This window comes from Geotrypetes seraphini, chromosome 12 (assembly GCF_902459505.1).
Source record: "Geotrypetes seraphini chromosome 12, aGeoSer1.1, whole genome shotgun sequence".
NCBI lineage: Eukaryota > Metazoa > Chordata > Amphibia > Gymnophiona > Dermophiidae > Geotrypetes > Geotrypetes seraphini.
The window spans coordinates 120,023,153-120,094,104 of record NC_047095.1 but is presented as its reverse complement, the minus strand read 5'-3'; the positions used below and the strand labels follow the sequence as shown (position 1 = coordinate 120,094,104).

At 47.7% G+C, this 70,952-nt stretch overlaps 3 protein-coding genes across 4 annotated transcripts in view; 1 reads left to right on the top strand and 2 right to left on the bottom strand.

Moving 5' to 3' along the window:
* PRRT1 (proline rich transmembrane protein 1) overlaps positions 1-4,205 on the bottom strand; it is a 5,872-nt gene extending 1,667 nt beyond the window's left edge. Inside the window, exons 1-3 of the mRNA XM_033917273.1 lie at positions 3,474-4,205; positions 1,763-1,942; positions 1-1,609 (exon numbers count right to left, since the gene is read on the bottom strand). The exon at positions 1-1,609 is cut by the window's left edge and continues 1,667 nt beyond it. Coding sequence (XP_033773164.1) covers positions 1,433-1,609; positions 1,763-1,942; positions 3,474-3,569 — 453 coding nt within the window. The 5' untranslated portion in view covers positions 3,570-4,205 and the 3' untranslated portion in view covers positions 1-1,432. The remainder of the gene's footprint in view (positions 1,610-1,762; positions 1,943-3,473) is intronic.
* A 3,581-nt stretch (positions 4,206-7,786) lies between these two features.
* Positions 7,787-29,206, bottom strand: LOC117346729 (carnitine O-acetyltransferase-like). Its single transcript, XM_033916785.1, is given in 16 exon segments — positions 7,787-8,423; positions 8,425-8,616; positions 9,096-9,233; positions 9,579-9,641; positions 10,918-11,053; positions 12,054-12,176; positions 12,876-12,995; positions 15,707-15,807; positions 19,744-19,922; positions 21,488-21,550; positions 21,553-21,661; positions 22,141-22,306; positions 22,840-22,893; positions 25,892-26,010; positions 27,225-27,482; positions 28,960-29,206. Coding segments are annotated over 16 exon segments (1,929 nt in total). The 5' UTR covers positions 29,008-29,206; the 3' UTR covers positions 7,787-8,363.
* Positions 29,207-38,472: 9,266 nt separating this feature from the next.
* On the top strand, positions 38,473-70,289 carry PPT2 (palmitoyl-protein thioesterase 2). 2 transcript variants are annotated; one of them, XM_033916194.1, is made up of 8 exons: positions 38,473-38,838; positions 48,621-48,774; positions 61,325-61,420; positions 62,830-62,937; positions 65,242-65,325; positions 66,279-66,363; positions 68,598-68,652; positions 69,026-70,289. In XM_033916194.1, exons 1-8 carry the CDS (start codon positions 38,707-38,709, stop codon positions 69,167-69,169), a joined length of 858 nt encoding a protein of 285 aa, XP_033772085.1. In that variant the 5' UTR covers positions 38,473-38,706; the 3' UTR covers positions 69,170-70,289. The 2 variants fall into 2 exon arrangements, with proteins under 2 accessions (XP_033772085.1, XP_033772086.1); XM_033916195.1 differs by lacking the exon at positions 65,242-65,325.
* The last annotated feature ends 663 nt before the right edge of the window (positions 70,290-70,952 follow it).

Sequence of the window (70,952 nt, the reverse complement as noted above, 5' to 3'; positions counted from 1 at the left end):
CCTCCTCCGATCTATTCACATCACCCCATTGTGATCTTCCTGTCCTTTTCCACCTCAGCATCTCCCTCCCATACTAATCCTCATTTCATCTACTAAATCTTCATTACACTATCCCATTCCACCATCATCCCCAAGTGCTCTTCCACTGACACCCCCCCCACACACACACACCCTCCTATCTTTCCCGCTTACTCCCACATCGATCCCTCCCATCACCTCATACACTCACCCCAGTCCCACACTATCCTAGTCCCACCCGCTCACTCAAGTTGAGGGCTTCCTAATTCCTCTCTCCTACACCCAGTTGTTCCGTCCCACTCACTCATTTCCAGAGCTTATGCTAAGCTGTCCCACATCAGGAAGGGTCAGTTTGAACCATGGTTCTTCTTTTAATTTGGCTAAGAATAGCTGCCACGGTGTGATAATTCCATGACTTCAGCTATTGACCATGGCTGGGACAGACTGACCATGGAGCGATACAGTATCACAGTAGATAATGGCCAAAAAAATATCCCCACCATGGCAAAAGAATACAATGATTCCTGGCCATAGCCCATCTGTCAGCCACAGGGTCTGGGCACTTGTAGGACATGAAATAACACTACAGTTGTGGTCGGTCCGTTGCGTGGATGGTCGACACCATCGGAAGCCACCACATTACCTCACATCTTGTCCAGCATCTATGATCCATACTTGGACCTTAGGAACTGAGTCAGTTGCTGCAACATTTTCACTCTTCATAAAGTCCAAAAAAACCAACCAAAAACCCTCATCAAATAATTTTGAACAATTGCTAGACGCTCTCGAAACATTTCTCATGAACTCCTCCGTCCATGGCAATTACTGATTTCTTGTTAATCTCCTCTGTGCAATGGCTCCCTCTGCTCCCCCCCAGACTTCAGTAGCCCAGGAAAGGGCATCAACAGCCAGCAAGTGCCCTCCACCTAATTTAACTTAATCCCCCCACCCCATGCCACCAGTGTCTTTGTCCCCTTTGCAAGCAGACACTGATTTTACCCCTACAAAGTCCTCAAATAACTGCTCATTATTCTGGAATAGGTGAGGGGAAGAATGGAGAAGAAATAGTGACCGTTCTTCTAAAGAATGAGCGTCCACATTTCTCTAAAGAAAGAGCGTCCACATATCGCCGTTTCTTCTTAGCATCTAGAAATGACTATCAAAGTCAATACTACAAAGGAATAAATATGCATAATAATCAATATAATCAGAATATTATATTATCTCCCCTCGCTTGTCTCATGCCCTTGTGGGAGAGTCGAGGAGAAAGGGAGACAAGAGGAAGGGGCTGAATCCAGTACTGGAAGGAGAAAGGGGAAGATGAGAGTTCGTCAGGAGATCCTGCCTGGCTTGGTGCAGAAGTTGAGGGGTAGGGGATGGGCGTTCTGGTTTGATGCTCCACGAGTTCCAGGGGTCATGGATCCAGCTCATTCTCATGGTGCTGAGTCGCGATAATAAAGACCACTACTAAAATGGTGCCCAGGACCATGATGGCAATGCCCACTGCCAGGCTGATGAAGGAGAAGTTACGGGCTTCCCGGGAGGCAAATTCAGCTGAAACAATATCTCCTCGAGCAACAGCGGTCCTCACCTATTGGGAGGGAAGAAGAAAGTGGAGAGATAACCACATGCCAGGCAGAGTCCTTACTCCAAGAAATCCCTGTGATGACCTTAGAGGGGTGGAGGGTTCTCTCTCTCTCTTGGAGAGGTGAAAGGGAAGACAGACACCGAGCCAGCCTCTCACCTGTGCAGCCTTGAAGATAGCGAAGATGCCTGTGGGTGGGAAGCAGCAGATGGTGGTCAACACAGCAATGGGAAGGTAGTCATGCGGTGGCCTCCGAGGCTCTAGAATGGCAATGCCAGGAGCCATCTGAGCAGGGGGAATTCCGGCCTGGGCTGCTGCATTAGGGGCTGGGTATGGCTGCTGTAAAAAAATGGGAAAGAAAACACCAAAGCTGAGATCCAATCATAGCGGTCAATCTGCCACTGGGCGTCAGATGCAAAGCTCTCCCCGTTGGTCAGACAATGGGTTCAAGGGTTCCAATTTACAGCACAGTAAAAAAAAAAGTTAAGGATGACCATGATAGATTAACAAGCTAGGTCCACATGCTTGATCTGCAGGTACTTTTAACCATCTTCCCAAAGAGGTCTTCCTATCAAACCCAGCTTAACTATTAAGTAACCAAGGCGGTTGTCTAGGACGGAACCGTTTGTGTGGGGGGACCTATGTAAACACAGTAGCAGTCCAAGCAAAACAGCAAATCCCGACAGCCACCCACACTCGAAGAACCACTGATGTACTGTATCTTCAGAGCAATGGACTACATGAGGGGGGGGGGGCAATGTCCGTTGCTCCAGAAACCATTGTTCCTGAAGAACCTAATGTCCAATGAAACCCACAGCGGATGCCTGTTTTGGTTTTAAATCTACAATGTACAATCAACGGTAACCAAGGATTGCTCCTGCCTACTGTCCCCTTCCTGAACAGACATGGTGAAGGTATGGCCTGGGCAGCCTACAGCAGAATGGAAGAACCTTAGGGGGGGGGAGGGTCTCCTAAGAATGGGAATGTTCTTTAGAGTGTATCCAGGAATAGGTGCTCATGAGATGGTCTTTGGAAGAGGAGGTTTCCTTTGGGAGTGGGGGCCGTCTTCCAGCTGCTTTTCCCGATATCCATTGCTCCAGTGTCCATTGCTCTGAGGATGTATGCTACCTTTACCAACTTGTAGGGAGGGGGGAGTTAGTTTTCAAATAACCTATTTATCTGGGTAAGCAGCTTTTAGAGATTGCTTTCATCACATACGTATGTATGAATCAAAATCTAACATTTAAAAGTATATTGTCCAGTTATGCTTTCTTACAGGATTGTTCTGGAAGGGATAGCTAAAGTTAATTATCAAAATCTCAGCGTAAGGGCCTCAAAAGTGGTACATCACATTTTACAAATAAATAAACATTGCCTGAAAGTTAATTGAGAAGAACAGAAGGCTGGAGCGCCCAATACCATTCCTCTGGCCTTATATCTAACACACTTTCTGCAATTGCCAAAGAATGTGGTGAAAGCAGTTAGCTTAGCAGGCTTTTAAAAAGGGTTTGGCTACTTTCCAAGTCCATAAATCATGATGAAAATGGACTTGGGGAAATCCAGTCTTTATTTCTAGGATCAGCAGCAAGAAATCTGTTTTATTCTTTGGGATCTCCTCAGGGACTTGGGACCCGAGTTGGGCATGTTGGAAACAAGACACTGGGCTTGATGGATCTGCAGTCTGCCCCAGTATGGCAGCTCTTTTGTTCAGAGACCCCTTTTCTCACAAGCCCTCACCTCAATGGTGTATTCATCCCCATATTCCCAGCTGTGAAAACTGTTCCTGGACCCCCTTCAGTGGCAGATATTCCCCGCTAGAAAGTGCACAGCCCTGAAGCCCCAACGGGCAGAGGGCACCAGAGGTACTCACCGTGCCCACAGGGTAGACAGGGACATAGGCAGTGCAGGGCTGGAGCTGCAGAGGATAGGCTTGATGCATGTAACCCCCAGCAGGGAGCGTCCCCATGGGCGGATGCGTCTGCACCACATACCCCTGGGGGTTGCCGTTAAACTGCGTCTCTTGTACTTGGCTGTGATGGGACTCCGGGCGAGGCAGTGTAGCAGAGGGAGGTTGCGGAGGGGGGTCATTATAACCAGGAATCACCCCATTGCAGGGCCCCTCTGGCTGCACAGGGTTATAGGGGGGAGGAGAAGTGTGGGGGGCTGCATCCGGTAGACCTAGGGAGAAAAGAAAGAAAAGGTTTTTCTAGAAAAGAAATGGAAAAAGGGATGGAGGGAGGGGGAGATGCAGTGCAAGTGTGTGTGTGAGGGGGTGGTAAGGTAGCAGAAAGTCAGAATCGAAAGGACCGACTACCGTAATAATTATTATTTCTATAGCAATATTGAACGTAGACAAAACGATTCAGGTCTGAACTATGCCCTCAGCTAGAGAACTTACGAGCTGAGCAGGTACTTGAGGCCTTGAGAAATTAAAAGGCCAGGGTCAGTAAACGATGCTGGAAATTTACAGCGAGTGAAATTCTATAAAAGGGTGCCTTTTAAAGAATAGTTCTTAGCGCCGATTCCCGGTGTCAGGTCAAAAGCGCGCCGGGACAAAGGCGCGCCCAGACAATTGAGCGCAGCGGAGGTGCGCGCCGCTCAAAATTACTGTTTTTAGGGCTCCGACGGGGGGGGGGGGAGTTTAGGGAAAAAGTTAAGTTTACAGTAAAATGTGGAGGGTTACAACCCCCATAACACCGGCACGATGTCTATTAAGTAAAGTGGGGGGGGGGGGTTCCCCAACAAAAACCCCCGTCGGAGCCCCTAAAAACTGTAATTTTCTTCGGCGCGCGCCTTTGTCTTTTGCGCTGTTTTCTATGAACCCCGATTCCCGCACCCAGAGGCGCTGGTTGCGTATCGACTGCAGGATGCTGCCATTTGTGGAACCACAGCTAATATCAAACGTAGGCGCCGGAAATGTAGTCCAGGGTGAACAGCGTCTAAGGTCATTTCCAGCACAAACCACGCCTGCTTCGACCTTAGGCGCTGATGGGCACCTCTGCAGACGCGATGCCGGCGCATACAATTTTTTTAAATTCGGTTTTAATCGGCGCCACTGAACCAATTACATCAAGTTAGGCGGCAGTAGGGCGCCCACCGCTGCCTTAGAGCGCCATTTAAGGAATTTGGGCCTGGGCGCGCAATCCTAGTGTTCTACAACACTGCGCCTACATTTTGGAGCGCCCCCTGACTCACCTATGGCCAGGCCCCCTTTCAGATTATGCGCAAGACACTTTGGACCAGATTCTATAAAGGATGCCCAATTCGGGCGCCGCTAAGTGCCCTAATCATGGACGCCTAGCAACACCTAACTGAAATCCGCACGCAGCCCAAATTGTCATAATTAGCTTAAACGGCGTGGCAATTGACTGTGCCGTTTAAGTTACTTGATTAATTTTTTAAAAAATTAATAACTACGAGTTCCAAGTAGAACTCAAGGGCAGCGCTTAGTGGCACCTACCTGAAAAGTAAGCGTGGAATAGACATGGTCGACTTAGACGTCTGAGTTAGGCGCCGGTAAATTACGTCAGGTAAAACCTGGCGCTTACCTGTAGGATTCTATGAAGGATGCCTAGCGGTTGATGGACAACCGCGCAGAGCGACGCCTACACCGTAGGCACGCTTAGGGGTCTTTTATAGAATCCAGCCCTTTGGCTGCACAGAGAACTAGAATAGCAAGTAGGCTGATATCCCCATAAGTCCAGAGGAGTGCCACTTGACATTAATTGACAAAGCATTAGGTAATTCGTTTGCACGGGCATCCACCCTGGGTGCCCCAAATTGGGCGACTGATGTGGAATGCAGGGGGGGGGGTAGCGATCTTCCCAAGGTCATATGGCGCGTCAGTATCGGAAGCGGGATCCAAACCCCGGGTTCCCCCCGATTCTCAGCCTACTTGGACCATTTTCTCCAACCACAGGTGACGGGAGGTCCATCCCTCCAGAGGAGGACTGGGAAGCAGGTGTCAGGGGGGGGGGAAGCAGGGGATGGAAGATTAGCCCAAGATTCAAGGACTAGCCCTCTTCGTTTCTGCATCCAGGGTTGGGGGAGGGGGACCCCAAGCATTCAGCGACAACAGGATAACTGTACTGGTTGTAGAGAGAGAGAGAGAGAAAGAGGTGGCAGATTGTGAATGAAGATAGAACAGATGGAAGATGGTCTGTCTCTCTCTCTGGGATGTCTCCCCCTCCTTCCCCATTAACATAGGTTCACCTAATTCTCGCAGCCTTTTCAAAAGAGAGTGTCAAAACATCAGCTAGGCAAGGAGACAGCCTTCAAAGCTCAACCACTACTTCTTCCATGGCAACAGAAAGCAGAATGGAGAGAGAGACTCGTGCACAAAGACCAAAGGGGAGGGAGGAGGGGGAGACACACAGCGATTAGGCATGAGATACACAGAAGATGGGGTGGAGGGAGGGAAGAGACAGGCATAGCCTGGGTTGGAGGGTGAGGAGACGGAATTATAAACTGACATAAACAGCTATGCTACACACAGTCACATACGCACAGCTCACTGTACTTCTCCAGAACCAGACCAGTACGTCTCCAGCTACAGCTCTGGTCCGACTCCTCAACTCCCCCAATTAACATAAAAAAGGAGCTGAGGCCCCCACATCATTTTTTTGCAGGCACAATCTGGTTCAAAGTCCTCTACCTGTGCCATGAAAGGCAAAAGGGGGGTAGGGGTGGTAATCTGACCAACATGAAATGCAATTAACGGTGGAGAAGGAGGGGGAGAGAAAGCCTTGAAAAGAGTATTGATCCTAAAATTCTGACAGACCCAGCATGGGAATAGGAAATAAAGATTTCACTCCTTCTACCCCTCTGATAAAAACCCCCCCCACCACCAGCAGCAGCTTGACCTGCAACTGCTACAGGTCTTTTCAGCGGTTGCCCCCCCCACGAAACTGGCCAGGCCTCAATCCGTTTCTCCCCCCCCCCTCCACCATCACCACCACACACACTGGCTGCAGCTCAAGAGAGCTATTCTATATGCTGGGGTGAATTGGGGTGCACCCCACCTCCAAAAAACATACATATACACATATATATCAGACATATCATATGCATGCAGGAATGGGAGGTGGGGGAGGGGGAAGGAGCTGAAAAGCCAGTGATATTTTGGGTTGGGGGAGGACAAGGAGGAAAACACTTAATCTTTATGCAGCCGACCCCTTACAGATAACCCCTTAGAAGGCGTGGGGGGGGGGGGGAGTGGGGGTGGCTGGGATTCTGCCGTTGCTTCACCTGATTTTTCCGAAGACATCGCAGCTCAAGGATTCCGGTGCGTTTCCAGAGCGATCACAGAACCCCCTCCTCCTCCTCCTCCAAATCCGTTCTACGCTGCTCCACTCCAGCCCTTCCCCTCTCTGCCCCCCCTTTTTTTCCTCTCTCTTCATTGTGAATACAGTAAGGCAAGACACACAGGGAAAAGCAAAAAGGGGTGTCTTTGGCAGATGGCCCCCCGGGAGAATAGCTGCAGCAGTGCCCGCAGGCCCCTGACTCCCTATAAGCGTTCCATATTCTCAAACTCTGAGGGGGGAATTCATAGAAAGAAGGGCTCAGAAGAGAGAGAGCAATCCCTCTAAACTCCCCCCCTCCACTAACCCCCTCCCCCCCAGAAATTAAAATGTTAAAAAATATAAATCACTAATTGAGGGAGAGGGGGAGAGTGGCGGAAGCTCCAAAGATGTCTTCAGTCTCCAGCAGATTTGGGGCACCGCAGTGTGAAAACCTTCCCAGCGCGTTGTGGAACTAAGTTGATCCCTCAACGTATCAAAGCAGAGCTTAAAAACTCCAAATACCTGCTGTTCCTAGATGAATTTGTTGGAGGAATTATTATTTTTTTTTGGGGGGGGGTATAGCTGGAATAAGCCCTAAGGACAGAGCAACATAGTAGATGACGGCAGATGGTCCATCCAGTCTGCCCAACCTGATTCAATCCCCAGGTTCGATTGGGGAGTCTGGTTTAAAATTGAGGGGGTCAGCTCGGTCTCGTCTCCCGGAGGAGCTCCCTGAAATCTGTGCTTGATACCGTGGAATATGTGGTCTCCTGCACTGCAAAGATCCTGCAGGAACTTAAGGCAATACCTTGGAGAACACTGGGCAGAAGCCACAGTTATCGATTTTACGCCTACAAGGGGCAACGCTACAGAACTTCAATGAAAGAGAAAGTCATCCTCGTTTTCCATTTAAAACAGCTTTAGTTTGCACAGCTTTTATTAACAGAATAAGTTAAGACATTCGTCTTCAGGAATCGTATGTACATAAACTTAAGTCGCGGCTGGCATCCCCCACCCCCTCCCCAAACAAGAGCTAATCTCAGTCCATTCCCCTCTCTGCAAATGTCCCGTTTCCATCTAGGCCTGCAAAGCGGAGGCGCCCCAAACACATAAGAGGCAGAGGCTGGTGATAAGGTCCAGAAAGAACATGTAGTGAAGGCCCCACAAATGGGAGTAGCTGGAGCAAGCCGCTGAGGCTATGATCCAGAAGCTAAAGATTTGTGAGACAGAGGCCTATGAGAGGAGCTTGAGGAAGTGTGTTACTGAACAGGGCCAGCGGAGGTTGCAAAAAAAAAAAAAAAGCACAGCAACTGTCTGAGAAGTCTTAAAATTCTCACTTCATGCTTTGGGCACCGACCCAAAGCTTAGCCCTTTATATTGGAGATAAGAAGGGAGCAAAAAAAATAAGAGAGAGACTCCATCTACTTTTCACCCAGAAAAAGATCAGCATCCAGGATCAAGGATTTTTCTCTTCCCTTCTAGAAAGAGAAGCAGAAACTCTCTGGGGCCACCTTGGCTCTAGGTGTCTGTCTCTCCTCTTTGCAGAAGGCTCTGAAGGTCGTTGAGGGCCTCCTCTAGGCTACTAGCCAGCTTCTCCGCATTGGTTTCCTCACAGCAGTTGAAGGCGGAGACGGCAAAGTTGATGCGCTCTGCCATGGGATTGTAGCACACGGCATAGCCGTCTGGGACCAGCGGCCCGTAGCACATCACACAGTCTGTGCGTGCCGCCACCTGTGGGTAGAGGGGATAGGAAGGGCAGAGGTTAAAAGTTAGGATAGTGTCTGGAGCACAGAGCAACAAGGAAGGCAATTAAAACAGGGACAAAGGAATAGAGAAAGTAGACAAGAGATAGAGGGAATTAAAACAAACCGGAGACATACGTTGATAAGTAGACATAAGATTAAGGTGTAAAGGGGATGAGATTTGATATACTGCTTCTGTGTGGCTACAATCAAAGCAGTTTACATATTTTAGACAGGTACTTATTATGAACCTGGGACAATGGAGAGTGTTAAGTGACTTGCCCAGAGGAGCTGCAGTGAGAATCAAACCCACAACCTCAGGGTGCTGAGGCAGCTGCTCTAAACCCCCAAGCCACTCCTTCAGGAAAAGAATACAGAAGCAGGAAAGGGCAGATGGCTGTATGGAAGGACATATGGGAACAGGAAAGCAAGAAGAGAGCTGCACATAGGTCTGTGTCCAGGACTTGCCTGCCCTGTGGAGATCTTCCAGTGGGTGGCAACGGCATATGAGGTGTCCATAAAGATGTCAGGGACCCGGGCACCACCCTCGATGGCCTGCAGCTTCAGCCCCAAAAGATGCCGATCGATGGCCTGTCCCTTCAGCGCCTGAGAAGACACAAGCAGAACAAAGACGAGAGATTGAAGGACACACCGAGAGGGCAGCAGGAAGTACCCAAAATCTCATTAAAACAAAAATAAGTCTTGTGTGCAGGAAACTAGCCGGTCACCGTATAAACATGATTATGCTAGTCAGTGGGCAGCTTTCTCATACCATATATGTTGCCAGGGGCTTAGAAAGCTGTCTCTTACTACATAAGACAACAGGCAGCTTCCCATTCACTGTATAACCTTCAGCACAGTTGCATACGTTCTCTTGAGCTTGGTTTTCCATAAGTAAGCTCTTTGGGGAAGGGAAGTCAAGAGAGAATGCCCCTGGAGAATGAAAGTTACCTGGTCTGTGCAGACACTGTGGGCCAGTACAGCCTTCTCCAGCAAAGCCACCTTCACTGCCACCTGCAAGACCAAGACAAGGTATTACACCGAGAGAAGGACCCAGCCCCTGCCACCCTTCCTAGACAGTCCAGCCAGGTCAAGTACATGCAAACCAAGACAAAGCCTGGACCCTGCCACCTCTCTCTTGGGCACTATAGCCAGGTTCCGCTATTATTCTGCCCCATGTAGAACTTGCAGCTCACCTCTAGTGATGAACAGAAGCCTTGGGAGTAGAGAGTTGTGCGGGGACAGAAATCACATCCATCCCCACCCGTCCCCGCAAGGATCCTCTCCGTCCCCACCCGTCCCCGCCAGGATCTTCTCCATCCCCACCCGTCTCCATCAGGATCCTCTTCGTTCCCACCCATCTCCACAAGGATCTTCTCCATCCCCACCAGGATCCTCTCCGTCCCCACCCGTCCCCGCCAGGATCTTCTCCATCCCCACCCGTCTCCATCAGGATCCTCTCCGTTCCCACCCATCTCCACAAGGATCTTCTCCATCCCCACCAGGATCCTCTCCGTCCCCACCCGTCCCCGCCAGGATCTTCTCCATCCCCACCCGTCTCCATCAGGATCCTCTCCGTTCCCACCCATCTCCACAAGGATCTTCTCCATCCCCACCAGGATCCTCTCCGTCCCCACCCGTCCCCGCCAGGATCTTCTCCATCCCCACCCGTCTCCATCAGGATCCTCTCCGTTCCCACCCATCTCCACAAGGATCTTCTCCATCCCCACCAGGATCCTCTCCGTCCCCACCCGTTCCCGCAAGGAATTACCTCCATCCCCGCCCGTCCCCCATAAAAAGCAGCAATTGCTTCTGACAGGATCATCAATTCCAGTTTCTTTTGGGTTTGCGCTGCTGTTTTCCTTTTGGAATCTCTTTGGTGGAACCCTTTTTTTGTTTTCTGTTCAGGTAATTAACTTATAAACCCCCTCTTTTACTAAGGCTGATGTGTCCATTATATTATATGGACGAATCCTGCTTCCAAAGCCTTCCATCCCCGTGGGAGTCCCGTGAGCCAGAGGGGGGTCCCCGTGGGAGTCCCGTGGGTTAGGGGGGGGGATTCCCGCGGGATTCCCGTGATCCCCGTTCAGACCTCTACTTGGGAGTGCCGTTTAATATAGGCGGAAGAAATAGGGTCAACAAGGAGGATCACACTGCACAGGGCTCTTATGCCCCAGGCAGCACAATCCTATGCCCTCGTGGTGGAAATCTACATCACTTAGAGGTCATCAACTGCTGAGGGCAGTGAGGCAATTCTTTCTTTTGTGAACACCCTCCCAACTATTTGTACCTGCCGTGTGGGGTCCTCCATGGCCTGAACAAACTCCAGTGCCTCAGAAGAGGAGGAGCGGATCGTGTCGGTGCGTCCCAGGTGGAACATGCGCAGGGAGGCGGTCTCGCATGTAGCACACAGGTATCCATACATTCTGCAGGGCAGGTGGTGTGTATGTGGGGGTGGGAGACAACAACAGAATATTACATACAAGACAGCTGAATTACAAGGACACGCTCTCTCTCCCACATCCTAGTGGTTTTACCTGGAGTAGATCCATTCATAGCGCTAGATTCACTAAGGACACCGATCGTGTCCCCACCACTTAGCAACCCCGACCCGATTCACTAATCTTACTCCCGCTCCGATCCGTGCCTGCAAACGAGGGGGGATAGCATGCAAATACAGGCAGGCAGCGATTCACTAAAAAAAAAAAATGAGGGACACCGACTGGGCTGGCCAATCGAAAAATAAGCGACTGCTGAGGACCAATCGCTCAGGTCCTTTCCGACTGCCCTGCTCTCTGCCCCGACTCTCCTGCCCTTTCCCGCAGTGCAAGCCTAGGGTTGTAACCCGTGGGCTTAAAGCGGTTAAAACCACAGGCTCGTGAAGTAAAAGGAAAAAAAAAAAAAAAAAAGTTTCCGGCTCTGCCGGGCACAGAGGGCCAGCGCCTACGCAGACCATCTACAGGCAAAGAAGATGGTCTGCGCATGCGTCGGGATCGCTGGAGAGCGATCCGTGCAGTCGGCTGCGGGTGCGATTCCAACTGCCCTCATTTGCATGAGGACGCTTCGTGAATCAGCCACCCGACCACGGGTCGGATCGCTCATGGATCGGATCCAATCTGTGGCCTTGGTGAATCTAGCCCATAGTCTCTCAGGTGTCAACCACCTCTCTCTCACTTTTGGGTGACAATTTGTATTTCAACCTCATTATGGAGAGCTAACAATCTTCCCCCACCTCTATCTCCACCCCTACCTGTTCCTTCTTTCAGATCTATCAACTCACAACCAGAGATTAGCCCGGTATGGCCCTTCGGATAAATAGGGAGAGGAATCTAGTCAAAATTTCTCATGCCTATCTCTTCCTTCTTGCATTCAGCCGTTATACCTCTGATGTGCATGCCAATAGGCCGCATGAAGCCCCTTTTATACCTGTAATAAGCTAGCTGTAGCGCCATCTGCAGGAAGGAGTCAGGGCTCAGGCCATATTGCTTGGGTAAGTTTTTGCCAAACTGAGTGTAGGTGAAGCAGATGATGTCCAAGTCATTCATGAGTCTGAAAGCAGAGAAGAGTAACATTTCCCAAATCTAAAATTAAGAGGAGGATTACACTTCTCCACGAACCAAACCCTTGCCGTCCTCACAGTACTTCCCCTCAGTCTGCTCCAGCAATATTTATTTTAATTTATTTAAAAATGTATATCCCACCTAATTATCAACATCAGTGGTCCCCAACCCTGTCTTGGAGGACCACCAGCCAGTCAGGTTTTCGGGGTGTCAGGTCAAAAGCGCGCCGGGACAAAGGCGTGAGCAGACAATTGAGCGCAGCGTGGAGGTGCGCACCGAAGAAATTTACTGTTACAGTAAAATGTGGGGGGTTACAACCCCCCAAGCCCCCCACAATGTCGGTGCGATTTGTATTAAGTAAACTGGGGGTGCTCCCCAACAAAACCCCCCGTCGGAGCCCCTAAAAACAGTAATTTTCTTCGGGGCGCACCTTTGTCTTCCGCGTTGTTGTCTATGAACCGGTTTTCGGGAGAGCCCTAATGAATATGCATAAGAGAGATTTGCATATCATGGAGGTGGCAGGCAGGCATTTTCATTAGGGCTCTCCTGAAAACCTGACTGGCTGGTGGTCCTCCATGACAGGGTTGGGAGCCACCGATACACATTTCACTCTTCTCACCTCTGCACAGATACACAGATCCAGACAAATGCTTTGTATTTTCCACTTGTTTAGTTCCCACATACTCACATATCCAGGTTCTGCTTGGCATTCTCGATGTCTCTTTTGATCTCCGGTGTGATATAAAAGTAGAGTTTTCGAGGAAGGGGAAGACGTGTCATGGGGGTCCTTATTGTGTCAGGGTTCTTGCTGCAAAAAGATCCAAATAAATGTCACTCGTCCACACCCATTAGCGAGTCTGAGACCCCAGCAATGTCAGGCCCTAGGATAGCTCGCATCTTTTCAATTAGCAAGCTCCCAAGTGAGTTACATTCAGCTGTAGGGGGTATGTCCCTGTTCCTGGAAGAACGAAGCCCCAAGAATACAACATAAAGGGATCTTACTCATGTATATACAGTATTATTTAACACACAAAACGTGAAGTCGACTATATCAGGGAGGCAAGAAAGAAGCTAAAAACAAGAATAAACTCACAGAGGCACCTTGTAAAATCACAAAACAAACCAAGATAATTCCTCTGTGGGTGAGCATTTTTCAGGATCTGGACACTGCATCACTGAACTTGGGCCCGATGCTCTACACCAGTGGTCTCAAACTCAAACCCTTTGCAGGGCCACATTTTGGATTTGGAGGTACTTGGAGGGCCTCAGAAAAAAAATAATTAATGTCTTATTAAAGAAATGACAATTTTGCATGAGGTAAAACTCTTTATAGTTTATAAATCTTTCCTTTTGGCTAAGTCTTAATAATAATATTGTCATTTATAGCTAAAGAGACATATAGTCAAGAAACTGTTTTGTTTTACTTTTGTGATTATGAAAAACATATCGAGAGCCTCAAAATAGTTCCTGGCGGGCCGCATGTGGCCCCTCGGGCCGCGAGTTTGAGACCACTGCTCTAAACATACCGTGCCTTTAACATTTGACGATAAACCAGTTCAAACTGGTTTAGCCTGCAAGCATTTTAGATTCTGATGCACAAAATGGCTCTACGTGGTCTCTTCCATGCCTCGTTGCAGCCTCTTCAGAATATTATGCAAATGTATTCCAGCTACCTCTTTAATATTAAAATGTGCACTCCAGGCGAGGCCCAGACATTTCCAGATGAGGCACGAAAATGTTGTGCCAACCTTTAATGCTCTAAACTTACTGGCAGATCTGGAGGTGCTGGTCGTATTAAAAATGCGTCTCATGCGCATTCATTAAAAGCGTATACCCGCAGGTCTGGGGCTGCCAATTGCATGAGAGGAAGGGCACAATATACTGTATTTTTTGCTCCACAAGAAGCACTTTTTCCACCCCCAAAAAGTGGGTGTGTCTTATGCAGCGAATACACCTCCCCCCGGTATCTTTTTTAACTGGCGGTGGTCCAGCGAGCTCTCCTGCCTTTCTGTTGCAGAGCGGCGCACAATGCAGGAGCACGACCTTTGCGCTTCCTACCTGGTCCCGCGCCACTACGCGCTTGGCCGAGGTCAGTTCTCGCAACCTCAGCCAATCATGGAGCGGCGTGGGACCAGGGAGGAAGTGCAACAGTTGCTCTCCTGCATTGTGTGCTGCTCTGCAACAGAAAGGTAACCGTCCAGCAGGAGACCATGCTGGACCACTGCCAGTTAAAACAAGGTACCAGGGGGGCTGCTTCAGGCTTCCCAGCACCAGGCGTGTAGAGGAGGAAAAACTAAGGGGGGAAAAAAAATTCTGAACCAAATTTTTTTTCCTTCTCTACATGGGGGGGGGGGGGGGGGTGCGTCTTACAGACCGAAAAATACGGTTTGTTCCACCGAACCAGTGTAGATAAAAATGAACATCTTGTTTTTTTCACATTTGCAAGGGGGGTTTGCTTTTTTAAAATCACTTTTGCAACACGAGCACCTTATGGCTACCGACAAGTGATACGTGCTTATGACGTGCACCTATGAGGCGCCATGATCGATGCTCATGCATGCCTACGACGTAGCATTTTCTGGCGCCTGTGCACATTTACACCTCTTTCCGTGAACTATTCTGCGCACGCGCCGTCGCTTTCTTTGACGATTTCCACGAATCTCACTTGCGTGCAAAGTTTTTAGAGCATCGCTCGTCTTTTATAAAATCAGAAAATTTACCGGCCCTGCCAACGGCACACAGGATTTTAATGGCGACTTTAGAGCCTCGGGCCCTTTGACCTCAAAAGAGAGGACTGAACAGAGATTTAGGTTTCCTATCATATTATAAAACCACAGTTTTGTCACTTTCTGAACACCCACCCATTTTGCCATCTCTCTCGCCCTCCCTTTCCCCCTTGAGACTGTCAATGGAATGCTTTTATGCTTCTCTTGTATGTTCTGACATTTGTCATATTTCATTCAGTTCTGAGCAGAGGAAAAAAGGTTTTGTATCGAGTCTAATGAAAAAGAAGGTACAGTCTGTTCTCGTTATTCACACGTTCGCAACTCGCCTTTCCACAGTTCCATCAATTTACAACCAAATTCCCCATTCGTGCCGCTGGGTTCACATATTCGCGAACCGGCGCTTAAAAACAAAAACAGGGGGTTTTTTTGCTTTCACTTTGGCAGTCAGGCTTTGCTTCCAGATATGGCCCCTAAGCGTTCGGAGAGTACTTCGTGCAGAACGTAACCCCTATTTCCCCCATAGGTTTCACTGTTCCCTTTCCGTAGTTTTGAGGCACTACGTGAACTGCTGGAACCCAACCTCTTATTCCCCTCCAGACTCCAAGGTTCAGTTATTTGCAATTTTACGGTTCACGAACATTTTCACGAGCCGCACCTCTGCGAATAACGAGAACGGACCGTGTCGCCTTATTTCCCTCATTGTCGTTCTGTTTCCGTTATGCAACTGTTAGGTTACTCCTCCGCTCCCTTCAACCCCGCTCAAAGAGGGAAGAAGGTCGGGGCGAGATCTTACCAGTATTCGAGGGCGTGGTCCAGAATAGAAGCGATGGGGGGTCCCTCCGCAATGGCCTGTTCGTAGAGAACCCCACATGAGCCATCCTCTCCGACGATAAACTACGGCGAGGAAGGAACACAAAAGAGAAACACATCACCGGACCACCACCAAACTCAGTCAGCACCTTGGAGGGGAGGGTTTATACCTGAAACGTCCCTCCTGCTAATTTTGAGGAGTCAAATGAATTGCTACCAGTCTCTTCTGGGTTACAATGTCAGATGTCTTATTCACACCTAGCTGGGAGTAGCCTGGCCTCTTTGATCCTCTCCCCATCTAGCCTAGGTATCCATGTGACAGTCTTCAGTCTGAGGTCACCTTGGTACATGTGCATTCTGAGTGCGACCACTAGACTACTCATATACTCTCCCCCCCACACACACACACACCCTTTTACAAAACTGTGGTGCGTTTTTTTAACGCTGACCATGGCAGTAACAACTCCGATGCTCATAGAATTCCTATGAGCGTCAAGGCTGTTACCGCCAAGGCCGGCGCTACAAACCGCACTACGGTTTTGTAAAAGGGGGGGGGGGTTTAATAACAGGTCATCTAAAGTTAGGTGGCAATTCCTACACTTAAAACTCAATCCTATAAATGGTATCCAAATCTGGGTGCCGATAAAAATTAGCGCCGTGCGTATTTTCAATAAACGGTGCTCGGAGCTGGGCTTCGTTTGTAGAACCGCACTGGGCGCCAGGATCCGCGCCCAATTTGGGGTGCGAGGATTTACACCAGGGGTCCCCAAAGTCCCTCCTTGAGGGCCGAATCCAGTCGGGTTTTCAGGATTTCCCCAATGAATATGCACGAGATCTATGTGCTTGCACTGCTTTCAATGTATATTCATTGGGGAAATCCTGAAAACCCAACTGGATTCGGCCCTCAAGGAGGGACTTTGGGGATCCCTGATTTACACCAGCTTAAAAGCTGGTGGACAATTCTCATGCCTAAATTAGGCACAGGTCTCCCCGACCCCGTAAAACTGCGCGCAAATTCCAGGAACCCTCCCAATCCACCCATGCCCTCTTTGCAGATCCATGCGTAAAATTTACACACAAATCCCCAGCACTTAAAGATGTGCAGGCAAATTTAAATAAATTATTGGCGCTAATCGGGTCATTTATCAATTAAATTGCATTCGTGTAACTTTGAGCGCCATATATAGAATTAGGGGGTTAAGTTATTGAATACTAGCTCTTACGTGTTAAAGTGTAAGTTAAGCACTAATTGATATTTTAGAACAGGGCTGCCCAAGTCCGGTCCTCGAGATCCATTGGAAGACCAGGTTTTCTGGATATCCACAATGAATTTGCATGAGAGAGATTTGCCTTCACTGCTTTCTTGGTGTGCAAATTAGAGAATGACACGGTGACAAAATTCGTCCCCATGGATAACCGCGGGAAACCATCTCAATGTCATTATTCAAGGAGAGAGAGGGAAGAATCAAGAGTATGAACGGGCTCCAGCACGCTTAAGCCTTACATTGAAGAATGTTTGTGTAGAAGGACTGAGGTTGAGATAGACACGCAAGAATGACACAGGATTGTTTCCCGCGGGGACGGGAACGGTGATGAATTATGTCACCATGTCATTCTCTAATGCAAATCCCTCTCACGCCTGTTCATTGTAGATATCCAGAAAACCTGGGCCTGCCAGTAGATCTCGAGGACAGGAATTGGGCAGCCCTGTTCTAGAATATGGGGGAAGCCAGTGCTCACCCTGGGATCGGCAGCATGGAATCGTGCTACTCTTTGGGATTCTGGAACGTTGCTACCGTGTCACGTTTTTGCCCGGTACCGTGACCTGGATTGGCCACGGTCTGGAACAGGAAAATGGGCTAGATGGACCACTGCTCTGACCCAGTATGGCTGTTTCTTATGTTCTTAACTTTAGTGTGGGACTTGCTTAGCACACAAATCCAAGGAGGTGGCATTCACTGGAGAGGAATACAGGCGTGTTCAACAATTCTGCACATAACTTACTGAAGACTGTTACATATTACACCGTCAGATTTAGGCACTTGCATTTCTGCCCGCTATTGACATGGAGCTTATAAGTGGGTACATCTAAATGCTGGCATATCGATGCTAAATAATGCAGCAGAGTCTCGATTATCCGAGTAAACAGGGCCGACAGGTCGGATAACTGAAAAAACAGATGAGAAACAAAACAGAAAAGTACACTGAACGCATATTTCAAAAGATGGTCACGAAAGAGTGGGAATAACGCCACAATATCAAGACAGTCTGCTTTGGTATTTCAAAAGAGAGAGCAGTAAAGAAAAGATTAAAACTTTAATGTGCCCAAGAATCTTAGAAACATGATGGCAGATAAAGGCCAAATGGCCCATCCAGTCTGCCCATCCGCAGTAACTATTATCTCTTTCTTTCGTTGAGAGATCCCGCATGCCTATTCTTGAATTCAGACACAGTCTCTGTCTCCAGCACTTCTTCTGGGAAGCTGTTCCACACATCTACCACCCTTTCTGTAAAAAAGTATTTCCTCAGATTACTCCGGAGCCTATCACCTTGTAACTTCATCTTATGCCCTCTTATTGCAGAGTTTCCTTTCTAATGAAAGAGACTCAACTCATGCATTTATATCATATCTAACCTCTCCCACCTTTCCTCCAAAATATACAGATTGAGATCTTTAAGTCTGTCCCCGTACGCCTTATGACGAAGACCACACACCATTTTAGTAGTCTTCCTCTGGACCAACTCCATCCTTTTTACATCTTTTTGAAGGTGTGGCCTCCAGAATTGTACCAAATCAACTACCAAATAGAGAGATAATTAACTCAGTAATCTGTGACACTTATAACTATATACTCTTATGATCACAGCTATAGTTCAAATAGAATTATTCTTCATTAACTTTGATTTTTAAACTCTTGTTAATTATTATATAAATTATTTGTGAAGTGCTCAGACCAAGAAACCCATAAAATAGTGATGTCACTACAGTGAGGTTTTCAAGGGGACCATCATTGCCTTCACAAGTCCCCGGCCCTCCCTATACCTATCTACTTGATGTAACCAACAATTTATGTTGTTCTATTTCAGGGGGCTGTCAACGATATTGTTTCTCATTGGTGACATTTAACTTAACAGCTAAATATGTGTAAAAGAAAATAAAAATAAAAAGTAAAAGTGCTTATCTAAAATGTAGTGTTGCTCATTATTTCATTGTCTGATTGGAGTCCCGTCCCTCCGACCCGGATTTCGCTACTTCTTCAGGGAGGAACACTGGTGACGGCTCACTTGAGGCTTGAACAGACCAAGCGGACGAAACGTCTGAATTGTACACAATATTCTAAATGAGGTCTCACCAGAGTCTTATACAGGGGCATCAATACCTCCTTTTTCCTACTGGCCATACCTCTCCCTATGCACCTTGCATCCTTTTAGCTTTCACCATCAATTAGCGCTGCTGCCTTTTAACTAAACATGATGCCGGGAAAGAGAAAAAATAACCCCCCCCCCCCATGAATCTCAGTGACAATGTAATGATGTCACCGGGAGTATGTCGGATAATCCAGGTCGGATAAGCGAGACTCTACTGTGTTCGATTATGGAATCATGATGCCCAAATGCAATTACTGAATTTGTGTTCTGCACTCTGCCAAGTTGGCACTCCTTGTAGAAGTCTCCAGTGATAACAGAGACACCATATCCTCCCCGACCCTGCAGCATCCCCACATGGAGGAACCACCGGGCCAGCTTTAGCAGGAGTGGAACTCAAGTTTTCCCAATCTCTACAGCACTCCCCAGTCTAAGAAGAGTCTGGGGTGGAACCCAGGTCTCCTAACCTATGCTGCCTACACAGCTCAAAAAGCAGGAACCCGAGCTGGGCTTGAAACCCACATGTCTCCAACCTCTAGAAACCCCCCCCCCCCCCCACAGCTTGAGCAGCAGGACCTGAGAGTGGAACCCAGCGTCCTGACCGCCACAGCGCTTTCCTTCCCCCCTCCCCCTCATCTCCTCCAACTCTGGTACCTGCAGGGTCTTGTCAAACCAGCGGTTGCCACTGTTGGAGTAACTGCCCCCACCGTGAAGCATCTGAGCGGCCATGCGGCTGGAGTATTTGCCCTCGGAAACCTTCAGGACGGGGGCGTCCAGGCAGACGGTGAAGATACTGCGCTGAATGGTGCTCACCGAGTCCCGGTTGAGTTTATCTGTGGAAAAGGCAGGGAGGGAGGGCCCAAGGAAGGAGAGCACAGGTGGTCTATATTACCTTACAGAGGACTGGCCAAATCTTTAAACAAGAGGTAGCAGCACTGTTGGAAGATTATTCAGCTCTGGCGAGGGAGGGAGAATCTCTCGGTGAACGCCCTGGACCCTCCAGCACCAAGAGGTGGGTCTCCTAACCTGGTATGAATATAGTAAACACTCGTACGTAAGTGTGGTAGAGGTTGGTTAAAGTGACGAATTGGTACATGGCTGGGGAATGCTTTCTTTATACAAGTGTGTTATATTTAAACACCTCCCCCCAGTGACGTAGCAAGGGTGAGAGATGCCTGGGGTGGTGGAGCCCCTCCCCCATCTTCGCCCCCCCGCTCCTTCCCCCCTCCGCCCGCTGCCAGTGCGCTCCCCTCCCTTCCCCCGTCCCTCTAGTTTTTCACTGCTCCTTTCTCTCCTTCTCTTCATACTTTCCCTATGTACTAACCAAACCTGATTCCTTTTTTTTTTTTTTTTTTTACAAATTGTATTTTTTTTTCTTTCTTCCTCCTTTCCCATTGTCTCGTGTGGATTGTTTACCCCAGTTTGTTTTTTAATTTAAAATAGTTAATTTTAATTCTAATGTATTTGTGATTTTAGAAATTTAATTTTATTTCTTTGTAAAACGCTTTGTATTTTGAAAAGCGTTTAATCAAATAATATAATAAACTTGAAATAAACTTGAAACATCAACGTGCTCCTCGCGAAGCGAAGTCAGCGGGAGAGACGACGCAGTCGCGAGGAACCTGTTAAAGCTGTTGCTCACAGCGGTGAACAACTAGAGGGACGGGGTGCCCGAGCGCATGGCGAGGGGAGGAGTGGAAGGAGGCATTCCAGTTCATAGACAATTGCGTGCAAGACAAGTGAGCCTAGTCAATTGAGCGCAAAGACAACTGAGCGCAAAGACAACCTAGCGCAAGACAATTCAATTGACTAGCGCTCACTTGTCTGGCAAGCTGAATTGTCATTGCTCTCAGTTATCGTTGCGCTCAATTGTCTTGCGCTGAGTTATCCTTGCGTTCAATTGTCTCGCGCGGTATTGTCTTTGCGCTGAGTTGTCATCATGTTTTTGTCCGCGTGCAATTGACCTGTCATCAGGCATTCCAGCGCCCCACCAACATGGCGCCTGGGGCGGACAACCTCCCCCCTACTACGCCATTGTCTCTCCCCCCCCCACACACACAGTATAGAGGGAGGTGGACAAAGCCTTCCTTTTCCTTGAAGTGATGGGGTGTGGACAATCGGGCTTGGAAAAGGGCCTCTTTTAACACACATCTTGCCACAGTATGGCAGTGGGATGGTTGGGTGGATGTGCTGAGGGGTGGGTGGGTTGCATAGTCTGAGCCCGCTGGTCCACAATTAAATGGAGCGAAATTGTTTTAAGGGTGCTGGGCGAATGAACAGAGAGATGGGTAGCAGAGAACCTCCTCTTTTTTGGATGAATGTGAGGTTCACCTCCCCAAGGTTTGCTACTTGGTACACAGATGGAGCGGATAAAGGAGTTGGGGGGGGGGTTCCCTACCTTTCATCAGCGTATTGTAAGCCTCCCCCCAGGTGTGCCGGTGGTCGCTCGTCAGCACCCCAGAGGTTCCTTATCTGTTTTCCAGGAGTGGTGGCGAATTTGGAGAAGCTGGTGCTGGATCTGGTCAACCGTCAGTGGGGTCCCATCACTGTTGTACACATCCAATTGGAAGAACTGTGCCAAGAAATGAAGGGGGAGGGAGGGAGGGAGGGAGGAAGTGGTATTAGAAACAATAACCTGAACTTTGAGGCAAAGAGAAGGGGGACTTCTACTTCTCTCAGGGACCAAGACTCCAGACAGACATCTTCAAATTAAAAAAAAAAAAAAAACCCTCTCCCTCCCTATCACCCTAATGATTATAAATCCTCACCACCCCCTGCCCCCACCTTTTTCTCCCAGAGAAATACAAATGTGCAGGAATATATGAGGTGTCAGAGAGGGCTGCTTCCTGCTTCGATTTTATTCCCAAGGTCTCCTCTCTTTTGTGGTAACCACACATTTCATTTCTCAAGGCACAGTTATTTCTGATAACAAACAGCGCAGCGCCATCATTTCCCTAGCATTTATCCAGAATTGCTACTGGCACGTGCAACCGAGCCAGAGGAGCTCTCGGACCCTTTTGAACCCTCAACCTCTTGCCCCTCCCCCCTCACCTGAAAGTTGCGGACCACCGTGATGTGGACAGGGGGTCGACGGGAGCGTGAATAGAGCAGCACGCTGTCGTGTTTGGATCCAGGGACGCGGCAGGAGGAGAAGATCTTGTTGTACTGATCCATGCAGAGCGATTGGCCTCGCATGTACTCCGACAGCAGCAAGCGGCTTTGGAAAGAAAACAAAAAAAAAAACGAGAGAAGAGAGGATATAGCAGGGTCCATCAAAGAGCATCAGAAATCCCTACCCTTCAACATCACCATTTCCCCTTACTGTTACTACTACTTATCTACATACAGTACTGTATATAAAATCCGATGTATCTGTGTGTGTGTGTTCCGGCATAACTCTGAAACGCATGGACAGATTTCAACCAAACTTGGTACACATATGATTTACTATCTGGGGGAAAATCCATAGTTTTCGGGCTCGCTGAGGTGACTATTGACACTCCCGATGCCGCTTAAGTCCAAGTTCAGCCCCATACAGAGAGCCATTCTTTGGGATTCTGGACGGAATCTCACTGCTCTTTGGGATTCCGCCAGGAACTGTGCAAGATGGACCCTTAAACCTTCCCGGGGCACTTTTTATACATTGCTCAAGACGGTTTGATGTCTGGCATGACAGTTAGGGGAGAGGAACCCCCCCACCCCCCCGCCTTTCAACTGTTATTATTACGGAATCAGCAGGTTCCGACTCACCTCTCCACCCTGGCCTTGAAGTCAAGAATGCCCGCGATGAGCTTGGCGGCAAACCTGAAACGCAAAGAGACTCATTGTACGATACTATATTTAGACTTATGTATGGTGTTGTCTTTAGACTTACTGTATTGTATTATATTTAGACTCATTGTATTATATTGTACTGTGTTGTACACACTCATTGTATTGTATTGTATTGTATTGTTTTGTCTTGTATTGTATGTTGACTTATTGTATTGTATTGTGACCTTGTTATTCGCTGAATGTCCAGCCTTCTTACAGTGTAAACCGCCTAGAAGTCACCTGACTATGGCGGTATAGAAAAATAAAGTTATTATTATTATTATTATTAAAAGGGGGTTGCACTGCAATTCGCCCAACAACCGGGGTGGACCATACGTGTAATTCATGAATCGTATGACCTGTGGAGGGGAACAAGGAACCAAGAGTCGATCGTTTACTTTTTCAAAAAGTACAAAGACTAGGGAGACGCTCCTCGAAGTTACAAGGTAGCACGCGGGGCTCTGGAGTCAAGTTATGGAGTTGGTAAAAATGTACCGACTGACCTCCAGTTTCAAAATAAAAAAAAACTTACAACATTATAATCGGTGGCACAGTAAAGGGGGGAGCAGTCTGCCCCGGGTGGCGTCTTGGTGAGGGCGCATGCACCCGTCCTCCTCTCCATATACCCCCCCCACACACACACACACACAAACACACACAGCCTCGCATGCCTGTTGCTTCCCTTTCCTCATACCTCTGTAACGTTCCTGGAGCGAGCAGGAACCCCCGAGCTGATGTCACGCCTGCATTGGCTCTTCCTCTGATGTCATTTCCAGAACCCACGCCTATGGAAGTCACATCAGAGGAAGAGCCGACGGGGTTGCTGCTCGCGCCAGGAACCTTACAGAGGTATGGGGGAAAGGGAAGTAGTGCACACATGACAAGAGGGGGCGGGGGAAGGAGAATGTGGAGGTGAAGAGCACCCTGGGTGCCTCTCACCCTTGCTACATCACTGATTATAAGAACAAAAGAGTTGCTATACTGGGACAGAGAAAAAAGGTCCATCAAGCCCAGTATCCTGTTTCCAACAATGGCCAACTCAGGTCCCAAGTAGTAAAACAGATTTTATGCTGCTTATCCTAGGAATAAGCAGTGGACTTCCCCAACTCCATCTTAATAATGGCCTATGGACTTCTCTTTTAGGAAACTAAGTCAAACCTTTTTTAAACCCCGCTAAGCTAACTGATTTCACCACATTCTCTAGCAATGAATTCCAGAGTTTAATTACATGTTGTGTGAAGAAATATTTTCTCCAGTTTGTTTCAAATCTACTACCTAGTAGCTTCATCATATGTCCCCTAGTCCTAGTACTTTTGGAAAGAGTGAACAAGTGATTCACATCTACCCTTTCCACTCCATTCATTATTATATAGACCTCTATCATATCGCCCCTGAGCCCTCTCTTCTCCAAGCTGAAGAGCCCTTGAGTGGTATGAAAAGTTTGGTAAAAAAAAAAAGCAAGTTAAAGAACGTAGTCTCCATCGAGGGCTATACACTTAGTCAAGCGAATTTCCAGTTCTCTTGTAAGCTATTGTTGCTATGATACGAAAAAAAAACCTATTTACCAGTACTTTAGGTCCAGACCAAAGAATTTAAAGCCTAATATCAGTAGGAATCGAACTGGAGCTGGAGTTGGAATCAGACCATAGAAAAACATAGGCTCAAAGTCGAAGGTTTGGTGTACTGACTCCACAGCCCTGGTGGCGCATTTAAAACAAAAAGGAAAACTATTTTTTTCACTCAACATATACAGTACTCTCAGTTAATCAGCACCCATGTTAACCAACCAGTACTCTCAGTTAACCAGCACCTGTGGGAATTGATAAATATCAGATACATGTATTTGAGAGTTACTATTAAAAATAAGCCTAACTAATACTATACCCCATACTATGCCATACCATGAACTGTCCAGACAAACCACCAGACATGTGGTAGGCAAAGTGTGGGCATACTCAGGTGTGGCGTGCCAAGTTTACACTTAAATTTCCCTCCTAAACTGATTTTTTTTTTTTTTTTTTTGCTGGTTGCTTGAGAGTTCTGGTTAACAGAGAGTCAGCTGTAGTTAAATTCTGGAATTTTTTTTTTGCTGGTTGCTTGAGAGTTCTGGTTAACAGAGAGTCAGCTGTAGTTAAATTCTGGAACTTACTGTCGGAGTAAATGGCACAAACAATTAAAGCAGGTGGGTTTAAAAAAGAAAAAAGTTCGGACAAATTCCTGGAGGAAAAGTCCATAAATTGTCATTAAGGTAGATCTGGGGAAAGCATTGTTATCTTGTTACTCTTTGGGACTCTGCCAAGTATTTTTGAGCTGGACAGCTGGAAACAGGATATGGGGTTAGATGGACCCTTGGTCTGACCCAGTACAACAACTTAGGTTCCTAAAAGAACAGACATAAGAACAAGATTACACTACTGCTCGACTTCCCCTCTATATGCCTCCAATATGCTTTTCAGCCCATACCCTGCTATGCTCCCCATGTTACCCAAGTCCTCCCCCCTAAACTATGTATGCCCTTTGTCCCACCTGGTTTCCTTTTGGACATGATAACATGTTAGCCTCACCTTGTACTTAGAGTTTAGATCCACTGCCTATGGAATCTGTACATTTCTTCGTAATGATAATTTTATAGCCTTTAATATTGTACCTAGATTCCTTCTGTTTTCTGTGACCCTCCCGCAGGTCCTTCTCAGAATGATTTACATGAATTTATGCAGTTTTCCCTGTGTGTTCCGGTGGGTTCACAATCTGTCTAAATGTGCCAGGGGCAATGGGGGGATTAAGTGACTTGCTGAGGGTCACAAGGAGCAACATGGGTTTGAACCCACAACCTCAGGGTGCTGAAGCTGTAGCTTTAACCACTGCACCACACTCTCCCTGCTCACTGAAACTGTGTTTGCTCTACTGTTACCCACCCTGAGTTTTCTGGGAGGGCAGGAAATAAATTAAAAGAAAGAGTTGCAGAGTGCGACAAGACAGAATGACTGACCTTAGCTGTCCATGCCAATCATCAAAGTCTTGTTTGGGCAGGATCACCGCTGGGTTTGAATGCACTGCCAGGGGCAGACGGCTCTCCAAATAAGCTGTGTGCTGCCACCAGGCTGTCAGCTGTGAGGAAACAAAGGTAGTTAAAGGGGAGTGTAAGAGAACTGCAGAATAGAGGTCTGCATGGGAACGGGGATCGCGGGAATCCCGTGGGTCCCGCGGGGGTCCCACTGGAATCCCCCTTAACCCACGGGACTCCCAGGGGACTCCCCCCTGGCCCACGGGGATGGAAGGCTTTGTAAGCAGGGTTCATCCATATAATATAACGGACACGTCAGCCTTAGTAAAACAGGGAGTTTATAAGTTAATTACCTGAACAGAAAACAAAATAAGGGTTCCACCAAAGAGACTCTACAAGGAAAACAGCAGCGCAAACACAAAAGGAACTGTGGAATTGATGATCCTGTCAGAAGTAATTGCTGCTTTTTATGGGAACGGGCGGGGATGGAGGTAATTCCTTGCGGGGACGGGTGGGGACGGAGAGGGTCCTGACGGGGACGGGTGGGGACGGAGAGGATCCTGACGGGGACGGGTGGGGACGGAGAGGATCCTGACGGGGACGGGTGGGGACGGAGAGGATCCTGACGAGGACGGGTGGGGACGGAGAGGATCCTGACGAGGACGGGTGGGGACGGAGAGGATCCTGACGGGGACGGGTGGGGACGGAGAGGATCCTGACGGGGACGGGTGGGGATGGAGAGGATCCTGACGAGGACGGGTGGGGACGGAGAGGATCCTGACGAGGACGGGTGGGGACGGAGAGGATCCTGACGGGGACGGGTGGGGACGGAGAGGATCCTGATGGGGACGGAGAGGATCCTGACGGGGACAGGTGGGGACGGAAAGGATCCTGGCAGGGACGGGTGGGGACGGAGAGGAACCTGACGGGGACAGAGAGGATCCTGGCGGGGATGGGTGGGGACGGAGAGGATCCTGGCGGGGACGGAGAGGATCCTGGCGGGGACGGGTGGGGACGGAGAGGATCCTGACGGGGACGGGTGGGGACGGAGAGGATCCTGACGGGGACGGGTGGGGACGGAGAGGATCCTGACGGGGACGGGTGGGGACGGAGAGGATCCTGGCAGGGACGGGCGGAGATGGATGGGATTTCTGTCCCCTCGCAACTCTCTACTGCAGAAGGGGAGAAAAGGGACAGAGGATGCAAAGCAAGGGATAAATATTGAAGGCCATTATTGGTGGATGGGCAATTAACAATAATGTGCCGATACAGATAGGTAGCCAACACAGATTAGGCTGCCAGGGTCCCGTGCTCTCACCCAGTTCTCCGTTTTCGTGGCCCTCTTTGCCAGCCGGGCCTGCAGGGCCTCTCCAACCCCTCCTGGGCTCCCGAAGTCCTGCACCAGCTCTCGGGTCTGCTCCAGTTCCTCAGCACTCACCAAGGGCTTCAGCGCATGCAGGTAGCGCTCCATCGTCTGTGCGAGGGGCGGCACAGGTTGCCGTGGCAACGGGAAGGAACTGTACAGGCATCGTGGAGCGAATCGGGGTCCCCGCGAGGGGGCATTCTTCACCAAGCCCTGCAAATGGGGGAAGAGACAAGAGTTACAGGCAGCTCTGCGAGGATATGTAATGCCACGAAGGAGCCAAAACCCCACTCGGCATCCCGGGGCACGGCAGGGGGCTCTTCATCAATCAGCATTCCAGGGTGCGCTACGGGGAGGGGCGGGCCTCCATCAGCCAGCATCTTAGGGCAAGCACAGTGCTACAGTGGGGGCTCTGTGAGCATCTCGGGGTACCCACAATCTACACAGGGACCTCCAACAGTCAGCTTCCTAGGGTGTGCATAATACTAGGGTAGGGTGGGGTGAGGAGAGCCTGCGTCAGTCAGCATCTTGGGGTGTCCACAGTGTTACGGAAGGGGCCTCCTTCGGTCAGCGTTCTAGGGTGTGTACAGCGCTATGGGTGGAGGGGGCACCATCAGTCAGACTCCCGGGGAGTGCATAGTGCTACAGGGGTGGCAGAGGGGCTCTTGTCAGTGGGGCATCTAGTGCTATAAGGTCTCCAGTCATGCCTGTTGGTATAACAAAAACGCACACCTGTTTTGCAAAGCCACGACGGGTCTTTTGAGAGGATCCATGCAGGTAAAGCTTTCAAAAAGTCAATTCACCGCACCAACAGGGCGGGGAAAAAGTGCAAAACAAGTCAAAAGCAGGAGCCACACCCCCTCGGAGAATAGTTTACAGCAGTGGTCTCAAACTCCCGGCCCGCCAGGTACTATTTTGAGGCCCTCGGTATGTTTATCATAATCACAAAAGTAAAACAAAACAGTTTCTTGATCATATGTCTCTTTAGCTATAAATGACAATATTATTATTAAGACTTAGCCAAAAGGAAAGATTTACCTCATGTAAAATTGTCATTTCTTTAATAAGACCTTAACTTTTTTGTTTTTTTTTCTGAGGCCCTCCAAGTACCTACAAATCCAAAATGTGGCCCTGCAAAGGGTTTGTGCTTGAGACCACTGGTTCACAGCCAGAAACAAGAGTGCAAATTCAACCCCGCTCTCCTTCCCTGTCTGTGAAGAGCTCCAGAAAACCAGATGTTAAGCTCTCTTTCCCCCACCTTGAGCCACACAACAGCCTACAATGCAAAACTACAGGGTGTGGTGGGTGGCCAGAGGCTCCAAATTATGGAAACACAAGACCCCAGAGCAAGTGAGCAAACATCAGCCCTGCCCCAGGCTGAGGACACTTTGAAAATGCAGACAAATCAGGACAAACATGCCACAATGTAACCCTTGCAACGACATCATAGTTGCTCTTTGCAAATATATTTCTACAAAGTAAGCAATGAAAGACAAACACACCCACCCAACGTGTTGCAAACTCACAAAGATGTTTATTGGGGTATCAAGGAGGGAATGTGAACCTCAACCCCGCTTCCCCAGTAAAAAAACAAACAAACCATGCACCCTTGCCATTAAATTGCAAATAAACCCAGTTCGTTCTGTGGACACGTTGCTAAATTCCCCCATCTCGCCTCTCTCTTACTTACCAGGATCAGCTGCAGGGCTTCCCTGCTGGGTTTGGGTCGGTACATCATCCTGGAAGGGGTCCCCCAGTTGCTCCCCTCCCAGACCTTACAAGAAGGGAGGTGCCTGCAAGGCTTATGCAAGAAAGGAGGAAAGGAGGGAGGGAGGGAGGTGGGGAAAGCAAGGTTTTGCAAAAAGCCTCGGGTGACCTAGAGGGAAGAAGTTTTCTGTCACTTCCTGGGGAGCAGAAGGAGGAGACAGGAGACCCCCATTCTCCCCTCCCCCCCCCCACCCTATAAGCTGCTCTTAAAGGGCCAGTACCAGCCGGACATCTGACACCACAACTTTTCCTTGAATTCTTCATGTTCTGTCATGGCTCCTACTCTCTGGAATTCTTTGCTTTTTTTTTTTTAATCTCTGTTCAGAAAAATCATTTGCGATTTTCAGAGTACAGAAAAAGAAAGGCATGCTACTTCTCCCTGGCCTTCAGCTCTTAAGCTTTGCCCAAAAGTTGCCTTCCTGGCTTCATGAAATTAGTATGGGCAGAACCAAATTCTCTTTCCTCCCCTGCCATATTGATCATCCCTTTCCCCAATCTTTTTATTGTAATCCTCAATTGTATTGTACGTCTTGTTTTGGGTTTGTTTGGTGTTTTTTTTTTTTGTTTCCTACGCTATTTAAATTTTACTTTGATATTTTAAATTATTATTATAAACCGCTTAGATTTACCTTTATATTTATATAATTAATTTATTACATTGTTATATTTTAAAAATTGGGGGGATGTGAAGGGGAGGGAAAGGAGGGTGGGAAAGGTATAGACCACAGTGGTCTCAAAGTCCCTCCTTGAGGGCCGCAATCCAGTCGGGTTTTCAGGATTTCCACCATTAATATGCATGAGATCTATGTGCATGTACTGCTTTCAATGCATAGTCATTGGGAAATCCTGAAAACCCGACTGGATTGCGGCCCTCAAGGAGGGATTTTGAGATCCCTGGTATAGCGGGTATATATCAGGGGTCTCAAAGTCCCTCCTTGAGGGCTGCAATCCAGTTGTGTTTTCAGGATTTCCCCAATGAATATGTATGAGATCTGTGTGCATGCACTGCTTTCGATGCATATTCATTGGAGAAATCTTGAAAACCAGACTGGATTGCGGCCCTCTAGGAGGGACTTTGAGATCCCTGGTATATATGGTATTATGAACAGCTAATATATAAAATATATTTTGGAGAAATGATAAAATTATTTATGTAATATTTGAGCTTTGAATTGAATTGTAATGAACATATATTGTATAATTGTTTATTTGATTGATTTCTTCAATAAAATGTTTTAACAAGATTTACCTTTGGTTTTATATTTGCAGTATATTAAATCAGTGGTTCCCAACCCTGTCCTGGAGGACCACCAGGCCAGTCAGGTTTTCAGGATAGCCCTAATGAATATGCATGGAGCTGATTTGCATGCCTGGCACCTCCATTATATGCAGATCTCTCTCATGCATATTCATTAGGGCTAGCCTGAAAACCCGACTGGCCTGGTGATCCTCCAGGAGAGGGTTGGGAACCATTGTATTAAAAAAATTGAACGTGAACACCAGCCTGGTTGGGGCTGGGCTGGGTTTAGGGCTCATCGGAGCCTGCACACAAACCAGATCATTGCATGCGTGTTTGCAGAAACTCCCTCTTCAGGCCTTGCTGAAGTTCCCTTTTGTTACGGCAGAGTGGCACTGCAGCCTGAAGCTGGGATCTAAACCTTAAGCTTATATACTGCATCCTCTCTATAAAGCAGGGGTGTCAAAGTCCCTCCTCGAGGGCCGCAATCCAGTGGGGTTTTCAGGATTTCCCCAATGAATATGCATGAGATCTATTTGCATGCACTGCTTTCATTGTATGCTAATAGATCTCATGCATACTCATTGGGGAAATCCTGAAAACCCCACGCTTTACATCAGGGGTCTCAAAGTCCCTCCTTGAGGGCCCCAATCCAGTCGGGTTTTCAGGATTTCCCCAAAGAATATGCATGAGATCTATGTGCATTCATTGCTTTCAATGCATATTCATTGGGGAATCCTGAAAACCCGACTGGATTGCGGCCCTCAAGGAGGGACTTTGAGATCCCTGCTTTATATGAACATTAAAATAAGGAAAAATTCATAATAAGAATTAGTGGTTATGAAGAGAGCAGACCCCCTAGCCTAGGCTAACCTTCAGTCTCAGTCCCCTTTTCATTAATATATAGGCCAGGGTAGGGAACTCCAGTCCTCGAGAGCCGTATTTCAGTCAGGTTCTCAAGATTTCCCCAATGAATATGCATTGAAAGCAGTGCATGCAAATAGATCTCATGCATATTCATTGGGGAAATCCTGAAAACCTGACTGAAATACGGCTCTCGAGGACCAGAGTTCCCTACCCCTGATATAGGCTCTTTGGCCCTTCACAAATCATAATCACCCCAACACAACCCTTCTCAGAATAATCCAAATAACTGGACCAGGGGTAGGGAACTCCGGTCCTCGAGAGCTGTATTCCAGTCAGGTTTTCAGGATTTCCCCAATGAATATGCATTGAAAGCAGTGCATGCAAATAGATCTCATGCATATTCATTGGGGAAATCCTGAAAACCCGACTGGAATACGGCTTTCGAGGACTGGAGTTCCCTACCCCTGGCCTAGCGCTACTTAGCGCTAATGGTTGGGTTTGCTCTGCTTGTACCTGATGCCCCTGGATCTTCTAAGCCAGGGGTGTCCAATGTTGGTCCTCGAGGGCCGCAGTCCAGTCGGATTTTCAGGATTTCCCCAATGAATATACATGAGGTCTATTTGCATGCACTGCTTTCATTGTATGCTAATAGATCTCATGCATATTCATTGGGGAAATCCTGAAAACCCGACTGGATTGCGGCCCTCGAGGACCGACATTGGACACCCCTGTTCTAAGCTCAAATCTTGATGTAAATGTATATTTAGCTACTACAGAGTGACACTACAGCAGAAAACTCAGGACCTGGGGCTTCCCTCCCCCCCCCCCCCCACTATGACTGATAACCCTGTGAATAAACGGGATTAAGGGGGATGGGATTTGATATACCTCCATTCTATAATTACAATCAAATTGGAGGGTTAAATATTTAGGCTTCTAAGCAAGACTGACCTAACCATTAGGCAAGACCAGGCAGTTGCCCAGGGCAGCCTCTGGGGGTCGGTAAAGAGAAACTGCAGTCAAAGCAAAGCAATAGGTCCTGAGAGCCTGCCCAACTCAAAGAACCATCAACAAATGCATACTTTGACCTGCAGAGAGGGGACCTTTTCAAATAGCTGAGGAAAATTACTTTTTGGAAATGTGTGTGTGTCTTTGCGAGGAGGCAGATTTGAGGCCTGAAAGTTAATTGGGCGGGCGGGAGAGGTCAGGCCGATAGCTGGCCTAGGGCTCCCAAAACTCTTGCACTAGCCATTCTTCTGGACCCGGTTTCTGTACACCTGTCCCATGCCTAGTCTTCCGGGACAGTTCAGTGGACTGGTTAAACCCTTCTCTTACACACCCATATATTGCAGAGCGACAATGGAATGCAAAGCTCAGCATATGTTTTCCTGGGTAAGCTCACTCCCAGACATTTATTGAGGATACAACACAGTAGCGGGCACACCCACAATTCAAATATCTCACAGCAAGCTACGTACTGTTTACAAAAATGCTGCCAAAAATGCAGTGCTGATATAAGATAACTCGCTCAGGCTGCCTGCCCTACCCACAAGAGCTTATGATCCATATTTGATTACGGGGAGCGTAAGTGACTACAGCTAAAAGGTCACCAAGTAAGCTGAGACTGAACCCAAGCTTGTAGATGTTCCAGCTAGAAGATCAGCAATAGAGTTTGTGTCTGGGTGGGATCCGAGCCTGTTTTCTCATACAGCGAGCTGGTATTAGCAATGGTATTGGAATCTGGGGCTGCAGGACCTGGCAGCTGGCAGCGCACAGTGGTCCAGAGATTTTTTGGGCTGAGCTGAGCTGCAGTCTAGGCAAGGGTGGAGAACTGCCAAGGGGCGGGAATGCCCCCGATGCTTAGTTGCTATATTGATACAGAAGGAGTGGGTTGAAGGTGTTGACAGGAGTAAACAGAAGGGAAGTGCTGAGTTTGTTATATGACACTTAAAAGAACCCCCAAATCCCAGTCAAGGGTACTCCAAGCCTGGCATTAGAATTTGCCAGGATCTCAGCCCACTGTTCTAACCAATAGGAAACTCCTCCACTCCAAGTGGGGATGTGTGCGCTCAACTCAGAGTGATAGGTTGAGAAGGGATAAGGAAACAAAATATGTATTTTTGATGTACTGTTATAGTTTTATATGTAAGTTTGTAACAGGGCGGGATATAAATTCATAAACAAACAAACTGGCCTTAAGTTTTCATGGCTGCAGAGCTTGCAAGTAACCCAATTCCAGGGAGCAAATTTAAAGCCAGTCCTGGATTTCTGCCAATCTCCTTCCTCTTGCATTATGGGAACCTGCAGTGCTGAGTTTCACGGTAGAATCAGGGACTACAAAGACCACACTGCTTTGGGATGTAAGGTCAAAACTAGGCCAGGTCAAAAAGTCTCTCTGCTGGAACTAGGTAACCCGACAGCTCTGCCCTGTGGCAAAGGGCTCAAGGCAATTGCCCTGGCTAAGGTAGGGGTGAGGGAGGGAGCCTTCTAGTGGACAGGAAGAATAATTGGGTTCTTCCCTTATTTATATATTTGATGTGCTGGCTTTCATAGAGTTATGTCAAGGCCTGATCGTGGGTTAAATTAAGGCTGCCAACTGGATCCAGCTTCACAAGACAGGGTTTACCCCAGTGCATGCTGGATCTTGAAATCTGGCTTTTTCTTATGGTTACCAGATCTTGTCCTAAAAAAAAAAAGAGGACAAGTGGCCACGCCCTGTTCTGCCCACAACTCTGCCCCATTCCGCCTCCCAACCCCAGCTCCACATAAACCCTGTCGCAACCCCAAGCTCAATAGGTTTCAAAATCCGGACAAAGTGCCGAGTTTCGAAAACCCATCCGGATGCCTGAACAGTCCTCTAAAAAGAATAGATCCGGGTAAATCTGGACAGCTGGAAACCTTGCTTTCTCGTAGTGAACGCAATGGGGGAAATCAGAACCACAAGTCCCTGCATGCCAGGGGTCTCAAAGTCCCTCCTTGAGGGCCGCAATCCAGTCGGGTTTTCAGGATTTCCCCAATGAATATGCATGAGATCTATGTGCATGCACTGCTTTCAATGCATATTCATTGGGGAAATCCTGAAAACCCAACTGGATTGCGGCCCTCAAAGAGGGACTTTGAGATCCCTGCTGCATGCGATGGGGTAAATCCAAGACTGGATGATCCAATTGGCAGCCGTAGGCTAAATGTATTGAAGTCTGTTTATCAAGTAGAGAAATCACTGAAGCAAGCCCGACATAGGATGGAAATGACCCCCCCCCCCCCTTGCAGCTGTGCACTTGTTACTGATTAATTAAATTTAGGTCGAGGAAACATTATCAGCGTGGTAAATGTGACAAAGCCCATAGGAACTGAATGGGTTTTGTCACATTTGCTGCATGGGAATTGCTACCAAGGCTTTGTAAAAGGAGACATGGAATGTGCTTCCAGAGGCTGTGGTGGACAGGAGCACTGTACAGGGATTCAAAGAAGGTTTGGATAGGTTCCTAGAGGAAAAAGGGATTGAGGGGTACAGATAGATGTAGAGATGGGTTATAGGCAGGGGTGTCCAATGTCGGTCCTCGAGGGCCGCAGTCCAGTCGGATTTTCAGGATTTCCCCAATGAATATACATGAGGTCTATTTGCATGCACTGCTTTCATTGTATGCTAATAGATCTCATGCATATTCATTGGGGAAATCCTGAAAACCCGATTGGATTGCGGCCCTCGAGGACCGACATTGGACACCCCTGGGTTATAGGGATAGGAGTAGAGGTAAGTTATAGGAATAAGAGTAGAGATAGGTTGTAGAGCTAGTCAGGGACCACTGCTCAGGCAGTGGGCCTGATGGGCCGCCGCGGGAGCGGACCGCTGGGCAAGATGGACCTCTGGTCTGCCTCAGCGGAGGCAACTTCTTATGTTCTGTTTTATTCTTTTTTTATAAGGGCTGTATTTCTATTTTTTTTTTTTTTTAATTATCTTTATTAGCAACTGCAAAGGAACATACAACCAGGATCAAAGTAATCATAAAACGTAGCAGGCAGAAAAACAGCCCTGGAACTATGACAACAAATGTCGTACAGTACAAGAACCCAGTGGGTGAATGCCCATCGCAATTGACCTAGTTAAAATTGTAATCGCAACTAATCACGTAATTAAAGGTATGTTATTTTTACCCCCATTGTAGCGCCTCGTGACTCTGGGCAAAGACACTTTAGGGCTCCATTTACTAAGCTGTGTCTAGCGGATTTAGCTACAATGCCACGCGCGCTGGACGCTAATGCCTCCGTTGAGCTGGCGTTAGTTTTTCTGCATAGCACGGGGGTTGGCGCACCCTAATCAGCGCACGCTAAAAATGCTACCGCCAGCTTAGGGCTCCTTTTTACGAAGCCGCGTCTGCGGCTTTTACCGCACGCATCTTTTTAGCACGTGCTAACCCCCGCGCTAGCCGGAAAAATCTACCGCCTGCTCAAAAGGAGGCGGTAGCGGCTAGTACGGCCAGCAAATTAGTGCGCACTATTACACACGTTAAACCGCTAACGCGGCTTCGTAAAAGGAACCCTTAACCCTCTATTGCCCAGAGTCACGAGGAGCTGCAGTAGGGGGAAAATCAAATAACCTACCTTAAAGTGTGTGTGTAATTGTAATCACAGTTACAAATTTTAATTGTAATGCAGCCCTAAAAAAAAAAAAAAAAAAGATTAAAAAGTGACGGGAAGATAAGAAATACAAACTGAAAAATTATTTTTATTTATTCAGTTTTCCATACCATTCTCCCAGGGGGAGCTCGGAACGGTTTACATTCATTTATTCAGGTACTCAATCACTTTTCCCTGTCTATCTAATGTACCTGGGGCAATGGGGGTGGGGGAATTAAGTGACTTGCCCAAGGTCACAAGGAGCAGTGTGGGTTTGAACCACAACCTGAAGCCATAGGTTTAACCACTGAGCCACTCTAGAAATCAAAATGTAGTAAAAGTGAGCCAAGTACAGTGTAAGGACAATGAAGCCATTGTGACCTCACTGATGAGGTTGGCTCTTATTGGTGGAATGAGGCATTATGATGTCACAATACCAGCTCTGGTTATCAGAGGCTGAAGCTCTTCACACTATTTATTTATTCAATTTTGATTTCTAGAGTGGCTCAGTGGTTAAACCTATGGCTTCAGGTTGTGGTTCAAACCCACACTGCTCCTTGTGACCTTGTGCAAGTCACTTAATTCCCCCACCCCCATTGCCCCATGATTTACATGAATTTATTCAGCTACTTGAGCATTTTTCCCTGTCTGTCCCAGTGGGATCACAATCTATCTAACGTACCTGGGGCAAGGGGGGAATTAGGTGACTTGCCCAGGGATACAAGGAGCAGGGTGCTGAGGCTGTAGATTTAACCCCTGCACCACACTCTCTTTGCATATTAAAGAATCGACAACAGTTTTTGCTTTTGCAATATTTATTTATTGTTAACATTTAATAAAATGTTTGAACTAAAACAAAACTCCCTGACAATTACCAGGATCCATGTTCCAGCAGCTATTCCCTCCCTCCCCAACCACCAGGCATCTCACCTCATGCGCAAAGCCATCACGTGCCCTCTGTTTGATGAGGTCGCAAAGCCTGGCTGCCTGGTATACTAAGAACAAAATTCCCACTGCACCACGTAAGCATGACCTAAACGTGATCCAACATGCCTTTCTATCAACTCATGTCCACAAACCACCAGACCTACATCCAGCTATTAAAAGAACTGGGTGAATAACATGCACTGGAAAATCCAGTTAGAAAGCAGCTTCAAACGCGCAGAAAACCAGTTTAAAGGTCAGAACCCATCAATTTAAAAATTAATCTTAATCTGTATTCAGTGATCTGTGAATCCAGACTGGGGGAAAAAAAATGGAGAGGGGTTTGAATCTGGTTGGAAAACCAGGTTAATAAAATGTGAGAACTAAAGTAAGGAGTCGTAGATTTAAAACAAACTGGATAAAATATTTCTTCACTCAACGTGTAATTAAAGTCTGGAATTCGTTGCCAGAGAATGTGATGAAATCAGTTTTGCTTAGCAGGCTTAAAAAAGGATTGGATCAATTCCTAAAAGGGAAGTAAATAGGCCATTATTGAGATGGCTTGGGGAAATCCACTGCTAGGATAATTAGCAGCATAGAATCCGTTTTACTACTTGGGATCTAGCTAGGTACTTGGGACCTGGGTTGGCTACTGTTGGAAACAGGATACTGGGCTTGATGGACCTTCAGTCTGTCCCAGTATGGCAGCTCTTATGTGAGCTAAGTAAAGGACAATCAAGCTATTGTGACATCACTGCTGAGGCTGGTTCTTGGGCATTGGTGGAATGAGGCATTATGACATCACAATCTAAGCTCTGGAATGTTGCTACTCGTTGGGTTTCTTCTAGGCACTTGGGAGTTGGGTTGGCCACTGTTGGAAAAGGATGTACGTGGCTTGATGGACGTGTGCATGACAAAGTGCCAGGTTTGGAAAAGCCATCCGGACCCCTGGACAGTTCTTTAAAAAGAGGACATGTGCGGGAAATCTGGACGTCTGGTAACCCTACATATGGCGCCAGAAAAAAAGAGGACGGATTAAGACAGCCAGGTTTCACTTCCATTGGAAGCAATGTGAAAGTAAAATCCAGGGGTGTCCAACCTTTTGGCTTCCCTGGGCTGCATTGGCCAAAAAAAAATGTTTCTGGGGCCCCAAACGCTGCAGCAAGACAGAGGAGGGAGCCGGCAAGATGGTAAACACCTAGGGGCAGCAGAGGAAAACATTGCATTGCCCTCAACTGGGGCCGCACAAAATACTTCACTGGGCCGCAGGTTGGACACCCCTGCTTAATCGGTCCTGTATGCAAAATCTTACAGAAATTCAAGGCCTTTCCCCAAAAGAATGAGCAGGAAAAACGTTGTCTAATCCTGGGAAGAAAGAGGAGAAGCAGCAGTTACAACACTAAATTCAACCCTGTGTTGTCCCCAGGCCAGAACAGTGCTCTGAGCATCAGGATCTGAATTGTCATTGTTACAGTGTTTTTGTGCACTTTGCCAGTGTGTTTTGGGGTTTTTTTTTTTCCTGTTATTATGGGTGTTGTACTTAATTTGTTTTATTAATCACTCTATTGTGTTACTTTGTTTACCTATGTTCCATAGGAACATTTCCTGGTTTTTGCCCAGGCAATGGACTGCTAAAGGAACATTTCCTAGCTTTGGCCAGGCTGCAGGGAGGAGAGTAGGCCCGTTGTTAGGGAAGCCTCCACCGTTGCTAGGGGAGGACGGGAAGGGGCGTGGCTCGGACGGTGACGTAACCGAAGGGGGCGGGGCTGAGCAGCTGCTCCAAACTCCTTACAATGGGAAATCAACAGAAGCGCTGCAAGGGAAGGAGAAGGAGGCGATCTTAAGGATCGGGGCAGGGAAGGGGGCGGCAGGGGGGCCCTGGCAGCTCTGATCTTGCCTAGGGGCCGAGTCCAGCTGCCTGGCTGCCTTCCCCGGCCTTGCTGCGAGCTCTCCGGGTGCCTAGTGCCCACTTTTCATTTGGGGGAGCGGGAGGCTTTGGTTGTCTCCCTGCAGGCGCTGGGAAGGATGTTCCGTGGTCCCCTGCTTCTGATGCTGCTGGCCCCCTGGCTAGTGGCCGCCTACAAGCCCATCATCGTCGTGCATGGGCTCTTCGATGGACCTTCCAACTTCAAGGACTTGCTGGGGTTCATCAACCAGGTGAGAGGGGGATGGGCAGGGAGGGAAAGAAGGGGGGGGGAGCATGTGGTTCCAGGCTCTTTGCCCCTTCCCCTCTCCCCACTCCAACCCTACTGAATTCTACATTCTTCTCTCCTTCCTCTCCCTCTCTTTGCTTCCCCCCCCCAGGTTTTTTCTTGGGGTGCCTCTCTTTCTTTCTGTGAAGAAAGAGGGTACCCCATCAAAACACACCTAGGCAAGAAAATCGGCACAGTGCTTTGGGACAGAGGGTCCCCTTCTTCAGGCTAATGCATGGTTCAGCCGCTGAGGGGCCTTCCTGCCCTCCCCCCCCTCTACATTCTCTCTCTCCCTTTCTTCCATGTTCACAGATCCTTCCCCCAGCCCCATAGTTTGGCCCTGGAAAGAAAAGCATTGCAGAATATAAAGGTCAGTTCCTGGGCTCTGCTGATGCTCAGGTCTCAGCTTGGATCAGATTACAGGTCTAGCTTATCTTTCTCTCTCCCTTTCTGGGTCTTTCTCTGATCCTCCTTTTTGTGGTCTCTGTCACTGTCTCTTCTTTCCGGCTCTGGGTCTCTCTTTGAGACTCATTGTCTCCTAGAGGCTGGAAACTTCCTGAGCTGGACACTTTGTACATGTATAATTTTGGTTTTCTTCCTCTATTGCAATGATTTCAGGTCGGCTGTTCTTAGCCACTGGGTGACTGTAGAATGTGTTGACTTTTTTCCTGTTGGTTTTGTTTTATCTTTCTTTCCCCCTCAGTCAAGCCAAAACGTAGTAAACAAAAACCAGAATTAAAATAATCTGTCTCCTTGTCTCTGCCCCCCCCCCCCAATCTTTCTTTCGTTGTTGCTCTGAATATCTGCATTTGGTTGTATGTGTCTTTTTCTGGGTTTGTCTCCCTTACCTTCAAATTTTGCTGAGGGAGTTCAGCAGATGGAGCAGCCGGTGCGGAAGGGAGTGGTATTTATAGACTGTATTTGTTTAGAAGTTTTAGGCTGCCTTCTTAGCCCTAAAGCAATGTACATCAAGAAAAAAAATAACGTATCGCATATACTTTTTCTTCCAGGAACAATTCCCAGAAAATACTTAGGGTCAGTATTCAAAAGCGGCATTTGCTAAACTGGACATTTGGAGGTACCGTCCAATTAATGCTTCTGACCAGCCTTATTGATCACATTGGCTTAATCTGGATAACATTGAGACAATGTGAGTAGAACTAGGACGGGTCCGATATTTGCAGTGCTTACTCTGCTATTCAGATATTGGGCTTTTGTAAGATATCCGATAAGTTATCCAGTTAGCAGACCGGATATTGGCACTCTCCAGACAGTAGTCTGCTATTGAGACAGACACGGGGGGAAGCCACTGCTTGATCGGTAGCATGGAATGTTGCTACTCTTTGGGGTTCCAGATTCTTGTTTCCTCTTTGAGATCTTGGAATGTTGCTACTCTTTGAGGTTCCGGATTCTTGTTTCCTCTTTGAGATCTTGGAATGTTGCTACTCTTTGAGGTTCCAGACTCTTGCCTCCTCTTTGAGATTCTGGAATGTTGCTACTCTTTGAGGTTCCGGACTCTTGCTTCCTCTTTGAGATTCTGGAATGTTGCTACTCTTTGGGGTTCCGGACTCTTGCCTCCTTTTAGATTCTGGAATGTTGCTACTCTTTGGGGTTCCGGACTCTTGCCTCCTCTTTGAGATTCTGGAATGTTGCTACTCTTTGGGGTTCCGGACTCTTGCCTCCTCTTTGAGATTCTGGAATGTTGCTACTCTTTGGGGTTCCGGACTCTTGCCTCCTCTTTGAGATTCTGGAATGTTGCTACTCTTTGGAGTTCCGTACTCTTGCTTCCTCTTTGAGATTCTGGAATGTTGCTACTCTTTGGGGTTCCGGACTCTTGCCTCCCCTTTGAGATTCTGGAATGTTGCTACTCTTTGGGATTCTAGACTCTTGCTTCCTCTTTGAGATTCTGGAATGTTGCTACTCTTTGGGGTTCTGGACTCTTGCCTCCTCTTTGAGATTCTGGAATGTTGCTAATCTTTGGGATTTTGCCAGGTACTAGTGACCTGGATTTGCCACCATGAAGATGGGCTACTGGGCAAAATGGACCATTGTTTTGACCGAGTGAGGCTATTCTTATGGTCTTATTTATCTTTTCCTAAGCGTCAAATGTTCCACCGCTCGTAGAATTCCTACGAGCGTCTGAGCAACGTTGGAGCATTTAGCGCTCCAAACTGAGGTAGAAACCGCTACTTTGGCTAAAAGATTAGTTTCAGAACAGAACGTCATAAAATTACAGGAGAGAGAGCAAACGCACAGAACTCGTACCTCATTAAACATTTGTATACAAATCAACTCAGCTACAAGCATGTCCCAAAAACAGAGGACCTCGAAGAAGCAGAATATACCGGTAATTATATTCTAAGATAGGCCAGGTAAAATAAAAGCGTGATTTTAATCCGGTTTTAAACTTGACAAAAGAATTTGCCGATCGAAGACGATTGGGTAATTAATTACGTAGAAACGGTACAGTGAAATAGAAAACATTTCTGAGTGTAGATCCTCAAAAGGCTTTAGATGGATTGGGTAAAACTAGCCTATGGTTGTTGAGAGATTATAGGTAATATGCAGGGATGTGTAGGATATTTAAGGCAATAAGAGCTCCTTTTATTAAACCATGGTAGAGGTTTCTACCGCAATCCAGTAGGAAGTCTGTGGCACAGTGATTAGAGTCTCAGCACCCTGAGGTTGTGGGTTAAATTCTCATGCTGCTCCTTAGAACCCTGGGTAAATCACTTAATCCCCCATTGCCCCAGGTAAATTAGATAGAGTGTGAGCCCACCAGGACAGACAGGGAAAAAGGCTTGAGAACCTGAATGTAAACCACTTAAAAGTTGTATGTAAATTCTCAAATAAATAACTGTTGCGAAGCTCATAGGAATTCAATGCGTTTTGGAGCAGTTACCTCGCTGGGCTGCTGTAGAAACCTCTACCAGGACTTGGTAAAACCGAGCATAAGATAGGTATAACTGTGTGACGTGCTTTCAGGCTTTATGACAGAATCTTAAAATTTCATGTGATCCTTAGGGGGCAGCCGGGGTTCATAGACAAAATCGCGTGAGACAACGGCACGCCGACAACTGAGCGCAAGGTTGACAGCGCGCCGAAGAAAAGCACTATTTTAAAGGGTTCCGACGGGGGTTGTTGGTGGGGAACCCCCCCCCTATTTTACTTAACAGACATCGCGCTGGCGTTGTGGGGGGTTTGGGAGGTTGTAGCCCCCCTCATTATACTTGAAACCGAACTTTTTGCCTGTTTTTTAGGGAAAAAGTTCAGTTTTAAGTATAATGTGGGGGGTTACAACCCCCCAAACCCCCCACAATGCCAGCGCAATGTCTGTTAAGTAAAGTGGGGGGGGGGTTTCCCCCCCACACCCCCCGTCGGAGCCCTTTAAAATAGTGCTTTTCTTCGGCGCGCCGTCAACCTTGCGCTCAGTTGTCGGCGCGCCGTTGTCTCGCGCGATTTAGTCCCGTCACCGGCAGCCGGTGAAGCTTACTAAATAACGGGGAGCTGCTATCTCATCGACGAGCGTGGCAAAGGACCCGGCGCTGCTGCGTTTTGCAGCGCCTGTAAACATTTTTAACTCGGATTTTGAATACACCGGAATAAATGATAGTGCAGCGGTCGAATTGCGAACTGAGGGAAGCGCGAAATAATGTGCGACGGACCTCAACGTGTCAATAGCTGCGCCCAGATCTGAGTTTGCGAAGTGCAAATAAAACCCCGCTTTATTCAAAGCCCTCTTTTACCAAGGTGCACTGATTGATTTTAACGTACGCTAACGCATGCATGTTAGTCTATGAAAGCGTTCGCGTTTTGCATGCGCGTGCTAATTCGATTGGCGCACCTTAGTAGAAGAGAGGGTAAGTTTCCTTAAACTATTACACAACAAGCTTCCTGCATGGTGTTTTTCTCTAAGAATACAAACGTAGAAATATGACGGCAGATAAAGGCCAAATGGCCCGTCCAGTCTGCCCACCCCGCAGTAGCCGTTATCTCTTCCTCTCTCTTAAGAGATCCCACGTGCCTATCCCAGGCTTTCTTGAAATCAAACACAGTCTCTGTCTCCACCACCTCATTTCAGGCCGCTAAATTGAATATATGGCTTGGAAAAATTATGTTTCTTCCTATTTTGAGTTTAGAAAACTGTTCTCAGTATCAGCGCCTCAACTTTGGAACTCTTTACCTTTACATTTAAGAGAAATAAATAACTTAAACGACTTTAAAAAGAATTTAAAATGCTTTTTATTCAAGGATGCTTTTAACGTTTAGTTTTAGAATTAATTATGAGCTCCTCTTACATGTAACTATTTTTTTTTTTACATCATTTATAAACTTTTTAGCCTTATATTATGGCTTAATGTATAAATAGTTAATTTTTTATAATATTTTATTTTATTTACTATGTTAGTAAATTTTAGTATAAATTTGTTAATTTTATAATATTTCATGTTACCTACTATTTTAGTATTATGTCTATTCATACACTGTACCTCACTTAGATATATTTTTAATTAAGCGATTAATCAAATATAAATAAAACTTGAAACTTGAAACTTGTTAAAGGCAAAACTATTCGATAGGTTGATATCTTAATGCTTCCTGTTTTAACTTAATAAGTTTTCTTATTTTAATCTGATGTATTTTATCTGGTTTTGTATTTTTATCTGCATTGTATGTATAAGCTCTAACTTCTGTGAACCGCCTTGAACTTTCCCAGTATGGCGGTATACAAGAATAAATGATTATTATTATTATTATTTAACCACTGAGATCTGATGAGAGAAAGTTCATTTTGAATCCAATCGTACTCCAAGATGTTGATAATGCTGGGTTTTACTAAATGGTGCTAGAAGTTTTTAGCGCGGGCTGGTGAGGTAAATGCTTTGATGCTGTGAGCATCGGAGCGTTTATTTTGCTGGCTCGCACTGAAAGCCTCAAGCGCTGTTTAGTAAAAGGAGCTCTCCATTTGTCCACTGGGGTAACTAATACATCGAAAAGTTGAAAAGAGAAAGTGAAAGAAGATGCTGGTCCTGTAAGCTGGCATGCTGTTGTTTTCTCAGGGTTCAAGAATAAGAACATAAGAGTCGCCGTACTGGGACAGACCAAATGTTTCAAACCCAGGTCACAAGCGCCTGGCAAGATTTTAGGCTGCTTATCCGAGGACTAAGCAGTGGATTTCTCCAAGTACATCTCAATAATGGCGTATGGACTTTTCTTTTAGGAAATTAGCCAAACTTTTTTAAACCCTGCTAAGCTAACTGCTTTCACCAAATTCTCAGGCAGTGAATTCTAAAGTTTAATTCCGCATTGAACGAAGAAATATTTTCTCCAGCTTGTTTTAAATCTACTACTTAGTAGCTTCATTGCATGCCTCCTAGTCCTAGTATTTCTGGAAAAAGTAAACAAGTGATTGACATCTACCCTTTCCACTCCACTCAGTATTTTATAGACCTCTATCAAATCACCTCTGCCCCATCTCTTCTCCAAGCTGAAGATCCCTCGCCATTTTAGCCTTTCCTCACAGAGATCTCGTCCCATCCCTTTTATAATTTTCATCACCCTTCTCTGTGGTAATTGGTGGGCCTTATGGTTATCATATGGCTCCAGAAAAAGGAGGACGGATTAAGACATTTGAGTTTTACTTTCATTGAAATCTATGGAAATAAGGAGGACAGACTGAGACATCTGGGGTTAATTCCATTGAAAGCTATGGAAGTAAAACCTGGATGTCTCAATCCGTACTCCTTTTTCTGGAGCCATATGGTAACCCTAGGTCAGTGAATGAACTTTTCTGGACAACTCTGTAATGGTGATAGATCAGGTTTGTCAGAAGAACATAAGAATAGCCTTACTGGGTCAGACCAATGGTCCATCAAGCCCAGTATCCGGTCTTCGTGGAGGGCAATCCAAGTCACAAATATCTGGCTAAAACCCAGATAGTAGCAGCATTCCATGCTACCGTCCCTGTGGACTGTGGACTTTTCCTCCAGGAACGTTGCCAACTTTTTTTAAAAACCAGCTACATTAACTGCTCTTACCACATCCTCTGGCAACACGTTCCAAACCTTAACTATTCTCTGAGTGAAAAAATATTTCTCCTAATGAAGTGATAGGACTAAGAAACAAACAATACAGGAGAAAATATCGATCCTTGTGGAACACCACCTGAAAGGGGATAACTGGCGGCAGAATCTGTGGACGTGATGACCTGAAACAGTTTACCCTAGAGCAGAGGTAGGCAATTCCGGTCCTCGAGAGCCGGAGCCAAGTCAGGTTTTCAGGATATCCACAATAAATACGCATGCGATAGATTTGCATCTCAAGGAGGCAGTGCATGCAAATCCATTTCATACATATTCATTGTGGATATCCTGAAAACCTGACCTGGCTCTGGCTCTCGAGGACCGGAATTGCCTACCCCTGACCTAGAGAAATGGTGTGATCAAGTGCATCGAAGACAGTGGAAAGATATAGCGTCGTTGACTGTCAGTATCCAGATACTGTCGATATTCAACCTACCATCTGGTTAGTAGACTGTAAATCAGGGGTCTCCAAAGTCCCTCCTCGAGGGCCGAATCCAGTCAGGTTTTCGGAATTTCCCCAATGAATATGCATGAGATCTATGTGCATGTACTGCTTTCAATGCAAATTCATTGGGGAAATCCCGAAAACCTGACTGGATTCGGCCCTCGAGGAGGGACTTTGGAGACCCCTGCTGTAAATTGACGCCCTCAGGATACATATTGGCACTGAGTCTCTTCCTTATCTATGTAGCACCAATATTCAATCTACTATCCAGATATGGAGACAGATACACAACAATCTTAAGTGATCTGGATAAGATTGCTTTGTCTGGAATATCTGGATATTTCTTGACTGCCAACACTAAACAAATGTTTTCAGAGTAGAGGGTTGCGCGGGGACAGAAATCCCACCCGTCCCCACCAGGATCCTCTCCATCCCCACCCGTCCCCGCCAGGATCCTCTCCATCCCCACCCGTCCCCGTCAGGATCCTCTCCGTCCCCGTCAGGATCCTCTCCATCCCCACCCGTCCCCGCCAGGATCTTCTCCGTCCCCACCCGTCCCCGCCAGGATCCTCTCCGTCCCCACCCAACCAGGACAAAGGAAGTCATCTTGCCGCTGTATCGTGCGATGGTGCGCCCACATCTGGAGTACTGTGTCCAGTATTGGTCGCCGTACCTCAGAAAGGACATGGCGATACTTGAGAGGGTTCAGAGAAGAGCGCCGAAAATGATAAAAGGTATGGAAAACCTTTCATACGCAGACAGGTTGGAGAGGCTGGGGCTCTTCTCCCTGGAAAAGCGGAGACTCAGAGGAGACATGATAATAATAATAATAACAACTTTATTTTTGTATACCGCCATACCCCGAAGAGTTCTAGGCGGTTCAAATTGGTTAGACAGAGATTACAAGTGGTTACATATCAAATTGATCATAGAGTAGCAAACAACATGGAGATAGTAATTACAAGTGGTTACATATCAAATTGATCATAGAGTAGCAAACAACATGGAGATAGTAATTACAAGTGGTTACATATCAAATTGATCATAGAGTAGCAAACAACATGGAGATAGTAATTACAAGTGGTTACATATCAAATTGATCGTAGGGTTGTGAACAGCAAGGAGAGAAGAAGAGGGGAGGGATGATAGAGACTTTCAAGATCTTGAAGGGTAACATAGAAACATAGAAACATTGAAAAAGACGGCAGATAAGGGCCGCAGCACATCTAGTCTGCCCACCCCAATGACCCTCCCCTATTTAACTCTGTGCAGAGATCCCACGTGACGATCCCATTTCTTCTTAAAATCAGGCACGCTGAGGGTAAAAAGGGACAGATTCTTCAGCCTAGTGGGAAGCACAAGAACAAGGGGGCACTCGGGGAAATTGAAAGAGGACAGGTTTAGAACCAATGCTAGGAAGTTCTTTTTCACTCAGAGGGTGGTGGACACCTGGAATGCGCTTCCGGAGGCTGTGATAGGACAGAGTACACTACGGGGTTTCAAAGAAGGATTGGATAAATTCCTGAAGGACACGGGGATTGAGGGATACAGATAGAAGTAGAGAAAGGTTATGAAGGGTACAGACAGAGGGATAAGGGGGGACCACCTTACAGGTCATAGACCTGATGGGCCGCCGCGGTGAGCGGACTGCTGGGCGCGATGGACCCAGCAGAGACAACTTCTTATGTTCTTATCCTCGCAAGGAATTACCTCCATCCCCGCCCGTCCCCATAAAAACAGCAATTACTTCTGACAGGATCATCAATTCCACAGATTTCCTTGTGGAATCTCTTTGGTGGAACCCTTTTTTTTTTTTCTGTTAGGTAATTAACTTATAAACCCCCTCTTTTACTAAGGCTGACGTGTCCGTTATATTATATGGACGAACCCTGCTTCCAAAGCCTTCCATCCCCGTGAGAGTCCTGTTGGCTAGAGGGGGGGGGGGGTCCCCGTGGGAGTCCCGTTGGCTAGAGGGGGGGTCCCCGTGGGAGTCCCGTGGGCCAGAGGGGGGTCCCTGTGGGAGTCCCGTGGGTTAGGGGGGATTCCCGCGGGACCCCCGGGATTCCCGCGATCCCCGTTCCCGTGCAGACCTCTATTTCAGAGGAGGTTGTAAAAATGTGTAACTATAGAAAAACCTGCTCCGTGTCTCCCAATCAACACATCTGCGGTGTGTTTTAGGGTGCATAAGATTGTGGGATAAACCCTGGTGGACACTCAATGTTTATTTCATGAGTTTCCCCGTAACTGATTCTGTCTACTTAGCATAAGTAAAACGTTACACAGCCACACTTTTATAATCATATGGTGTTGGATTTTTTTTTTAAGCGTTTTTTTTGTGTTGATTGGGAGACACGGAGCAATTATTTCTTGACTGCCTCATCTGGCGTTCGGGTTGAAATATTTTATCAGTTTAAAATACAGTATACCTCTCCCCTTATAACACCCCCAAAAAACAATACAATTAGAAGTCCAGTGAATGAAAGATGCAAACCTAAACTATCCCCTCTCTTCTACGAAACTGCGCCAGCAGTTTCTAGCGCGGGGAGCCGCGCCCAATGGCCTGCGCTGCTCCCGACGCTCAGAGGAACTCAATGAGCGCCAAGAGCAGCGCGGGCCATTCAGCGCGGCTCTCTGTGCTCTCTCTGCGCTAAAAACCGCTATCGCGGTTTCGTAGAAGAGGGGGTAAGACTCGGTTAACAAACAGTCACGTGTCTAAAGGAGCCCAAACCTTCCTGAACTGAGTAATTGCACTTTTTTTTTTTTCAAGCAGTGACCTCCTCATATTTCCTTGTAAGGCAAACCCCAGCCTGCCAAGCGGCCACCGACAAAGCAGCGTTATCGTTCCATGCAGATAAGATGTGTTGAATTACCAAAACCACGAGTGCATCAAACAGTCTTGCCTGCTTTTTTTTTTTTTTTTTTTTTAACAGAGCAAAGAAGGCAAAGCCACTGATCATAATATAATTTATTTTAGAAGTAAGTTCGGAGCTGCTCTGGTCCTGTCTCAGAGAGGTTGGGCTCCGGTTTGAGGCGCCCATCTTTAAATGTACCGATCCCCACCCCCCACCCCTTTCCTTATGAAAAGAGATTTTATTTAGCGACTTTAGGAGATATATATTTTTTAATATTGCAGAAAATACGAGCGATTCCGGCATTTCTTAAAGTTTGATAATAATACCCTCCTTTTCTCTCTCTCATTGTCCTCCCTCTACCTCACAGACGCACCCCGGCACGAACGTGACAGTCATCGACCTCTTTGATCACCAGAAGAGTCTGAAGCCACTGTGGGAACAGGTGAAGGGCTTTGGGGAGGCCATATACCCCATCATGCAAAATGCAGCAGACGGGGTGCACCTACTCTGCTATTCCCAAGGTAAGGAGAACTTGGGGCAAGGGGGAACCTCACCCCTTCCTCCTCACAAGCAAACACATCCCTCGGGGCAATTTCTCCAAATAGGTTAATTTAGTGCACTCTGTGACAGGATTTGAACCTCCCTCTTAAGCCAGGCCATGTGAAGTATAATCTCAGTCTCTCCAGTCTACTGGTATCCCCACTCCCTTCCCCTGTGTTTCCAAGCCTGATCCCCCTGCAGTCACAGCAGGGGTAAAGCCTTCCCAGCATGCACCAAAAGGTCTGCTTCCTTCTTCTCTAGGGTCTGCTGTGCTCTGTCTCATCACTGATTCTCTTCTTTCAGCCTTAAGACCATAAGAGCTGCCATACTGGGACAGATCGCGGGTCCGTCAAGCCCAGTATCCTGTTTCCAACATTGGCCAATCCAGGTCCCGAATACCTGACAGAAACCCAAAGAGTAGCAACATTCCAGAGTTGAGATTGTGATGTCACAATGCCTCATTCCACCAATGCCTAAGAGCCAACCTCATGAGTGAGTGGCTTGATTGTCCTAGACTTGGCTCACATAAAAACATAAAGAGTTTCCATACTGGGACAGAGCAAAGGTCCATCAAGCCCAGTATCTTATTTCAAACAATGTCCAACCGAGGTCACAAGTATCTGGCAAGGAGTAAACCAGATTTTATGCTGCCTATCCTAGGAATTTCTCTGTCCATCTTAATAATGGCTTATGGACTTCTGTTTTAGGAAACTATCCAAACCTTTTTTTTTAAACCCTGCTAAGCTAACTGCTTTCCACCACATTCTCTGACAACGAATTCCAGAGTTTAATTGCATGTTGAGCAAAGAAATATTTTCTCTGGTTTGTTTTAAATCTTCTACTGAGTCGTATGCCCCCTAGTCCTAGTATTTTTGGATAAAGTAAACAAGCCCAGATATCTCTTGAATTGGCAGGCCTTTAATGTCAGCTTGATAGATTCTTTGGGTTTTTTTTTTACACTTGGTGTGATTAAGATCTGACCTGACTCCTCGGGGAAGGTGCCTGACAACAAAAGAGAAGAGAGCCAATCGTATAACCTGGCTTTGAAGGTGACTGGGGCAGCTTTCATGATGTTTGGAGGGCAACAGTCTAATCTGCAGTATGAATCGACGTATTTCGAGTAGAATTTGCAGAATTGTTGCCAGGTGGGGATAGAAAATTTGTTCCAGGACATGTCTACCCGGGGTTCGACAGTGTGTTGAGCCACTGGGTAGTTTAGGTGGTTGTGTGTAGAGACTGGTAGATTGGATCTTAGGATGTTGATTTTGTTGTTGAAGAAGACAGCCAGGGCATCAGCCGATGGTGGGGAGTCAGTGGTAGGGCGGGAGAAGGACTGTATGTCATAGAGATTGTTAACTAATTTAAAGAGGTTTCTAATGTTGGACTTTTCCTCTCTCTGTTAAATTCTAGCTCACGTTTGCGGTCTAACACCAGCTCTGGCAGGATACACATTTCAAATCTGACATATTGTAATCACAAAAGGGAAAATATAATTAGTTTTTCTACCTTTTGTTATCTGGTCATTCAAATCTTGTTGGTCCCAGGCTCTGGTTGTCTTCTGATAACTTGCTTGCCAGGGTCTCCTTCTTTCTTCTTTCTCCGTGCTAACCATCCATCTGCCATCTCTGTCCTCCCCTTCCGTTTCCCTTCCCTCCCCCGGATGTCTGGCATATTTCCTTTTTTTTGTCTCCCTCCACAGATCCACCTTTTCTTAACTACCCTTTCATCCATCAGCTCTCCCTCCTTCCCCACCACCCTAGGGTCCACCATCTCTCCCTTTATTTTCCCAACTACCCTCCTAACCAGTATCTCTATCCCCCCCCTCCACACCATCCCTTGTGTCCAACTTCTCTCCCTTTCTGTTCCTTCCCTCCCTAAAACCCATGTCCATCATCTCTCTCTCTCTCCTCTATTTTCAGACCCATTATTTCTTCCCACCCAAAGTCCGGCATATGCACGTCTCTTTGAACCCCTCCCCCTTCCCTCCGTGTACTTCTACACCAGGGCATCCCCTCCCCTTAAGGCCTGTCCCCCCCTTAAAGAGTCCATTTTTTGCGCATAAAAATTAGTGCGTTTTGTAGTCATTAGTTTTTTTGTATTCTTTTAGTTTGAGTCTCCAGTTTGCTCTCTCTTTGCTCTCTCCTGATTTCAGCCATTGTCTTTCAAGTTTATACAGTTCTCGTTTCACTGATCTTAGCTCGGCATCAAACCAGCCATCCAGGCTTTTGTTTCTTGTTTTTCTTAATTTGTAGGGGGCCATTGTGTTTAGTATCTGTGTGCTCGTATTGGTCCAGAGGGAATCGGAGTTTGCGGTGGAAGTAATATCGTAGTGAGCCCAGAATTCCACTGGATTCACCAAACCTCTTGTGGCTATCATTTTCCCTATTCCTTTTTTTCTCCTTGGGTTTGGTTGGGGAGTGTCTGTCTTGCCAGCTAAGTTGGAGGTTGCATAATCGGTGGTCCGACCATAAAGAATCAGTCTAGGTGGGTTGATGCCAGTGTATTTTGGGTTGGGCTGGCTCTTTGGAAGAAAAGGTAACTAGGTCTAGCTCGGTGGTCTCAAACCTGCGGCCCGGGGGCCACATGCGGCCCGCCAGGTACTATTTTGAGGCCCTCGGTATGTTTATCATAATCACAAAAGTAAACTAAAACATTTTCTTGATCATATGTCTCTAGCTATAAATTACAATACAGTATTATTATTAAGACTTAGCCAAAAGGAAACATTTATAAACTATAAAGAGTTTTACCTCATGCAAAATTGTCATTTCTTTACTAAGACATTAACTATTTTTTCTGAGGCCCTTCAAGTATCTACAAATCCAAAATGTGGCCCTCCAAAGGGTTTGAGTTGGAGACCACTGGTCTAGCTGGTGACCTTTTTGGTGGGTCTTTTCTGTGGGTGGCTTAAGGAAGTCTAGGGAAGAAATGAACGTTAGTAGTTCTTTGGTGTCACCCTGCTCTGCCTGTTCCAGGCGGATGTTCAGGTCACCAGCCAGTAGGTTGTAGGGACCTGCAATTGAGTTAGTAAGGAGGAATTCAAAGAAGGTGTCCTTAGCAGAGGACCATTTCCTGGGGAGAATGTAGAATAGCGTTATAATTAAGTCATCTTCTAATTGGTCTGACCAGAGTTTACAAGTAAGGATTTCGAGGTTCGTTGAGGAGTTTGAAGCTAGGGTGGCGGATTCAAATGAGTCTAAATATGAGGGCTAATCCTCCCCCTCTTCCCTTGCTTCTGGGTTGAGAAATGATTTTGAACCCCTGTGTTTTTATATATAATTAATTGATGTTTCTTTAGAAGCTATTTTTCTGTGGTTTCAGTATTTTCGGATATGATGTAATCAAAAATTTTTTTATCATGGTTTCTAAGAACAGCTATTTCACTGTTTTCATGTTTAGTTGATGTATCATTTATGAATGTGTTTTAGAGATATTTTATATGGAATGTTTTTTTTTCTATGAATCATTTGTTTGTCTTCTTTCTCCTCTTTCTGGTGTTCATGGAATTTTCTCTGTATATTTAACTCAATTTGTCCTTTGAGACATTTTATTTTATTTTATCTTCTTTATCATTCCGTATTCATGGTTGATTAATATATGTGTTTATGATTGTAGACTCCTGATGCAGGCCGTTAGACTGAAACATGCACATGTTGAATCGATGTTTTATTGGAAAACTAGTCTTTAAGCCCGTTACATTAACGGGTGCTAGAATAGATGTGTCTGTCTGTCTGTGTTTCTTTATCTCTCTCTCCTTGGCCGCTGTCTGTATCCTTCTGTCTTCCCCCCCCCCCCCCCCGAGAAAAGCTGTCTGCCCCCAGCACACACCTCCCCCCCAAAGCAGCCCCCTTTCCCTCTCCCTAACTGTCTCTCCATGGCCCTCTTCTGTCTTCCTCCCAGAGCAAAGAGGTCTGTCCCCAGCACACCTCCCCCCAAAGCAGCCCCCTTTCCCTCTCCCTATCTCTCCATGGCCACTTCTTTCTCCCCCCAGCACACCCCTCCCCCCAAAGCAGCCCCCTTTCCCTCTCCCTATCTCTCCATGGCCACTTCTGTCTCCCCCCAGCACACCCCTCCCCCCCAAAGCAGCCCCCTTTCCCTCTCCCTGTCTCTCCATGGCCCCTTCTGTCTTCCCCCCAGAGCAAAGCTGTTTGCCCCAAGCACACCCCTCTCCCCAAAGCAGCCCCCTTTCCCTCTCCCTGTCGCTCCAGGGCCCCTTCTGTCTTCCCCCCCCAGAGCAAAGCTGTCTGTCCCCAGCACACCTCTTCCCCAAAGCAGCCTCCTTTCCCTCTCCCTATCCATGGCCCCTTCTGTCTCCCCCAGCACACCCCTCCCCCTAAAGCAGCCCCCTTTCCCTCTCCCCCTTCCTCCCAGTATTGATCCCCTTCTTACCCTCCCTCCATCCCGGCGTCTTCTGGCCTGCTCCTCTTCAAAGCAGCCTGCGATTGTGGTGGCCGGCTTTAGCGAACCTAGCAGGCCGCTCTCCAACTCGGTAACACGTTCCCTCTGACGCGATCCCGTGTGTCAGAGGGAGCATGCTACTGAGGTTGGAGAGCGGCCTGCGAGGTTCTTTAAAGCCGGCCTCGATCGCAGGCTGCTCTGAAGAGGAGGATCAGCAGCGGCGAGTGAGGGCGGGAGGTGACACGGCGAGGACGCGGGCAGGGAGAGAGCACAGTCGCGTGCCTTCAGCCACCGCACGCGCCTCCAGCCCCTACAAGCGCCGTGAGGTGTCAAATAGAATACTGCCACAGAAGCACACCTCACGGCGCCAGGAATCATGAATTTTCAAGAGCGCATGCGCGCTCTAGGGTTTTCTTATTATAGATAAAGGAAGATTGTTTTTGAAATATCTGGAGTTCACCAGTCTTTTGTTTGGACTTTTCCACTCCTTCGTGCCCACGTCGTGTTTGTGGATTTGATTCTCCTGTGTTACTCTGTCTAAGGAAAACTGTGACATCAAATCCAAATAAATAAATAGATAAATTAAATCTTTTTTTTCTCTCTCTCTCTGTTCTCTGTTCTCCCTTTTCAGTTCCTGTTTTCCCTCCTGCTTGAGCCCCATCCCATCTTTTGAGGTTTAACCCAACTTTCCAAATGATGTTCAAAGTGGCCTACAGCTGTGTTAGAATTTAGGTACGAGAAGTACCTGCCCTGAGAGCTCAGAAACTAAAACCACAAGAGGAAAAAAAACTGATCTGCGGAAGGTCATGAGGAGAGATGGTGGAGGAAGTGGGATTTGAAGTCCAGTGTGGCTTGTTCTTGTTTTTCCGCTCTGTGCTGAGCAGTTTCACAACTGAAAGTGCTGTAGTTCTGCTCCTGGCATGACTACGGTAATCTCAAAATATCCTGGCCGGAGAACATATCCCCTTTTCTCAGCTCAGAGGATGAGAGGTGTCTGACTGGGCTAGAGAATGGCATAGGAACAAATTTGTCCCCGTCCCCAAGCGCTCTGCCCCATTCCTGCAAGCTCTGTCCTTATCTGAAAAAGCCTCATAAGAATATAAGCTGTGCCTCTGCTGGGTCAGACCTGAGGTCCATCATGCCCAGCAGTCTGCCCATCAGGTCCAGGACTTGTATACGAGCCCTCTATCTATACCCTTCTATCCCCGTTTCCTTCAGAAAATTGTCCAATCCCTTCTTGAAATCCAATACCGTCCGCTCACACGGCGGCCCATCAGGTCCAGGACCTGTATACTAGCCTCAGGTTATTATGCTATTGTACAGATCCATGGTGAGACCCCATCTGGAATACTGGAGGCCGCATTATCAAAAGAATGTGCGGAGAGTCGAGTCGGTTCAGCGAATGGCCACCAGAATGGCTTCAGGACTCAAGGATCTCCCGTATGAGGAACGGCTGGATAAGTTGCAGCTATACTCACTTGAAGAACGCAGAGAGAGGGGAGACATGATCGAGACGTTCAAATATGTCACGGGCCGTATCGAGGTGGAAGAGGATCTCTTTTTTCTTAAAGGACCCACGGCGATAAGAGGGCATCCGTGGACAATCAGGGGTGGTAAATTTCATGGCGATACCAGAAAATATTTCTTCACCGAAAGGGTGGTTGACCGCTGAAATGATCTTCCACAACAGGTAATTGAGGCCAGCAGCGTGCCAGATTTTAAGGAAAGATGGGATTGGCATGTGGGATCTGTTCAAGGAGGTAGTTAGGGGGTGGGCCATTAGGGTGGGCAGACTGGATGGGCCGTGGCCCTATTCTGCCGTCATGTTCTATGTTTCTATTTGGCATGTGGGATCTCTTCATGGAGGTAGTTAGGGGGTGGGCCATTAGGGTGGGCAGACTGGATGGGCCGTGGCCCTTTTCTGCCGTCATGTTCTATGTTTCTATTTGGCATGTCGGATCTCTTCATGGAGGTAGTTAGGGGGTGGGCCATTAGTGTGGGCAGACTAGATGGACCGTGGCCCTTTTCTGCCGTCATTTTCTATGTTTCTATGTTTCTATCTATACCCTTCTATCCCCTTTTCCTTCAGAAAATTGTCCAATCCCTTCTTGAACTCTAATACCGTACCCTGTCCTATCACTCCCTCTGAAAGCACGTTCCAGATGTCCACCACCCGTTGGGTGAAGAAGAACTTCCGTGCATTGGTTCTGAATCTGTCCCCTTTTAATTTTTCAGAATGCCTCGAACTGAGAGGAAATAATTCTCAAAACCCGCGTCCTGATTGCAGGCAGCGGTAGGCGTCCTGGCGGCCAATCAGGTCGCATCCCTACGTTCCTCTGTGGGCCTGCAAAATGCAATTCTCTTTAAGATGCCAATGCGTAATTGGCATGGGATCTGTGGCCGCCTCGTAGGCATCCGCCAAGATCGGCATCCTATGGAAAATCAGGCCCTAAATTTATAAGCGCAACATTTTAAGCTCCTAAATTAAGATGAATTTCCAGCTGAAAACTTAGGTTCTTAAGTTTGACTGAAAATAGGGCACAAATTTAAAAGTGTAAAGTTTAAGGAGCTCAGCCAGAAAGGACAGTAACAGGAATGATTCCTAGAGTTTGGCGCAGGACCTTGTTGCCCCTGCTCTGGTGGTAGGAGGTGACAGATTTTGCTGCTCCAATAGCTGGTTTCCTGCTCAGTCTTTTGTAGAAAGTCTGATTTTTCTCTCCAATGTCTTTGGAGTCTGCTCAGTGCTGGAGGAAACTCATGTCTGTTCCTTCTTCTCTGGTATTGCGCTGTGTGCTCAAATTTTCCAATTCAGTTTTTTGGGGAGCTGTCTCCTTGTAACTGTGACTCTGGGGCTGCTGTTTACATGAGGCAGTATCGGAGCCCCGTGACACATGGAGACCCGCAGAGCAGCTGATCCAGCGTTACCAAATGTGGAACAGAGAAATCTAGAATCCATCCGGTCTCTGTTACCTCCTGGTGCCGTGCCATAGGCCTCGTGGATCTCTGCCTTTTCCCTCGTGGATCTCTTCCTTTCACTCTCTGCGTTCCCCCCCCCCCCCCTGCCAATCCTAGGCTTCCTCAAATTCTGTCACACTTCACAGCGATCAAATATTTCCTTGTGTTAATCTGGAGTTTTCGTATCTCAGTTTGAAGCCTTTTCCCTCCCCCGAGAGAGGTTTTCATCTGGTGCGTTTTGAGACTGTTGAGTTATTTGTAAGTCACGCTTAGACCAAGATGATAAAGGGGATGGAACTCCTCTCGTATGAGGAAAGACTAAAACGGTTGGGGTTCTTCAGCTTGGAAAAGAGACTGCTGAGGGGAGATAAGATTAAAGTCTACAAAATTTTTCACTCCGTCAAAAATTACAAAGACACTCGATGAAAAATTACAAATTACACTCGATGAAGTTACAGGGAAATACTTGTAAAACCAATAGGAGGAAATTTTTTTCACTCAGAGAATAGTTAAGCTCCGGAACGCATTGCCAGAGGTTGTGGTAAGAGTGGATAGCATAGCTGGTTTTATCAAAGGTTTGAACAAATTCCTGGAGGAAAAGTCCCTAGTCTGTTATTGAGAAAGGCATGGGGGAAAGCCACTGCTTGCCCTGAATCGGTAGCATGGAATATTGCTACACCTTGGGTTTTGGCCAGGTACTAGTGACCTGGATTGGCCCCTGTGAGAATGGACTACTGGGCTTGATGGACCATGGGTCTGACCCAAGTATAGTTAGGCTATTCTTATGATTTACATGCTCGAGTCTCATCTCCTGTGGCTGCGGTGCACTGAGGTGTTTTGGTAGCCCTTCTCCGGACTGCCTTGAGTCTGTCTAAACCAGGGGTGTCAAAGTCCCTCCTCGAAGGCCGCAATCCAGTCGGGTTTTCAGGATTTCCCTAATGAATATGCATGAGATCTATTTGCATGCACTGCTTTCATTGTATGCTAATAGATTTCAAGCATATTCATTGGGGAAATCCTGAAAACCCGACTGGATTGCGGCCCTCGAAGAGGGACTTTGACACCCCTGGACTAAATCCTTTGAACTGTGCGGCCTCTAGAGCTGTGTAGAGTACTCCAGATGGGGTCTTGTACAGGACTGATGTTTTCTCCCTGATCCTGCTGGTCATACCGCACTGTATGCACCTCTCTGGCACTGGCTGCTGCTTTATTCAACCTTGAACCAACGAGTTATCAGACTCCTACTGCCCTGGGATCTCTCTCATGTAAATATCTCGCTCCTCATCGTGCAACGCCTACTTGAAATTTCTGTATCTCGGAAACAGGACTTTGCACTTATTTTTTCCACATTTCAGTCTTAGCTGCCAGACATGTTTGCTGTTCTCAGGTGTTATTAGGGTAAGCAAACATAACCCCATATAACAGTTTGTTATTGTGTAGGTATTGAGATCACAGTAAACAATTGTCAAGCAGTCACTTTGGTCTCTTCCAGTCATTACCGGACACTTCCGAATACTCAGGTCACCTCTGGTACCTTGGTCCCCGCGGACCTTCTGGTCACCGGTTAATTCAGGTTTGAGCTTACTTGGGGTTAGGCGGGTGCCAACATGCATCCCCCAAGAGTTGCTCTTAGGAGCTCCTGTTTCTCTCGGGGTGAGATCTTCAAAAATGCAAATGTGCTTGCTTTGCTTGGCCTGCTGGGAAGAGCCTGTACCCAACAGGTTTTAGCATAGGGCTTCTTCATGCAGTTTTCTCTCAGAGGTGATTGGGGTGATAGCGACTCTACCCCATCACATTCCTCCAAACCCCTCCCCCCCCCCCAACTCAAGCACTGAGGTCCTTCAGGGCTACTTCTCTGGACAGGTAGACTGCACCGCTATGATTCTTCCCTGCACGGTGTTCCCCATACTTCCACAGTCCTTCGTCAGGTTGGGCAAAAGGGCAATTTTCCCTACTCTGGTCGTTTAACTCGCACAATTAATATTTCTGATAGGAGAGACATGGGGGAAGCCACTGCTTGCCCTGTATCGGTAGCATGGAATATTGCTACACCTTGGGTTTTGGCCAGGTACTAGTGACCTGGATTGGCCACCGTGAGAACGGGCTACTGGGATCGATGGACCATTGGTCTGACCCAGTAAGGTAATTCTTATCTTATCTTGTTAGGAGACTGCTTTTGTTTGTCTCTGTGGCTGACTCTTCTTCCTATTTAGGGCTTTTGTTGAACTTCTCTGCGGTTTCTGCCAAGGAGAAGCTCGTGCAGCAGATTTTTATTATTTTCTTTCTTCAGGCCAGAGGAGGGTGTTTTGGTACTTGAGCTCTGGTTTGGAGGACTATTATCTTTCTGACCCTTCCCCAGTTCCTGAGTTCCTGATGGGTTTTTCTTACCCTTTCCTTGAGGCTACTTGATTTAGACATCTCTTGTGAAAGAGCATTTCTTGAGCAGGCAATCCCTTTTAACGTACCCCTCTTCCTCACACTGAGGAGCTTGGATTGGGCCTGACCCCTAAGGGTTTTCCTTTCCCTTTTCTCTCTCCCCTAAGACAGATGTATTTCTGGGGTTCTGGGTGCCCCGCACGTTCCTTCCTCTGGAGCCCTGCCCCTTGAAAAGGAACTGGATACCTTCCCCAACATTTTCCTGGAGTCTCATTCCCCCCCCTTCTACTTCTAAGTATTATTTGTTCGTGCTTTTGGCATCAGCTGTGGAGGCGTATGAGATTCTGTCTTTTAGTGTTTGGCTGTGGTTGGTACCGGCTTTGAACTGTCTTTTTGAAGATGTAATTTTAAGATTATGTAAAGATGTTCAAATGCGTTATGATTTTTATGTGTATTGCCATTGTATTTTGTTGTTTGCTGTTTTTTTATGTTTACATTGGTCCCTGCCTAGACTTGTAGATAGGCGGACCATAAATTATTTTAAATAAATAAGTTGCGTTCTTCTAGCTCGGTGGCCTTGGCTAGGGAAGAGGGGGCCTGCCTGGAGACCCATATTCGTGGAGGAGTTGGTAGCGCATTTAGGAATTGTTCAAGTACCACTTGGTTGGCCACCTTGAGGGCGGTTTGTTACTCAGGTCTTATCCACCAAGTGGCCCAGTCCAGCAAAGTTTGGGCTTAGGCTCTTGGTTGTTGTCCATCTTGGAACCCTCTATTTCGAAACCTCTTCTCTGGTGACAGGCCTAGACGGTTGTGGATGGCTGCCCTAACTTCCTGATACTCTGAAGCTTTGGTCTCGTCCAACGCTCGGTATGTAGCCTGCGCCTCTCCAGTCAAGTAGGGTGCCAGTCAAGGGGCCCACTGGTCAACTGACCAACGAGCTACTGTCGTTATTCACTCAAACGTATTCAAGTAAGCTTCAGGGTCATCTTCAGATCCCAACTTAGTCAAAACTAACGTCTTAGTCTAATTCCTTGAGTGCATTTGGGGCAATTCCGATCCACTTTCCTCCTCGGGTAGTCTTCGGGTTGCTGTCTGTTGGATCCCGTCTGCGAGACGTCATAACTCTTTTACTTGGGTCTCCAGTAACTACTTGCTGGCTCTGCAACTGCTCGGATAGCCACTTCAGACCTGCCTCGGTTACCATCTTCCTGTCTTCTCAAATGCGCACGCAAGAGACAATTGTTGAGCCTCTGCCTCTGACTGAGCAGTTACTCGCTCTAAATAGTCAAGAATCTGTGCCGGAGCAGGGCTCATTTGTTTATTTAATTAAACAATTTGTATCCCTGCTCGTCTTATAGATAGGTGGGTAACACAAAACATACATATTCTCTAAACACACAACATCATAAGACGTACAATAATGAAATACCTAAAACTGGGCACAACCGTAGAATTACACATTAAACTAAAAATATGAAGAGTTTATGATGGGTTTAAAAAAAAAAATTTATATCCCACCTTTCCCAAGGTGGCTCACAATTTAAGTATATTTTCTTTGACCCAGAACAGCTGCGTTTTTTCTTAGAAGGGAAAGGGATTTTCGATGCTCCTTAGGAAGCACAGGTTTATTCATGTCTGTTAATATTTAGCCGAGGTTAACTGCTCTATTCTTTAATACATTTGTATTTGTTCCCCTTTTTCCTGGAAGGGATTATTTACTTACTTTGTTCTCCCAGTTGTGGACTATATATTAAGTTTGAAAAAAAGTTTGTGTTTCAATGGTATTGATGGCATTTTTTCTAATTTTCTTCTCAAAGTTAATTCTTTGTCTGTAATTAATTGATAATAAATAAAAAGAAAACGAATAAAAATATTTAAACATAAAAAGTCCATATAAAAATCACAAACAAATAAGCGACCAGCGCTTACACCAACAGGTGTCAAACTCAAGGCCCGCGGGCCTGACCGCCCTCCCTAAACTAACCTCAACCTCCCACCCCGACAGGCAACCGCGCAGGCCTCCCAGCTCCACGTTAGATGTCGCCCGTCGAGACGGGGCTCTCGGGCTTTCTAATCTGTCGGCTCTAAATCTTGCAGTGCTATCTTATTTTTATTTAATTCCTCAATCTTTAGTCTAGTGGCGTGGCCAGCTTTACATTGAAATTCTACCAGTGCCGCTATCGGCGGCTGCCTCATAAGTGTCCGCCGATCGCGTGTCGAGTCACGTGATGGCGCCAGTTAGAGAATTAAGCATCCGGAAGAGATAGGCGCTGGAAACGTAGGGCCTTTGATGTGAATCGTACCTCCGTAGGCGCTGTAAGGCGCCTGATGCAACCTCTGGCGTTAGCCACACCTACAGTGGCATTAGGGCCTTGAAAATCAGTTTAAAATAGCATTTAAGCGGGATTTTTCACTGAGCTTGGTTCCCTACCGGTGCCTAAAAGAAAACAGCACCATCTAAAGCAGGGGTGGGCAACTCCGGTCCTCGAGGGCCAGAATCCTGTCGGGTTTTCAGGATTTCCCCGATGAATATGCATTGAAAGCAGTGCGTGCAAATAGATCTCATGCATCTTCATTGAGGAAACCCCGAAAACCCGACTGGATTCCGGCCCTCGAGGACCGGAGTTGCCTATGTCTGATCTAGAGAATCTGGGCCTAAGTGTCTAATTGGTGCCCGTACTCGTCGTTCCTAAAACCAAGGCTGTTTGTGTGTGTCTCGGCATGTGTGCCTTTGTGTACCGTGGTGCGTGCATCTGTCTGTCTCTGTCAGCGAGTATCTTGCTCATTTTGCTCTCTCTGCAGGCGGACTGATTTGTCGGGGGATTTTGGAGACCATCCCAGACCACAATGTTGACACCTTCATCTCGCTGTCATCTCCCCAGATGGGGCAGTACGGGGGTGAGTGTTTGGGGTTAAGAAGGGATGCATACCCTCCGAGTCCTCACCACTATGTGTGAGGTACACCGTTCTCAGCTGCCTAGACTCAACAATGTGATGAGTTGGTTAGGGCTTAGTGTAGGGTGCTGGGGATGGTTGTGAGGACCCAGTATAACACGCTCTGGGGGGGGGGATTATAGAGTGTATTTGAGGGGCTGATGCAGAATAGCTCATATAGAGCTGTACAGGGATGTCTGAGTGTATGGTTTCTACTAGAGAATGACACAGGGACAAATTTGGCCCCGTCCCGGCAGGAACTCAATTTCGATGTCCCATCCCCGCAAATTTTGTCGCTGTCCCTATCAATTCCCCGTTCCTGTAAGCTCTGCCTAAACCACACAAGCCTCAAACACTTATGATTTTAAAGTGTTTGAGGCTTGTGCAGATGAGGGCAGAGCTTGCAGAAATGCGTCAGGGACGGGGAAAAATTTTGTCCCCACGTCATTCTCTACTTGGGAGAAAGGTCTAGAAAATTGACTAAATAAATAGTGTGGAAAGTTTCAGCCTCTGATAACCAGAGCTGGCATTGTGACATCATAACGCCTCATTCCACCAATAAGAGCCAACCTCATCGGTGATGTCACAATGGCTTGATTGTCCTAGACTTGGCTCACTTTTACTACATGTTGATTTCTAGAGTGGCGCAGTGTAGAGAATGACACGGGGACACATTTTCCCCATCCCCCGCAGGAACTCAATTTCCCCTTGATTCTACAGACGGCGCCAAAATTTGATTGACAGGCGTCAGGCACCATTTTTACTAGGCGCCTATCGATTTAGGTCCCGTTTATAGATTCAGGCCCTCTGTGCAAACATCCCACCTTAGCCATGCTGTTACTGCCAGTGGCGTGCAGTCAGGGCCTTTCAGGGGATTCGCCCCACCCCCCTGAAAGCCCTGAGAGCACTGCTCTGAATTTGATTGGCTGGGCAGGCAAAAAGCAAGATACTGCTTAGCCAATCAAATTCAGATCAATATTGTCAGGGCCTTCAGCGGGGTTCGAAGAATCCCCAGCCCAAGAGCCCTGCTTTTTTTTTTTTGTTTGTTTGTTTGATGCGGTTTGACTGGTTGAGCAGACTGCCTACTCAACAAATCAAACAGCATCAAGCAAAATGTAAAAATGGCGTGAGCCATTGATTTACCGCGCTGACCCCTGAGAGAGTGAGGGGAATCCCAGGGCTGGAGGGTGAGGGAGGCGGATAGAGGGAGAGATAGACAGACAAAGCCGGAGGTACACATGGAGACAGGGCATCCCGCACTGAGGCGAGGTGGGAAGGAACGGGGTGAAGGATGGGACCGAGGTGAATTGGGAAGGAGGGGGTGCTTTTCCTCCATCTAACTGTCCTCTCCCTCTTCCCCCCCCCCTTCGCAGACACAGATTATCTGCGTTATCTCTTTCCCCACTACATGAAGTCGAATCTCTACCGGATTTGCTACACACAGCTGGGCCAGGACTTCTCCATCTGCAACTACTGGAATGGTAAGTGTGAGGGTGAAATGGAACTGGAGGACGGCCTTTCCATGTGTAACTGCTGAAATACCTGGGTGGGCAGTCTTTTTGTTTTTTTTTTCTCTCTCTTAACTACTGGATTACTGGGGGGAGAGGGAAATAAGTGTTATGGGGGCACTTATTCTATTCTTTCCCATGAATAACAAGTGGAATGATCAGAGGAAAGAGTGATGGTGGGAACTGGTGGACAGTTTTTCCATCTGGATCAGAGCCTGGGAGAGAGAGGGAATGGAAAGCGGCACAGAAATGTGGGGGGGGGGAAGGGGGGTCAGAAGATCTGACAGCATGTGGTTTATCAAGCACCATCTTCTATGCAACACCCCCCACCCCCAGGAGCCTGTTCCCCCTCTTCTGAAAATGCCTCCATCTGGTGGCATAGAGAGGGGGGAGAAGGGAGGGGGCGACGACGACACCGGGCTCTTCACTGGTACAAGCAACATCTCTAACCTGCTGCTTGTGCCGACCTCGGCTTGTCCTCTGAAGTCACTTCCTGGTTGCCAGGAAGTGACATTAGAGGGAGAGCCGGGGCCGGCACGGGCAGCAGGATGGAGATGCTGCTTGTACCAGTGAAGAGTTAAAGAGGTACTGGGGGAAACATAGAAACATAGAATATGACGGCAGAAAAGGGCCGGCGGCCCAACAAGTCTGCCCACTCCAGAACCCTCCCTCAGCTAAAATACCCTCTCTAGAGCCTCCTCTCCATGAGTCCGTCCTTTAAGCATGACTCTGTAGCGACCCCACTTGTCTGTCCCAACGTCTTTTAAAGTCGAGCACGTCGCTGGCCTCTACCACTTGTCGTGGAAGGCCATTCCATCAATCAATCACCCTTTCGGTGAAGAAGTACTTCCTGGTGTCTCCATGAAATCTTCCCCCTTTAAGTTTTAGCGGATATCCTCTTGTTGCCGTGGGACCCCTAAGAAAAAAGATGTCTTCCTCCACCTCGATGCGGCCCGTGATGTATTTAAATGTTTCAATCAAGTCCCCTCTTTCTCTGCGCTAAGTATATTGTTTTTAAACAATTCTGGAATGTTTCCATACAAATCGTGAATAAAACCTATTGTTAGTATACGCAATTGTTTTAAAAAACAAGTTATTACCGTGTTTCCCCAAAAGTAAGCCCTAGTCGCCAAAAGCCTAACCCAAATATCCCTGGATTCACCAGCAGCAGCGCTTCCCCCTGCCCCTCCATGCAGCCAAACCCCCGCTGACCCTCCCATCTTTCCATCTCTTCCTCTCGTCCGAACCCCGCCGACCCTCCAACTGCGAGACCTACAAAGAGCAGCGATGGCATCAGTAACGCAGGACATGGAAGGCCCCGGTGGGAGAAGGCCGCGAAGCAGTCTGTATAGAGTGCTGCCGACGCTGCTGTTTGGAGGGAGGTATGTAGGTCTCGCGGTCGGCGGGGTTTGGATGGGAGGGACTGTGGGGATTTGGCTACTTGGGGGGGGGGGGCTGTGCAAGGGTTCTGCTGCACAGAGGGATGGGAGGGAGGGATAGAAGGATGCTGCAGAGGGAAGGCACAAGGGGATGGGTGAGAGGGAAGGAAAGATGCTCCATATGTGGGGGAGAGAAAGGAAAGAGGAAGAACTGGGGTGAAGGAGAGGAAGGGAGAGATGATCATGGACATGAAAAAAAATAAGCCCTACAACGAAAATAAGCCCTAGTGCATTTTTTGGGACCAAAATTAATATAAGAAACTCTTATTTTCGGGGAAGCACGGTATATTGCATGGTTCTTATACGGTGCGCTGAACTTTTCTCTCTGCCTCCCCTCCCCCCAAACGCTGCCGTTTGCCCGACTATGCTGGAGCAAGCACTGAACTTTTCTCTCTGCACACTGTTCTCTGACGCTGCCGTTTGCCCGACCACACTGACAAAAAGCGCTCTGGGATGACATCATTCGGAGGGGCACCTAAATCAGCGCTCCTCCCTGAGCGAGGCGCCACACTTAATTAATTTTTTAACTGGCTTCATTGCCGTGGTAATTGAAAGCACCATTAAAAGCACCAGCAAGATAAAAACCCGCGGTAGATCAAAGTTGCTAGTGCCGAGCCCGCGAATACGGAGGGAGAAGCGTATTTTGTGTGTGCAAATCTGGTTAAAATTTATCCCCCGTGAGTGTCCCATACAGAGATTGAGCATAGGATCCTTTCTGGGTGGGGGGGGGGGGGTTCCTTTTCTCTGCTGGATTCTCATGGGCTCTCCTCTCCCACGGCTCTTCTGAGATGTTTATAATCTTACCTGTTGCCCCAACTGGGGATTGTGTTTTCCCTAGATCCGCATCACCGGGATCTTTATCTGAACAGCAGTACCTACCTGGCACCACTCAATGCCGAGAGAAGGTGCCTCAATACCACAGGTAGGAGGAACGGAGGGGAAGGGGCTTTTATTCCAAAACTGTGCTCTCGGCTGCCCTTCTGAGACCTCTGGCCATGTTGTCAGGAATCCTCGAGGGCTGGGATGCTAGGTTCCGTTGGACCACGGAAGAAAGAGCAATTTTCTGACACAAGTCTCAGGGGCAGGCCTGGCGTTAGACGTTGTTGGGGCCCAGGGCAGAAATTAAGGAGGGGGGGCCTCTCCTCCCTGCCCCCTCCCCTGATTTTCTCTATCCAGCATCTCTCCCTTCTTCCTCCTTCCCTCCCTCCCCTTCCCACCAGCCCCGCGTCCACCAAATGCCCTCCTATCAAGCGTCCCACTCTTAATTTTAAAATCGGCTTCTCCTGGAAGGGGGGGGGGCAAGATGTTCTTCCCTTCTCCTCACCCAGTTCCGAAGCCCCCTCGCCTCTAAAAATGCAAGGAGGTTGCTGGTGTGGCAGTGAATCTCTAGCGCTGCCCGCGGCCTATGGACCCTGTTCCTCTACTGTGGTCCACCCAAGTGGAAACAGGAAGTTGCATCGGGGGGGGGGGGGGAGGGGGAAGGAACTGCATTGAGGAGGCTTCAGCAGCTCTAGAGAATCGCTGCCATACTGGCGACCTTCTTGCCTTTTTACAGGTAAGGGGGGCTTTGGAACTGGGTGGGGAGAAGGGAAGGATATCCCAGTTCACGGGGGCCCCTTGGAGCTGTGAGGCCCAAGGCAGCCACCCTATTTGCTGCCCCCCCTAACGCCGGCCCTGTTCGGGGGGTTATAGGTCGGTTCTTTACACCTGCTGGGAAATGTGATTATAACCACCTAAAAGAAATGAACCGATGTTTGGAAACCCGAAAACAGGGTGGGGTTTATTTGGAGGAAGGAGGTGGAGAATGTGATGTGGATTATGTAAGGGGGGGGGGGCGGTTTCCCTCAATCATTGACCCACTTTGCCTCTCTCCAGACTGGAGGAAGAACTTCCTAAGGATTCAGAAGCTGGTTCTGATCGGAGGTCCGGATGATGGAGTCATCACACCCTGGCAGTCCAGGTGAGCCTCACTGAGACTTGTTGGGGAAGGACTGGAATATCACAGGCCAGTGCCAGTGAATTCAGGTGATATCGTAGGATCCATACTGTGAGCGCACTAGAGGTGTCTGTGATACTCGCTCAGATATGGACATAGATCAGGGCAGCTGAGACACACAGACTTTCACACAGCGCAGGGCTGCTCACTCTTTGTCTGAATTCAAGAAGGCCTGGGATAGGCACATGGGATCTCTCATAGAGAGAGAAAGAGATAATGGTTGCTGTGGACGGGCAGACTAGATGGGCCATTTGGCCTTTATCTGCCGCCATGTTTCTTTATTTCTTTCCTGAGACACACAGACATTCACATGAAGCAAGGCCACTCTGTCTGGTAATGACACATCTGAGGCATACAGACATTCACAGAGAGCAGGGCCGCTCTCTCTCGTGTAGACACACAGCTGAGATACCCAAACTACAGAGAGCAGGGCCGCTCTCTCTCGTGTAGACACACAGCTGAGACACCCAAACTACAGAGAGCAGGGCCGCTCTCTCTCGTGTAGACACACAGCTGAGACACCCAGACTACAGAGAGCAGGGCCGCTCTCTCTCGTGTAGACACACAGCTGAGACACCCAGACTACAGAGAGCAGGGCCGCTCTCTCTCGTGTAGACACACAGCTGAGATACCCAAACTAAGAGAGCAGGGCCGCTCTCTCTCGTGTAGACACACAGCTGAGACACCCAGACTACAGAGAGCAGGGCCGCTCTCTCTCGTGTAGACACACAGCTGAGACACCCAGACTACAGAGAGCAGGGCCGCTCTCTCTCGTGTAGACACATAGCTGAGACACCCAGACTACAGAGAGCAGGGCCGCTCTCTCTCGTGTAGACACACAGCTGAGACACCCAGACTACAGAGAGCGGGGCCGCTCTCTCTCGTGTAGACACACAGCTGGGACACCCAGACTACAGAGAGCGGGGCCACTCTCTCTCGTGTAGACACACAGCTGGGACACCCAGACTACAGAGAGCGGGGCCACTCTCTCTCGTGTAGACACACAGCTGAGACACCCAGACTACAGAGAGCAGGGCCACTCTCTCTCGTGTAGACACACAGCTGAGACACCCAGACTACAGAGAGCGGGGCTGCTCTCTCTCGTGTAGACACACAGCTGGGACACCCAGACTACAGAGAGCGGGGCCACTCTCTCTCGTGTAGACACACAGCTGAGACACCCAGACTACAGAGAGCAGGGCCACTCTCTCTCGTGTAGACACACAGCTGAGACACCCAGACTACAGAGAGCAGGGCCACTCTCTCGTGTAGACACACAGATGAGACACCCAGACATTCACCGAGAGCAGAGCTGCTCGCTCTTTCCCGAGACACACAGACATTCACACAGAGCAGGGCCGCTCTCTCTCGTACTGACACACACACTTTATATTCCGTGAAACAGAACTGGAAAGTGTTAACGTTTCTCTGGCTGTGATGTTCTGATGTACAGAAAGGAACAATTAGGCAGCAGGGACTCCTCCAGTGGAAATTATAACCACTGGAACACTGCGGTGCCAGAAATACGTGACCCTAAGAGCAATAAGGCGAATAAAAGAGGTTTTGATCACGTGGGTCTTTCTCATTCCCACCGTCGCAAGGAAACTAGACCTAGCCTTGATAATAGAAATGTCAGAGCTCAGTAATTATTCTGTGTATCATGTGGAGAGATCCTCGGGTATCAAGAAATGCAGTTAAGAGACCAAGAGAAGGTGGCGGAAAGGTACAGAAATATTTCCCATTCTGTTTTAAAATGCACCTGCCCCTCCTTTTACAAAACCGAAGCGTGGTTTTTAGCGCCGGCCATGGAGGTAACAGCTCTGACGCTTATAGAATTCCTATGAGCGTAGCTGTTACCGCAACAGGCTTCGCTAAAAACCGTGCTACGGTTTTGTAAAAGCAGGGGGAGGGGGGCTGGATAGGTTTCTCACACGTGTTACATCTTATGACCTCCAGAAGGAGGCGCTCTGTGGCACCATACGAGTACGGCAGTGAGCATTAGCGGTGAATTTGAGAGACGGATCCTACTCCACCGAACTTACCCATTTGGAGACACGTTCTCCGCAGAAACACACACAGAGCAGAGAGCGAGCAGGCGCCAGAGAGACACACGCCAACAGTCGCACCTGAAAAGTATTTTTTGCAAAAAGCGAACGAGAAAATCCTGCCCATTTCACACCCTCTTTTCCTCCTTTCAGTCAATTTGGATTCTACGATGAGAATGAAAGCGTGACGGCGATGGAGGAGCAGAAGGTGAGAGAGGGGATGAGAGGGAGGGATAAACGCTCTTTCCCGGGACGGGGAGGTCAAAAATGTACAAAGTGGGGAGGTGGTTAGAGACGTAAGGGGGAGACTGGAGTTCAGGGGAGGGGGGGATAGAAATGGGGATGAGGACTCAAGGAATCATGGGATGGGCCTTAGGGGAGTGAGGGGTAGAGCCTGGGAAGGGAGGGGGGGAGAGTGAGGGGTGGGCATGGAGGATTCTTAGTGGTAAAGCCAGGCTCAGGAAGTGTATGAAGTCTCACAGCGGGGACAGAGAAAGGGCAGAGGGTTGAGTGGACATGGGTGTCTTTTTGTGGCTGTCTTTGTTTCCTGACAGTAACCCCTCTGCTCTCTCCCTCACCAGGTGTACCTCCAGGACGCCTTTGGCCTAAAGACCCTGAAAGCCCGGGGCTCTGTTATCACGTACACTGTGAACGGCGTCTCCCACACCATGTGGCACTGCAATTTTACCGTCTATCAAAACTACATTGTCAAGTGGCTGACCTAGAGCTGGGCCAAAGCTGTGGGCAATGGGGAGGGGAGATGAGATGGCAAGACTCCTCCCACCGTCGAGACCTGCTCTGAGACTGGCCCCATAGCAGGGGGGAGAGCAAGAGCCCAGACCCCTAATATGCCCCTTCTTCATTGCCAAGAGAAGGGTGCTATCGTTTTGCGGGGGGCAGAGGGGTGTGGCTCCTTCCCCCCTGTTGCTGCTTTCCAGATTGATTTACCATGTCTGATAGCTTGGGGTGCAAGGGGCGGGGCCGTTGATGCACATTTCTGGGGAGAAACTGAGGGTGGGATGGGGGGGCAAAAGAAAAGAGGGGTAACCAGACAATTGGAAGCCTGAGAATGGGGGGGGGGTGTGGAGCAGTTTTGGGGTTTTTTTTTAAACATTTGTATCACTGAAGACTTCTGGGATCACATTTCCTTGTGGCTACTGCTGTTAATTCGCTGATGGGGAGATTCTAGGGGGAGGGTGGGCGAGGTTGTGGACCCGTTGCTCCTCCCTCCCTCCCTTCTTCCTTCCTGCACTGCCGACTCCCTGCCCGTGAGCCAGGCTGTTGTTTGACATTTCTAGAAGAGACTTTTTACAGAAACATAATGGTCAGACATTTATAAATAACTGTTAATGAAATAAATACATAAATATTCTGTTTGTAAAATGATTTTTATTGTGGTTAGGATTTAGCACAATGAAAGCAAAGATGGGTGAAGGGGTACAGAACCTGTCACCTCTAGGGCACTGGGGACTGGAGGGGCTCAGGGAACGGGCAAAAGGATACAGATTTTGTCACCTCTTGGAAACTGGATGTTGTTTTCTCATCTATAAATTATCAATAGCTGAACCCTCCGATTTTCATGGGCAAAGATTTGGTGCATTGGAAACTGGGTCTGAAGATTTCCAGAATAATTTAATTTTCGTTGGGAAACTTACTTTAGAAACAATTTTCTTTGCCACTTTATCATTGCTCAGTATAATTGTATTCACATGGCTGTGATTATTCCCTTGCGTCTCTCTCCTCTGTCCTCACCTCTCTTATGCCTAGAAGCTCTTTTCATGTGTCCATCTACTGCTGGATATGTTTTTTTTTATATGAATATTTAAATAAAAATTGCCCACGTGAGTTGGCATCTGGATTTTATACAGGGTACTGCACTGTAAAAACCTTCAGCAGATTAGATTTGCAGAAAGATTCATTAATATCGAGGGCTTTGGTGGGGGAGGAATGAGGTGTAGTAGCAGAGCTGTGTATGGCGGTCTCGGTACTGGAACAGCAGAGGTGCTTTGGGGGCAAGGATGAGGTGAAGTGGCACAGCATTGTGTGTCTCTGGTGCCGTAGGGCAGGAGTGAGGTGCATTGGCAAAGTTATGGTTTAGTAAGAATTTAATTGCTGTGTGTGTTGGGTGGGAGGCTCAGTACGGGAAGAGCGAGGGGTGCCATAGGGCAGGAGTGAGATGCATGGGGAAAGTGTCTGTTGGTACTTAGTACTGAGACAGTAGGGGGTGCTGCAGGGCAAGAGGGAGGTGTGTGAGGATCTCAGAATTGCAGGTGGGGTGCAACAGGCCAGTGAGGTACATTGGCCGGTGAAGGGGATGGTGTCTAAATATGTGCTTCATAGTGGGATACTTTGGGGCAGGAGTGAGGTACAGCTGTGGGAGGTTCTCTGTATTTGGAATATCAGGGGGGATTGCAGGGCAGGAATGAGGTGCATTGAGAAAGCTGTGCTGAGAGGTTCTCAATATTGGACTATTGGGGGGCGGACTGCAGGGCAAGAGAAAGGTGTGTT

Excerpts from the sequence above, each read along its gene's own strand:
- PPT2 (XM_033916194.1), top strand. The coding sequence starts at position 38,707 with ATGTTCCGTGGTCCCCTGCTTCTGATGCTGCTGGCCCCCTGGCTAGTG. Across the intron at positions 62,938-65,241 it reads CATCTGCAACTACTGGAATG|ATCCGCATCACCGGGATCTT; the intron begins GTAAGTGTGAGG and ends TGTTTTCCCTAG. Across the intron at positions 68,653-69,025 it reads CGGCGATGGAGGAGCAGAAG|GTGTACCTCCAGGACGCCTT; the intron begins GTGAGAGAGGGG and ends CTCCCTCACCAG.